The sequence below is a fragment of the Quercus lobata genome, chromosome 5 (assembly GCF_001633185.2).
Source record: "Quercus lobata isolate SW786 chromosome 5, ValleyOak3.0 Primary Assembly, whole genome shotgun sequence".
In the NCBI taxonomy this organism is placed as follows: domain Eukaryota; kingdom Viridiplantae; phylum Streptophyta; class Magnoliopsida; order Fagales; family Fagaceae; genus Quercus; species Quercus lobata.
In genome coordinates this window covers 45,973,007-46,045,095 of record NC_044908.1, presented here as the reverse complement: position 1 = coordinate 46,045,095, position 72,089 = coordinate 45,973,007, and the positions used below count along the sequence as shown (strand labels likewise).

The 72,089-nt window shown below is 34.5% G+C and overlaps 2 long non-coding RNA genes across 11 annotated transcripts; one reads left to right on the top strand and one right to left on the bottom strand.

Moving 5' to 3' along the window:
• The first annotated feature begins 36,245 nt into the window (after positions 1 to 36,245).
• LOC115992807 lies at positions 36,246 to 65,273 on the top strand. 9 transcript variants are annotated; one of them, XR_004092672.1, is made up of 7 exons: positions 59,851 to 59,939; positions 60,051 to 60,402; positions 60,693 to 60,750; positions 60,963 to 61,118; positions 61,251 to 62,686; positions 64,088 to 64,151; positions 65,097 to 65,273. It is a non-coding gene; the product is annotated as an uncharacterized LOC115992807 (long non-coding RNA). The 9 variants fall into 9 exon arrangements; XR_004092670.1 differs by having other exon boundaries at positions 60,693 to 60,754; XR_004092666.1 differs by lacking the exons at positions 60,051 to 60,402; positions 60,693 to 60,750 and having other exon boundaries at positions 61,251 to 62,326; positions 62,591 to 62,686.
• LOC115992806 lies at positions 37,562 to 43,052 on the bottom strand. Of its 2 annotated transcripts, XR_004092664.1 has the most exons (4): positions 42,750 to 43,052; positions 42,547 to 42,640; positions 40,791 to 40,863; positions 37,562 to 37,778 (listed from the first exon to the last, which is right to left on the bottom strand). It is a non-coding gene; the product is annotated as an uncharacterized LOC115992806 (long non-coding RNA). The 2 variants fall into 2 exon arrangements; XR_004092663.1 differs by lacking the exon at positions 42,750 to 43,052 and having other exon boundaries at positions 42,547 to 42,729.
• Positions 65,274 to 72,089: the final 6,816 nt, after the last annotated feature.

Here is a 72,089-nt window from a genome sequence, read left to right as displayed (position 1 = left end):
TAAAGGCAGATCCTTCATATTCCTTAGTCCGTCAAGGTAGTTAATGATGACCATGGAATAGGGGGCAACTGACTAGTCAAGAAATTATCTTCATCCATATAGCGCAGTAGACAAACAAATCACCATAAATAAGGCATTCATGTAGAAGCCGTTACGGTTGGATGAATCAACGGACATAACAGCTTAGAGACATCTAGCTTAGAGCATTAAATCACCATAAGCGTTACCTAGACAAGCAATTAAGCCACCATTAAGGGTCCCTAATGGTTAGAAACGCAGAGGCATATATAAACCACATCAAACCTATAGCAAGGGTACAGTTCTGATGCACCTATCATCACAAACACTCAACTATTGTTCTTTCTCTACATTTGACTTTGTTATTGGAGGCTCATTGGTTGGCACCACGCCGGTGACCTATTTGATTCACTTTCTTCTCGTCTTGCAGGTAACCCTGGAACCATTTGGACGATCACAACTACTGACGAATTTGGCTTCATCACTATGTATTTTGAAAATCTAACCATTGAATTGCATGTTCTTTATGCTCTTAATACACATGTCAAATTTTGTGTCAATCGGATATTATTTACTATATAATTTATAAGCTTATATTTTATAAATAATTTTAAACTTCAAAAACTTGCAATTTAAACAATTTATTGATGACATAGTTATTAATCTTTAATTTTCTAGAAATTTTGCAAGCATAGAGGATATAAGAAGAGTATGTAATCCAATGGTGAATTTGTCAAAATTCATCTCCAATAAAAAGATATTGAGTAAGGTTGTAGCCTAAGGCTACAACCAATTTTTTAACTAAACTTTGTTCAAAATTTAATCCAACCATTTTATAATGGATAAATACGATTATCAGAACTTTGTGTGAAATTATCTTTAAAAACTCAGAAATCCCTAATTCTATTATTTTTATATCACTAATTACTTATTTATTATTTATGACCTATGTTATGAGTATGAAAAATTATGCTGGGGTAATTTAATTAAAAATAACAATGAACGTAATTTATTTATTCCCCATTAATTATATAGTCAAATTTTAACCACAAAATTTGTACTCGTTGATGTTTTTTTTATTTGTAATTATAACCCTATTAAACTCAAATTTTACACCCATTATTTCTTATTTTCTTAACCTATTTAATCATCTTCTAATTCACTAATCCATTAAGTCCTCTTTTTCACCTACTAGATGGAGCATACTTTTTTATATTAATTTTTTTAATAATAGAACATACTATTAATGTAATTTCTGTATTTAAAAAACAAAATAGAATATGTAAAGTTATGATTTACATATACGTATTTTGTTGGCTTTTATTCCGTGCCAAATTTGATTGTAATTTATTCAATCTTATGTACCCTATATTTGTTGTGGGAATTTATTGTAAGGGTTGTGTGATAGTGAGAGAGAGTTTGAAGGCTCAAGCAATTGAAGCCAGGATGGGTTTTTATGGGTATCTTGCGACTAAGAATCCCACAAAAGGAAGCATGTGTCTTGCACATGACTGGAATGCGAAGAGTCAGTATAGATGGAGACACCTATGTTTCGCAAGTAGCTCGCATGTAAGGCCTTCCCACGAGACACCCGCGAAACCTTCTGTTCTGCCAGACTATATTATTTGATACACACTTTCTGTACCCACACTATATATACCCATATTACCCACAAATGTAAATGAGAGCTTCTGAGAGAAAACCCTAGCTAAAAAACTTGAGAGTTAGAAATTGTAATACCAACAATTCTCTACACATTTATTTGTGGAATTTCCTCATCTCCTACCTCTCCATTTCCATACTATTGAGAGATTGATAGCCCATACACTTACCACACCCTTTTAGAGTGTCAAGTGAGGTTTTGGTGCTGCTAGGAAGTATTGGAAGAAGCCAAGGATGGCAGATGCAACATGGAGCTTGTTGTGGGATCCAGAGAGCTAGATAAGACACAGTTCCGAGAAGCCTTGTTGGAGTAGGAGCTTGGAGGGCTTAGGTACAGCGGGTAGATTAGGCTTGGAGGGTCTCTTGCTAACCCATGTATCCCAACTGATTGTCTAGTGGATCGATTATCGCTTGGAGGGCGACGGAGAGGATTTTCGCCGAGTTCTTCGGTTTCCTCTTCGATAACACATCCGCGTGTTATCTGTATTTGCAATCTTCTTCCCTACTCTTATACATTTCATTTTACTGCTGTGATTATATGAATATGTGTTAAAGTAGCTTGTTTGTTTATCCGCTCACATTTACACTATTCCGCACTTAGTATTAAGTTAGTGTAAAATCAATCAAGTCGTAACTTTAATTTGGGGGTCTGAACAGCTCTTGTGTTTTCAACACATTTTCGAGCTTTTAGAGTATATGATAGTTTTGGCCAAACCATTCTTCTCCTCAATTTTAATATTTTACTATTAAATCCATAGTTTTAAATAATTGGACCGAACTGGTCGGTCTGACTAGTTGAACTGAAAATTGGCGATAGTTCAATCCCAAAAAACCCAAAAACTGGCCAAAATTGGTCAAAACCAATTTAAACTGGGAACCAGAGGCAAATCTGGTTTTACCACCGATCCAATCTTTAAAACCATGATTAAATCAATACTTCCATTGCTAATGCCAACGGATCTATTATGTGGGCCAAGTGAGGCTCAATATAGGAGATATGCTGAACAAAAGGTTTCTTGATGTAAGAGGCTCTTCCTATTCTGGGAGGGAGAGTAAAAGAAGGTTGCTTAGGCACAATCGGGCCAAAGGGTTCTTCAACTGTATATGGAGAAGTGGCTTTGGAATGAAGTGTGGCTAAAGCAGAACTGTAATCTTCTATTCTGGCATACTTTTCTTGGATGAGAATGCCTTTATAGAATTTGATGTTTTTCTCGGGGCTTTTGGGAAGGAAATGCCATTCATGAGGCAATACTTCCATTGCTAATGCCAACAGATCTGTTATGTGGGCCAAGTGAGGCTCAATATAGGAGATATGCTGAACAAAAGGTTTCTTGATGTAAGAGGCTCTTCCTGTTCTGGGAGGGAGAGTAAAAGAAGGTTGCTTAGGCACAATCGGGCCAAAGGGTTTTTCAACTGTATATGGAGAAGTGGCTTTGGAAGGAAGTGTGGCTAAAGCAGAACTGTAACTGTGTTGTCCTTGGGGCCTATGGTAATTTGGTTTCGGGATGGTAGAGACCAAATAACGATTGGCAACAATGGATGGTGACACAGGTGAAACATTTGGTATAGTATATATATATATATATATATATATATTAATATTTCTAAGCAGAATTCGAGTGTATGTTTGATAACACATCATATCACCACACTTTTTTCAAAATAAAGTTTTTTAAAATTTCACTTTTTTTAGGTATAATTATTCAAATCACCTATTTTTTAGGCTTAAAATGCAAAAAGAACCTTTGGAGTTTAGTTCAATTGCAAAAACACCCGCTAGTATTTTGATTCTTCCTTATAGCTCCCTTAGATTTTTATTTTTGCCAAATTAAACTCCAAGACTAACCTCGATTAGCTTTTATGAATAGAAAAATCACGTAACAATTAAGTGATGCCTAGTAGTGAGAATTAGTTGGTGAATCTTCTTAATATGATCACATGATGGTTATGTGATTTTTTTTTTGTTCATAAAAGTTAACTTAAGTTAGTCTTAGAGTCAATTTGGTGAATATGAAAACCTCAAAGAATTATAACTTATAAAGAAGAATAAAAATCGTGGACGATATTTTTGCAACTGATCAAAACCTAGGGGTATTCTTGCATTTTGGCCTTTTTAAAATATTGAAAATGATAATGAATAGGCAAAATCTCAAATTCTATTTTTGGACACAAAGGGCATCATACTATTGCAACTTTGTTTAGTAAGAAACAGTTGACCACTTGAGCTTGGTTGAGTCACATGGTTGGGTTGGGTTGAACCCATGGGTTGGACAAATTTATTATTATTATTATTATTAAATTGAGTAGAAAAAAATATAAATATAAATATATTAAAAAAACCCAAAGATTAGTATCAATATAACTCCTTAAAGGCAAACAACACTAATGACTAAACAACAATAGTAATTTACTAGGGTTTGTGTGAACTAATTGGCTTTCATATAGGATAGGAAGAGCTAGTTATTTAAAAAAAAAAAATTTAATTATATAATATATTTTAAATATATATATATTAAATATATGGGTGGGTCGGGTTGGGTTTAGTGGGTTTGGAATTTTATGACCCAAACCCAACCTGACCCGCTATAAAAAAAAAATTTGTAACCTAACCTAACCCACCAAGCCCTAAAAACGGACCCAACCCGGCAGGTTAGGTTAGGTCCAGTCGGTTTTGGCGGGTTGGCTGTACACCCCTAGTTGGCCTTGCTTTTTTTTTTTTTTAATCTTCTTTTTGGGCCAGAGTAAATTGTTTGGATGGAAAAGAGAAAACATAATTTTAGAAGACAATAAAAAAAAAAAAAAAAAAAAAAAAAAAAAAAAGTCATGATTTTAACCACATTTTTAAAAGCTATAAAACAATAAAAAGAAAATAAAAAAATAAGTGCACACCTTATGTAATAGATAGTTGAAATTGAGATTTGAAAAAATGAACTTTCAATTTCAATTGTTAAATTAAAAATGAAGAAGATAAAAATTGTAAAAATTAAAATTAAAAAGTGAGAGTAGTAAATATATATATATATATATATATATATGAGATTAAATGGGGAAATTGCATTGCACGGTCAAAAAAAAAAAAGAAACAAAAAACAAAACAAAACAAAACAAAAAACAAAGAAAAACAAATTTGTAGCTTAAAATTCCAACATGAATGCATGATGGATGAATATTGAATATTGGCCCATCCCTCCACCATTTAAAACATTCCCATCTAACCTCACCCGCTTCTACAATTCCCATGAACAACACCTCCCAATCAGAATTCAAGAAACTGGAAGTGATACTCCACCTCTAAGAAGCATGCGTGGGGGTTGGGCAATGAACAATGAGGTCTCTGTTGCTCTATCCCCACACACTTGGTTTTCAGATTGAGATCCAATGCAATTGCATCGTGAAATTCACCTCATCCCCTCACAATTTTTTTTTAAACTTATTTACTTTTACTTATTTTTTATATTGAATGGTTGAGATTTAAAGCTGCTTTTTGTAACTTTAAATCTCAACAAATCCATACCAATTGCATCAGGTGCAATACCTAGGGGTATTGCACCTGGTCTCAATCCCTGGTTTTCTTTCTCAAGTTTTAAAGTCCCATCTTCTTCAATTGGTCCACCATCTCCACCACTCTTCAATCTTCATTACTCTCAATTTCATTTTCATTTCAAAATATAGTGCATAAGAGTGAGAGTGAGAGATTAAGGGTCCGTTTGGATACCGCTGAAAACTGAAAAATGAAACTGAAAACTGAAAAATATTGTAGCAAAATAATTTTTAAATGTGTGAATAGTACCGTGGGACCCATTTTTAATGAAAAAGTTGCTGAAAAGTGAAATTTGTGGGTCGGTGAACAATATACGATGTGCTGTGATTAGCTGAAACAAATTGGAAAAGTCAAAATTTGGGGTTACTGTTCATTGAACAGTACATGAACAGTAACCGCAAATCTAAAAAACGCGTGGGGAAAAAAAAAAAGCTGAAAAACGTAAACGCGCTGGTTTTCAGCGCAATCCAAACGCTCTCTAAAGAGATTTCTTTCCCATGGCCATGGTGTCCACCAAAGAAAGAGAGAACCACATCTACATGGCTAAGCTTGTCGAGCAAGCTGAGCACTACGAAGGTCTTTTTAAAGCTTAGCCATTATACTCTATTTGGCTTTTGAGAAAAAAAAAAAAAAAAAAAAAAAAAAACAGTGATAAACAGAGCTTTTAAACTCAAGGTTTTTTTTTTTTTTTAAACTTATCTTATTTCACTTTGAAAATGAATGTAGATATGGTGGAACAGATGAAGAAAAGGGTGACGAAGAGGGCTAAACCCGACATGGAACTGAGCGTGGAGAAGAGGAACCTATTCTCCATTGCGTAAAAGAACATGGTGGGAGCTCGCAAAGCCTCGTGGAGGATCCTATCCTCACTTGAGCAGAAGGAAGAATTGAAAGGGAACGATCAAAACCTGAAGCGGATCAATCTTTCATCTCCTCAAATCATTGTTTTTTAAAATTTTCATTTGATTACTTCTATAGATTTTTAAATTTATATCTTCTTAAATTTTATAGTTTCACTTTGTTCAAGCTTTCATCTACTACCACAATTCCTCTTCCATTATAATTTTTACATAAATTTCTTATTATCTCATTCCCATCCCTCTCCTCCATTCCTTCTATGTTGTCCATGAAAAAAGAGGTCAATGCTCTCTCTCTCTCTCTCTCTCTTTCTCTTTCTCTCTCTCCAATTGTTTCTCTTTTAGTCGATTTTTTATTATTTCAACCAATTATTTTTTTCCACTAAATTTGTTTCTTTTTTTGACAAATTTTTATAGAATTTTATGCATAATTAGGTATTTTGGTATTCCAATTCTTCATCACAAGTTCTTTTTCTTTATCCTAGTGGTTTGATTTGATTTGGTTTAATAATTAGTTATTTTGAATGTTTGAATTTGAATTTTATAATGTGGGGTGATTTTTATAAAGCATGAAAAGATAAATTATATAACAATATATTGCAAACATATGTAAAAAGAAGCAAGTAATGATAAAACATACTACAAGAAGGTTAGAAATTGCATCTTCAAGCATAAGCTTTTCTTCCAATTTAAGATTGTGGCCTTCATCATGAGCAACTGTATATTTTTGCATTTGTACGTAAATAAACTTATAAGAAAACCATCAGCAAAGAAAATAGAATTTCTACTATAGAACTGGGTGACCCTCTTATACCTTGAACTCAAACCGAATAACCCCCTTTACAACAACATCATGGGTGGGGAGTGGGAACTGAGGCAAATTCTGGCAAAGTAAAACAACCGTTTAGCTCAAAAATTCTTCATGATATTTATACCAAATAAAATATATATAATTATTTACAGACCTCAGTAGGTTGTGCCCCTCATAAGAAAACACACATGCAGAATTGTGGAAGTTGATATGCATCTGTGGCCATCATCCCCAGTTGAACTTGATAGTTCATGCCAATGAGACAACCCTATATATAACGTCCAAGAAAGCCATTTGCAAATTTAACAAGGTGTTAGGGTACATATTTTTTACAACTATTTTTATTAAAATACCACCTATCTATGCTCAAACATCACCAATAAACCATTGAGTCTCTCTAAATATTTTTTGCCCAATTATCATGCTAGCCCACAACTATTCTCCATGCCACCACTAAATTAGGGCACAAATGTAAAATATTATAAGACCCAGTATTTTTTGATGCCTATAGTTCAAACTCATGCCCAAATTATTTTGATTGAAGGGGTTCAAATCCCATGATCAAAGACCATGATCCGAGTCCATGGCAAATTATCTATCAAAGACTAGTACTCACTGGCAATATCAAAAGTCCAATTCTCATTGGTAATACTCAAAACCCAGTTCTCACTAACAATATCAAAAAACCCAATTCTCATTGGCAATATTCAAAACCCAGTTCTCATTGGCAATATCAAAAGCTCAATTCTCATTGACAACATTAAAAGCCCAGTTCTCACTGGCAATATTCAAAAATTTTTAATATTGTTGATACTTGGGAAATACCATATAATTAAATTACTTATGCACATAATTGCAATTGTATTAAAAGCTTGAGTACTCATAACTACTTATATGATTCCAAATTCATGTGAAATTATGATTATTTGATTCTAAGATTACTATTCATAATTCTATGTGGTCATTCATCCTACAAGCTCATCACTAAAATTATGACATGATTATTGGTCTTGTTCGAAACCATAAGCATTATTTGTGCTATTGTCAAAAAACCATGAAATTCATCATTTTAAAATAGTAAATATTATTTAAAATAGTTTGAAATAATTAAGCTTATGCTATTATTATAAAATACTACAAATCATTGTCCAAAAGACCCATTACTAATATCTATAAGAGTCCATGAGATAAGAAAACCCATGGCAATGTGTCATTGATGCCCATTCTAAAGGTCCCAACATGTGATAAAAAGAGAACAAGCCCAAGTGAAAAGTGGCACAAACACAGCCCAGTCGAAGGGTCAAGCCCAAGTGAAATGTGGAACAAACATATCCTAGCCAAAGGCCAACCCATGTAAACAAGTCCAATCCAAAGTTTCGACCAAGGCAGCCCAAAGCAAAGGATAGAACTAGCCTGGCAGCTTCTTTCTTGTTCATCCTTGACCAAGGTTCAGTTGGAGAATTCCTCAATGGACAACCGAATCTCTAAGATTGAACTAAGGACTGTCTCATCACCTTTCCGCCTTTGTCCCTATGACGTGAACAGTGCCTAGAGGTTGTACTAGCAACTAAAGTCTAATGGGTAATGAGATTTCATCATCTTCCTCAAATCTCTATCTCTAGCAAAAGGAAGCCATAACAAAGTTACTCAAATCTCAACTGATCAGCTCTATAAAAGCCAAAAATGTTCAAGAATTGGTTCATGCACCAAGCCCATGAATCCTGAAGGGGAAGATTTGAGAAAATGTGGTTTGGAGGGCATAAAGGGATCTCTAGTGGAACCTTCTAAAGTAAGTTTAAAATTTGACACCTGGCTTGGGGTACTGAATCCTACTTTATGGGGTCCAAATCTCAATTGCAACACCAAGATTCTACCCTAAAACCTGCCTTAATCCTATTGGCTAAAGCCAATCCCAAAAATCTTAGCATTTAATGCAAGATTACCCAAATATTCACCCATGTCTAATATTGCCCAAAAGAATCTACTATTTATAGCCAAATCCTAGGATGTTTAGTCTACCCCTCTTCTTGTTGATCAGCCCTACGTTTTTGGATTCTTACTAATCACCTCCCTAAGCTCTACTATAAAATAGTAATCACATCAGCTCCCCCAACACACAAAACCTCCCTAAAATTTCTGTTATTCTTGTTACTTTGCCATATTTTAGCTTGTAGATTAGTTTCCCTAGCTCAAAAATCATCCCCCTCAGTCCATAAAAAACCACACTCACCTAGCCTTAAACATTCCTTTCCCTTTTCTGCATATCCTAAGTTCATAAATGCTCCTTAATTAGTCATGAACAACCCTCTTCTCCATTAAAGACTTAGCCTTATCTTTATTTCCCCCATTTTACTAAACTCAAAATAGCCCTTACTACACCACACATACCCCACATATATGTTCCATAAGAATCTTGGTTCAACATCTGCTGCACTGAGCTGGAATCTCTCTCTCCCTTCATAACATGCCAAATAACCCCTTTCTTCTCACCATGGAACCATTGGTTTTTACTTCTTTTTTTCTTTTTTTTTTCCATTAAAGGATATAATGTGTTTGTAACAATGGAATTTTCCCCCCATATTGATGTAGTAGGAGCATAACGTAGCCAAGACCATTTTGACCAAGACACACAAGGATTTTTTGAAGTGAAACCTTCTTAAATTTGTTCAATAATTGACTGCTGGACCATCAATTTAATTTTACCCTACTGCTAGAGAATTTTATTTTCTTGCATTGTTGTAATAGGACTTCTAATTTATTAATAAACTATCATGAAGTGTTTTATTGGGCCTTAGGGTCCGTTTGGTTGGGAGGATGAAAAATAGAGGGAGGATAACAAAGTTTTTAGTTTTCCTCATTTGTGTTTGGTTGAGAGGGTGGAAAAGTGGAGGGATGGAAAACTTTTTGGTTTGGTTGAAAATAAAGTTTGTATAAATTTACCATCATGTCCCTCTTAAATAAAACAAAAAGTAATACATTATACTTTTTAAAAAAATTGTGTATAGATGAAAGTGGACATTTCAAAAAATAGCAAAGAAATCATCCAAAAGTGTTTTCTTAAAAAAATAATAAAAATAAAAATTAAGGAAAAAAAAAAAGAAGGAAAAGAAGAAGAACCCACCATCTGACAAAACCAAAGAAAGAAAAAAAAAACAAAAACCAAAAAAAAAAAAAGCCAACGTTACGAATGAAAAGTCAAAAAAAAAAAAAAAAAAAAAAAAAAAAAAGAGCCAAAAACGTAAAAAAGAGGTGGGGGCAGTTTTGTCCAAATATTTTTCCCACTTTTCACTCCAATTTTCTCTCCAATTTGGAGAGATTGTATTTTGAAGGGAGAGGAGAGAAAATTTGTGCACCCCACCACTTTTCTCTCCCCCTCCCCTTCTCAACCAAATAGTGGAAAATGCTATTTTCCACCCTATTTTCCTCTCCTTATTTTTCATCCTCCCTGTTTTCACCCCAACCAAACATGCCCTTAATGTTGTTCTTGTTAAGGTGCAACCTTATTTCTTTCTTGGATAGGTTTATCACTACACTGAAAGCCAATTGGTATCATCTTAGAGCCCAACATTGAGTTTCGTCTTGGCCACCCCACATTCCATTCGAGAACATCAATTTCCCCCTCAAACAAGGTCAACCACATTTTCATTAAAACATATCTTGGCTTTAAATGTTGCATCAAGTTCATATAAACAATTAGTTGTTTATTTTTGTCATCATCCAATGGATTTTCTATATTCCTAAACTAATTAAAACCACTTATGCCTTAACAATGAGGTCCACCACATATCACATCAACATCAACCTTGTGGGACTTTTTAAGGACACCAATCTTTGTGCCATTCACACCAATTTAAATGTTTATAACTAAACAATTAAATCAATGTAGAATCAAAACACGAAAAAAAAAAAAAAAAAAAAAAAAAAAAAAAAAAAAAAAAAAAAAAAAAACCAAAAACAAAATCTATACATATCTATACTATATAAATAATGGAAGTTTTGCAATAAATTTTAAAAAACTATTTTTGCATCACATCTTTAGCATCCTTTATTATTTTTTGTTTCTTGCAATTTCTTACTTTGTTCAAATTTTCATCTTCTTCAACTTTTGTCTTCTTAATTCAATCTTTCATCTACTCAAATCATTGTTTTTTAAAATTTTCATTTGATTCCCTCTATAGATTTTTGAATTTATATCTTCTTAAATTTTATAGTTTCACTTTTTTCAACCTTTCATTTACTTCCACTATTCCTCTTTCATCTTAATTTTTAAATAAATTTCTTATTATTTTATTTCCTTATCTCTCCTCTATTCCCTCCAAGTTGTCCACAACAAAAGAGGTCAATTGTCATGCCCCAAACCCAAAAGGGTTCAAACCATGCGAAACCAAATCTTCAAAAGGAATTGTAGGGAATTTTTTTTATCTTTCCAAATGATAAAATAAATAAACATATTGATCTCTCCAGAATATAAGTCAGAGCTCTAAGAGACATTTACAAACAATACAAATAACAAATGATGCCTCCAAATATACATGAAAATCCAAAGCTCCAAATAAATAAACACAAAATCACAATCCTCTCTAAGATATGTATTCTCAACAAAAAATTCTAGGCCTATCATACCCAAGGCTAACAAACCTCAAGAGCACAACCTCCAGGAGAATTAGCTATGGCCTCGAATAATTTAGTAAATTGAGCACCAACAATTTATAGCTCAAATCTCCCACTTAGCACAGTACTCCAATTACCACCAATAACTAAGCTCCGTGCCCGACGTATAGCTAATATATCTATAAAACTGTTGGAGAGTGGAATGAGCTAAAGCCAAGTAAGTAGCATAATTAATGGGGGTGGGGGGAAATGTAAGTTTCATAATGATAAACAGTTTGCAAAACATGTTTTAATTTGCAAAATTTCTAACTGAATATTGCAAGATCATTTTCAATAAAAATGTGACAAGAATGATTAAATGATGAAACACAAAGTGTCTCAAAATAACACCATTAAACTATATACTATAATCTGTGAGCACTAATAATATAATTCCAAAGCCATAAAATCTAACGTATGTTAATTTATCTCAAATATACCACACTACCACATAGACTGGTTAAGGGATCCACCCATTCACAACTGGCATGATATTGTCCTCTCTGGTATGCAAACTCTTAGTCTTGTGGACAATAGCCTCACCCATACCTTCAAGGTTTTTCCCTCCCCCCATGGGCAGCAGAGAGAGCGCGTCAAATAGGACCTCTTTTGCATGTGGTCTTTTGGCCCCATGGGCAGCAGCCTCACCCACACACAATCAAGGAACCTCTTCCCCTCATGGGCAACAAGGAAGAACACGTCATCCAAAGTGAAAAGGCACTGACCTGGATCTAATTCCATTGTCACAAAGACTACGGAAACCAAATCGGGTGATCATCGGGAAATCACACAAGGCTTGGTGTTAAAACCACATAAAACTCACAGGTTACATATACCTTGAAACACATAGTTTATATCTAGGTAATTTCAGAAAAACCTTGAATAATCTAACTTCCATAAAGTCTGTAAGGCTTTCAACTTCATTCTTGTGAAAAGATTTTCTATCAATTTCCCACATAACAAGACAAGTTAAGCATCTTTAAATTTTCTAATATACCATAAAATCCATGATTTCCTTATCAAAGATTGAATAAATGATGCTCATTTTTCCATATCAACAATTCATGCATTTCCCCAAATGCAATACCAAATATGTTGCATTTTCATATATAGTCATATATATATTAAGGTTACAACACAATAGTTTTAGGAAAAATATAGTTTCCATAGGTAGTTTCCAAAAGTGTGTCTAACCCAAAAACAACATTTATGCAGCGTGGTTATTTTTTAAAAATCCCATTAAAAAGCTACTTACCTCAGCAGTCCATTCCAAATTTACCTCAACCGGGCACTAAATGATTGAACCAAACCATTATTAGACTTAACTAAGTAAAACACATGTCCAAGAAAACACATGAATTTACAAACCAATCCATTCAACAAAGATTTGAAGTAAATTCCACAAAATCTCAGCCTTTTCATCACACTTTCAGATTCAATACACAACAGGCCAGCCATTTTGTAAAAAAGTTTTGGTCCACGAAAATTTATCAGATTAACTTGAAATTAAATAGGGAGAAGACTTTATGTGTCTAATCAAAAATATTTTTCTATAATTTATTAAAAATCATGTATTGCAGTTGACTCAAATCTGTCCCTGACAGCTTTAGAAAATTGTTATAGTTTTAAGACTAGCCCAAATTATTTGAGAATCACACCCATTAAAACCACAAGATTTAAAGCATATTAAAAACAAGGAATCAAACCCAAAATCTCATATAAACAACTTATCAAACACTTGGTATGCAAGAAGCACATGCTCACACTTCACTTGCATAAATTCGTAGTTATCACTTCACTCATACCCACATTTACCAAAGTCATTTAAAATGCAAAAAACACACTTCTAAAAATAAACTCACATCAACATATGCAACAAGAAGACCCATATAGTTGATCTAGCAAACCAACCCTCAAATACCCATTAGGAAACTAATCAACTAAAACCTTTCATCAAAGCAAAAACTCTTCAATGATATGAAATTTTCAGATTTTATCAAAACCATTGCTACCCAAATCATCTTGACCCTCTAATCTCCCATTATTCACCAAAACCCATCAAGTATTCAGTATAATAATCATTAAATAGCAAAACCCAAAGGATTTCATAGAAGAAATTGAGATAAAAGCTTAGTTTTTTACCTCATCTATTGAATTAACCAAACTTAGAGGGATGGTCTTTCTAATGGGTTTGCCAAAATAGCCACTAGAACACTTGGTGGTGGGTTTTGATTGGAAAAGAACCTTCCATGAGTCGGCCAATATAGAAATTTAAGAGGCAGAAGTGAATAAACTTCACATGAGGATGAGAAAGAGGATTTTCGGCCATGGGGAATGGCAACACCAGAGGAAAGAGGGAAAGGTGATGGGAGGCGGCACTTTAGAAAAATAGAGGAGGAAGCGAACATGGGTAACAAATAAGGCTAGGGCTAGGCCTGGGTCTTATTACAAAAATGCCCTCACTCAAATAATTTCCAAAACAACCTTTTTAATTGTATATTTATTTTGTAAAGGCTGGGGTGTTACATCAATACTCTCTCTCTCTCCAATTTAGTTTCTCTTTTGGTCGATTTTTTATAGTTTCTCTTACAGCTAGGGTTAGGGTTTCCTTCTAACCAACGCTTGTAGAATTTTGTCCCTAACGCTGTTTAGGTTTATCGTTCCCTTCAGGCTTTTCCACGGGTCTGGTAGGACGTAGGGTTGTGTTAGTATCAGTCTCTTGTGTTAGTATCGTTCACTTCAGGCTTTTTCTCCCTGTTTGTTGTTGCATATTCTTTTTCCATGGCTAGTTTAGATGAATTATGGTCTCGCTTCTCTCTCACTGAAGAAGAGGAGGGTGGTGCATAGATACTAAAGCAAGAGGTTAAGCAGATTTTTTGGATAGCAAGCAAGTTCTTCACAAAGCGAGTTCTGAATGTTGATGTTGTGGCTTGCACCTTTAAACTGCTTTGGAAGCCTATCACGGAACTGAAGATTAGAGATATTGGGGAGAACGTTTTGCTGCTTGAATTTGAAGACCAGCTAGATCGTGAATGGGTTCTCGAGTTTGAGCCTTGGTCCTAAGACAGATGGGATAGCTTAGGCTGGGTGGTGTAGGCGTAGGGCAGATGAGTTTCATGCATCTCTGCTTGAACAAGCCATGTTATAACAAGAAGTGGTGAGGCTGAGTTTACTGGATAAACAAGTGGCTCATTATGAAGCTCATTATTTAGTGCAAATCTCTTCTAAGGCTCACTCTAATCCCTTGAATGACTATACTAATCGGTGTACTAATCCTACTAGTCACAAGAAAAAATGGAAAAAGCTCGCCCGTGAGGTTACTCCATCTGCTAGTGTGGTAATGAATGAGTTGGTGGATAGGCGCCCTATACTAGATCTGGCAGAGCTGAAGGGTTACAAAAACAATACATAGTTTCTGGTTGGTAGGGAGACAAGGAAAATTTTAAGGCAATTGTTAGGTCCCAACACCGCCGAATACAATGAGTTGCCTAAGTTGGAATTTTCGTGGGCTTGGGAACCCACAGAAAAAAGATGAGTTAGTTGCTTTAGTTAGCAACAATGGACCCAAATTGGTTTTCTTAATGGAAACCAAGGTTGAAAAAGTTATTCTAGATCGCATTGGCAAGAAAATTCATTTTGCTAACATTTTTGTGGTTCCACGATACAATAGGGGTGGTGGTTTAGCCTTGTTTTGGCTTGCAAATATGACAGTTGATATTCAATCTTTCTCAGATAGGCACATTGATGCTATTATTGACCATGGAGTTGATGACACCTGGCAGTTTATGGGTTTCTATGGTGACCCTGACATCACCAGTCGGGAAAACTCCTAGTCTACTCTTAGATCCCTAAGTAGTCATTTCATTCTTCCTTGGGTGTGCATGGGAGATTTTAATGAAATTTTATTGGCTGAAGAGAAACAAGGTTGGCTTGATAGACTAGAGAGACAAATAAAGAGTTTTTGTGATGCCCTGGATTTCTATAGATTGAAGGATCCTGGGTTCAATGGGTTTTCGTTCACATGGTGTAATAGAAGACCTAGGGCTCAGAATGTGTGGATTCGTCTTGATAGAGGTATTGCTTCAATGGACTAGATTTTGAGGTTCCCCTCTTCCTGAATCCATCATTTGGATGCTTTCCACTCTGATCATAAACCTATGTTCTTGTGTTTAGATTCGGAAATCAACTAATTTTATAGAAAAGGTAGACCATTCAGGTTTGAAGCAATGTGGCTTAAGGATGATTCTTGTGAGGAGGTGGTTAGAAAATCATGAGGAGACAATCAGGTGGCTGGTTCAACTAAGGGGCTTAACAAAAAAATTCTTCCATGCCAAGAAAGCTTGAAGTAGTGAAACAGAGACAAGTTTGGCCATGTCTGAAACTCATTAAAAAGGAATTTGTTGGAATTGAAAACAATGGAGGAGGGCGGTGGGTATAGACTCAACCCCATTTGGATTTTGTGTTTGAGGGAGGAAATTAATAATCTAAAGGCAAAAGAGGAGTATATGTGGAAACAAAGATCATGGAATGCATGGTTGAAAGAAGGGGATAGCAACACGAGGTACTTCCATTGTAGAGCCAACCAAAGGAATCGGCGTAACCTTGTCTTGGGAATTAAAGATGAAGCCAGAACCTGGGTAGAGGATGAGGCAGCAATGGGCGGCATGGTTGAAAGATATTTTGAGACTATGTTTGATGGAAATATGAATGTTCGTAGTGGAAAATTAACGGATTTACTTCATTCGCAATTGATAACATGTGCTATGTAAGTTTCAGAATATAAGAACAAGAGAGTGTACCTTGATGTAGTGAAATTCAAAAATAAAGATTAGAAGCACTTGGGAGCACTTTTAATCTTCACTCCACTTGATGTCCAAGAAGTGTGGTCTCTCAATCAGTTATATGTGTATATTCTAGAGAGAATGAAAAAGTGTCCAACACTCACATACATACCATTTCATGTAACTTGTTGTAGTTCCTAAATTCTGTATGTTTCTCTCCTAATAACTGATTATCTAATTGGGCTAGCCTTTTGGGCCTTTCCAATTGAGCTTTAGTATGTGGCTTGGAGTGGGATCAAAAGGGAACAAATAAGACACTAGCTCCAATGGACCTTAGGCTTTTCTGTCAACTCTTGATAAGTCCAAAATTACCATTAATTATATTTAATACCACTATATAAATATAATTGCACTCTAGGCCTTATTAATAAATTATATCCCAAGACTTTATTGTACATGCAACCCCTTCATAAAATATTCGTAATAATACAAAGTTATGAATGTAGACTGCCACTTTGTAAATTACTACATCTTAATCCTTGAGTATCCGGTTTAATTCTATAAGTTACTCATCATATATTTATTAAATTGGTATATACTTTAGTAACTATTTACTAAAGTAGTTTGGCCTAACATTCTGAATAACAAACCCATTAAATTTATCTCAAGGGAATATTTTGTATCTCCGTCTAAAGACTATGAATTACATCTTGAGAATATATGTTCCATCAACATTAAATGTGGCTACCCAACATACTGAGATTTTGACCGTTACTTTAGATCTCACTCCTGATCTATCAAAGCAACCTACACTTCATAATCAGGTCCATTATTCTCTCAAGATTAAGAGTTCATGTAAATATAAGTCGTGAGATTTATTATTCATTTGACAGCCGTTGGGAGAATAATAAATCTCGCAGCGATCCAGTTCAATATGTATTAACTCTTAAAATATATCAACACATCAATTAGAAGTCTCCACTTTCATGATCAAGGCAAATCATCTTAGCTATGTTATAGTCTTCGCAGATGAAACGCCCAATTTCATCACTGACTATAACTAAAATTCTGAGTTTACAAAAAACCTGTGATGTATATCTTCTGTGACTTTTCATATAAATCACATACTATGCATCTCATGGACTATATGATAACGTCCAAATATTCATGTTACCATTATTTTAGATAATAATAAAACAATTTTATCAATCACAATATTAAGTCATACATAATGTCATACTTAATATCATACATAGCATCATACAATAGAATTTAAGGGTACTAATCCTAACAAATGCTTCTCAAAAGTCCTTGGAGGCAAGGCTTTGGTAAAAGGATTTGCTAGATTAGTTGCACTTTCAATCTTTGCTACTACTACATCTCCACGAGCAACAATGTCTCGAATTGTGTTACTTTCTCTCAATGTGCTTTCCTTTTTTGTGATTTCTTGGATCTTTGGATTATGCAACCCCTCCACTATTGTCACAAAATAATGTGATAGAAACTTGCTCTATTCTCACTACAGAAAGGAATTTCTTGAGACAAATAGCTTCCTTTGCCACTTCATAAGCAGCAACATACTCAGCTTCCATGGTGGAGTCCGCAATTCAAGATTGCTTAACACTCCTCCAACTTATGGCTCTACCTCCCAAGGTGAACACATATCCTGAAATGGATTTTCTGAAATCTAGATCTAATTGAAAGTCTGAATCTATATAGCCAATGGGAATCAAATCCTCACTCCGATAAACAAGCATATAATCTCTTGTTCTCCGAAGATACTTGAGAATATGCTTTACAGCTTGCCAATGTTTTGATCTGGATTTGATTGATATCGGCTGACCATGCCAACTGAATAATAGATATCTAATCTAGTACAAAGCATGGCATACATGAGACTTCCTACTGTAGAAGTATAAGGGACATGTATCATCATATTTTCTTCCTTTTGAGTCTTGGGCCTTTGGTTATTAGATAGAGGAACTCCATATCTTAAAGGAAGTAATCCTTTCTTGGAGTTTTGCATATTAAACTGTTCTAGAACCTTATCTATATACCTGGTTTGTGTCAAATCTAACATCTTATTCTTGCGATCTCACCAAAGTTTGATCCCTAGAATAAAGTTAGCCTCACCTAAGTCCTTCATATCAAATTGACTTGATAACCAAAACTTTACTGATGACATTACCCCTACATCATTTCCAATGAGTAGAACATCATCAACATAAAGCACTAGGAACATTACTACTTTATCTCGATGTCTTTTGTACACACATGGTTCATCAAGATTTTGTTCAAAACCAAATGACTTGATTGCTCCATGACCTAGATGCTTGCTTAAGTCCATAAATGGACCTTTTTAACTTGCATACCATATGCTCTTGGTTCTTTGCTATGAAACCTTTCGGTTGCATCATATAGATTTCCTCTTCAAGATTGACATTGAGAAATGCATTTTTGACATCCATTTGCCAAATCTCATAGTCATAATGAGCAGCAATGGATAAGAGAATTCTGATAGATTTAAGCATTGCTACTGGAAAAGTTTTCTTCATAATCAATACCTTCTTTTTGTGTATACTCTTTCGCCACTAGCCTTGCTTTGAAGGTTTCAATCTTTCCATCTATCCCTCTCTTCCTCTTGTAAACCCATTTGCAACCAACAAGTTTAATGCTGTTAGGCGCCTTTACAAGATCCCAAACTTGATTGGAATACATAGAATCTAATTCAGATTTCATAGCTTTGACCTAATGATGTGCATCTATATCATTTATTGCTTCTTCATAGAGATAGCTACATAAGTTTCTCCTAGACCTATAAATCTTATAGGTGGCCTAACAATTCTCCCACTACAATGAGGCACCTGTGTACTAGACATCTCGTGAGTAATATCTTGTGGTGTATCCGATACCACCACATCATCCCTAATTTCATTCATTAGTTGTTCATTTACAAGTTCATTCATTTCAGCTAAAACAACTCTACTTTTAGGAGTATAATCATTCATATAGTCATTTTCCAAGCATTTGGCATTTGTACTAACAAACACTTTATTATCTTTATGACTATAGAATAAACCTCCAACAGTTCCTTTTGGATACCCTACAAAGAAAACCACTTTTGTTTTTTACTGTAACTTGTTAGACTTTCCTTTCAACACATGTGCTGGACAACCCCAAATATGGAGATGTCTCATACTAGGCTTACGCCCATTCCACAACTCTATAGGTGTTTTCGGAATAGACTTCGAAGGTACTAAATCCAGAAGATACATTGTAGTATTTAAGGCATATCCCTAAAAGGAAATTGGTAGAGTCGAATAACTCAACATGGACCTAACCATATCTAAATGAGTCATATTCTTTCTTTCTGCTACACCATTTTGTTATGGAGTTCCAGGTGCAGTCAATTGGGATACAATCCCATTTTTAGTTAAGTAATCCTTAAAATCACCAAGAAGGTATTCGCCACCACGATCAAATCGAATGGCCTTTATTTGTTTATCCAATTGATTCTCAACTTAAGTCCTAAACTCTTTGAACTTTTCAAAGGCTTCGGACTTCCATTTCATTAGGTACACATAACCAAATCTAGAGTAATCATTAGTAAAAATAATGAAATACTCAAAGCCACCTCTTGCTTGGATTGACATAGGATCACATACATCTGAATGTACTAGTTCTAGCAAATCTTGGGCTCTTCTACCTTTTGCATTAAAAGGTCATTTGGTCATTTTGCCTTCCAAACAAGATTCACAAACTGGAAAATCATCAAAATCTAATGGCTCTAAAAGTCCATCTTTGATCAGTCTTTGAATCCTATTTGGATTAATATGACCCAAACGTAAATGCCAAAGATATGCATCACTAGTAGAAGAAAACTTTCTCTTTAATGATTTCACATGAGAGTTATTATCTAATTCAGAATTATATAATTCATGCTTATCAGGAGTTAAAATATAAAGACCATCAACAATATTGCCAGAACAGATAAACACTTTACTCTTCTTTATTACAACATTGTCTTTAAGGATAACACAAAATCCATGTTTACCTAAATAAGTTGCAGAAATTAAATTCCTACAAACATTAGGTATATATAGACAGTCTTCCAATATTAAAACCCTAGACTCAAAGCATAAATTAAATACTCCAACAGCTACAACTGGAATCCTGCTCCCATCAGCCAAAGTAAGAAACAATTCCCCTTCATTAAGCTTTCTGGTCTCTTGGAACCCCTGCAAAGAATTGTAAATATGATTAGTACAACCTGAATCCACACACCAGGAATCCGTGAGATTTTGTACTAAACATATTTCAAGGAGGAATGAACCTTTTGTACCCTTATTATTGGCAGCCCTGAATTTTGGACAATTCCTCTTCCAATATCCTTTCTCACCACAATAGAAACACTTTCCTTTGATCTTATTTCCTTTGTTAGCAACCCCTAAGGCAATTTGTTTACCATATTGCTTGGTGAAGTCCTTCTTCTTCTGCTTCTTACCCTTGCCTTTCGACTTAGGTTGAGAAGTAGAACCTTTAACCATATTAGCATCAATACTAGAAGTACCAAGAATGCCTTCCGCCGCTACCAATTTATTCATTAATTTAGAAAAAGAATAAATCTTTTTATTCATATTATAATTGAGTCTGAATTCCTTGAATGATTTCGGTAGTGACTGGAGTATCATATCTACTTGGGATTCTCCATCAATATCGGCACCTAAAACTTCTAGTGTATTCAGGTTAAAGATCATTGTAAGACAAGCTCTCTCACTAAACTGCCTTCAGCCGTTTTGATATTATAAATTTGCCTCATGGTTTCTTGCCTTGCAAAAAGGCCTTGCTCACCAAACATCTCCTTCAGACTTAGCATTATGCCCGAAGCTAGTTCTACATCCTGCATTTGATGCCGTAGAACATTTGAGATAGATGCTAGGATGTAGCACATGGCCATCTCATTAGATTTTTGCCAATGACCATATCGCTATTTTTCCTTAGGAGGAGCATCTAATGAAGGAAAGCTAGGACATGGTTGAGTAAGCACATATTTGTGCTCTTCAGCTGTAAGAACAATGTCCAAATTTCTTTTCCAGTCAACATAGTTGGATCCAGTCAGTTTGTTTTGATTAAGAATAGTAACAAGTGGGCTAAAAGATGCCATGATCAAATCTGAAAATAATAAACATGAATATAATAAGTAAATTGGATATTATCAATTTAGCATATAAACATATAGTATGGAACCTTAATAAAACCATAATATAATATATGCAACGGCAACCAAATTCCATATTCAATATCCCTCAGCATAGAGTGAACATTAAATACTATGATTGATTGAGAACTATTCTCATTATTAGTGCTATCATGATAACTCTTATCAAATACTAATAATATGTCGTTATATATTTGGCCTCTAAATAATTATAGTAAGAACTTAACATAGAGGATATTATTAGACATGGCAAAACGAGTCAGAATTTTCTAAACTTACCCGTTTGACCCATAACCCGATTGACCCGTTTAAAAATGACCCGTTTTAACTTGTGACCCGTTTTGACCCACGACCCGATTGACTCAACCTGAACCCGACTCAACCCGCCCGTTTTGCCACGTCTACCAACGTTGAGTAGATTGAGATTAAGGTGTAATTCTTATAAAATATTTACTTATTCTTCTTCACTTAATATGTTATGTAATCCATTATAGTTTTTCATTTTTTACTTGCCACCTTCATTTTCTCTTCCTACTTTAAACAGATTGAAGATTATACCAAGATTAGCTTCTAGGAAGTTAGAACAAGAGTTGCACCAAATTTGGGTATCAAGTGTTTAGTTGTAATTGGTAAGTGGTAACAGTATCACCAGTGAGAATCTAATCACAGTTAGGAAACTCAAAAACAATTAACAGATTGCATCTATTTCCAAAAAAAAAAAAAAAAGGCTTGTTTGAAAAATACGGGTAAACTCTACCCATGACCCGATTGACTTGCAAACCCGATTGACCCAACCCGAACCCAACTCGACCCGCCCGTTTTGCCACGTCTAGATACTATAATATTTAGTCTAGTGTATACCATTGTCTAGAATGGTGTGTAGCCATATTTCATCCCCTTAACAGGCTTATTTTGTAGTACCATGATACAAAACACCCTCTGCATGGAATGCAAAGCCGAAGCTAAGATAAGGTGTTTGATCAAACTACTATAAACTAGGAAATTCAATCTTGTAGGATCATGAAATAAATACTCTCCACATGGAATGCTAAGCTTGAAGCAAAGACAAAGTATATATTTCACACTACTATGAACCGACAATGGAGGCCGTGAAATCTAACCTTTGTATCTCTCTCGCACTAGATGTTTTAAATTAAAGGTTTTTTATTTTGTAAACATGTGTAAACTAATCACACACAGCCTTGCACTTTATACAATTGAAAACACTTAGAAAAAATGCAAAATTCCCTTTAGTGGCATTTTCGCGAGAATCTCGTGACTAAGCTCTTCCCGCGAAAATGAGTTAAGGCAAAATAGTGAAAACACAAAATTCAGCAGAAACTTTCACGACTGTTTTGCGAGTAAAGCTTACCCACGAAAAGTTTTATGCTTCAGAGGCATTTTTCGTGAGTAATTACACGAGAAAGTTACCCGCAAAAAACCCATGTTTTCAGTTTTTTTGAAGGGAAAATCTGAACAGTTTTCAACGGTTTTCATGAATAAACAACCACCATATGAACATGATAGATAGAAATGGATGTCAAAACTGAATTCCATTGATGCTATAGCCTTGAAGTTAAATTTAACATACTTAAATTCAAATTTAAACAACATCATAACATCAATATCAGTTTTTATCAAACCATAGTTTCAACAACCATGCAGAAAATTAAACACATATATAACCTTCTAACATCATGAAACTATTACCTCTAATTCCAAAACTCATAAAACATGTTATACAGATTGGAAATTGAAGACTGCTCTGATACCATTTGATGGAAATATGAATGTACGCAGCGGAAAATTAACGGATCTACTTCATTCGCAATTAATAACATGTGCTATGTAAGTTTCAGAATATAAGAACAAGAGAGTGTACCTTGATGCAGCGAAATTCAAAAATAAAGATTAGAAACACTTGGGAACACTTTTAATCTTCACTCCAATTCCACTTGATGCCCAAGAAGTGTGGCATCTCAATCAGTTATATGTGTATATTCTAGAGAGAATGAAAGAGTGTCCAACACTCACATACATACCATTTCATGTAAGTTGTTGTAGTTCCTAAACTTTGTATGTTTCTCTCATAATAACTGATTATCTAATTGGGATAGCCTTTTGAGCCTTTCCAATTGGGGTTTAGTATGTGACTTGGAGTGGGACCAAAAGGGAACAAATAAGAAACTAGCTCCAATGGGCCTTGGGCTTTTCTGTCAACTCTTGGCAAGTCCAAAGTTACTATTAATTATATTTAATACCACTATATAAATATAATTGCACTCTAGCCCTTACTAATAAATTATATCCCAAGACATTATTGTACATGCAACCCCTTCATAAAATATTTGTAGTAATACAAAGTCACGAATGTAGACTGCCACTTTGTAAATTACTACATCTTAATCCTTGAGTACCCAGTTTAATCCTTTAAGTTATTCATCATATATTTATGAAATCCAATTTCATAAATATATACTTTAGTAACTATCTACTAAAGTAGTTAAGCCTAACATTCTGAATAACAAACCTATTAAACTTATCTCAAGGGAATATTTTGTATCTCCATCTAGAAACTATGAATTACATCTTGAGAATATATGTTCCATCAACACTAAATATGACTGCCCAACATACTGAGGTTTTGACCGTTACTTTAGATCTCACTCCTGATATATCAAAGCAACCTACACTTCATGATCAGGTCCATTATTCTGTCAGGATTAAGAGTTCATGTAAATATAAGTTGTGAGATTTATTATTCATTTGACAGTCGTTAGAAGAATAATAAATCTCACAGCAGTCCAGTTCAATATGTCTTAACTCTTAAAACATATCAACACATCAACTAGAAGTCTTCACTTCCATGATCAAGACAAATCATCTTAGTCGATATGTTATAGTCTTCGTAGATGAAATGCCCAATTTCATCACCGACTACAACTAAAATTCTGAGTTTACAAAGAACCTGTGATTTATATCTTCTGTGACTTTTCACATAAATCACATACTATGCATCTCATGGACTTTATGATAATGTCCAAATATTCATGTTACCATTATTTTAGATAATAATAAAACAACTTTATCAATCACAATATTAAGTCATACATAATGTCATACTTAATATCATACATAGCATCATACAATAGGATTTAAGGGCATTAATCCTAATAATGTTTACCACCTCAAAACCTTCAGGATTGGAGGACATTATCAATGGTTTTCGTCTTACGACTTTGGATGATGATTTGGCGAATTTGGGTGGTGATTTCCAAGCCTATGAGGTCTACCAAGCTCTCAAGCAAATGGCCCCCCTCACGGTACCAGGGCCTAATGGTATGTCTCCAATCTTTTATAAGTCCTTTTGGCATATAATTGGTGAAGATGTTACTGAAGTTGTGCTTAAAGGCCTTGATTCAGGTGTTGTTCCTGTTGAGATTAATTCCACATTTATTGTCCTCATTCCTAAAATCAAGTACCCAAAAAAGGTGTTTGATTTTCGGCCCATTAGCTTGTGTAATGTCATTTACAAACTAATATCTAAAGTGGTAGTTAATCGTTTGAAGAAGTTTTTGGCTAGCTTAATTCTTGATTCACAAAGTGCCTTTCTCTCGGGGTGTCTTTTCACAAATAATATCCTGGTTGCTTTTGAGGCCATCCATTATCTCAAAAGAAAAACCAAAGGAAAAATGGGGTACATGGCATTAAAACTGGATATGAGCAAGGCTTATGATCGAGTGAAATGGGTCTTTTTAGAGAAAATCATGAACCATCTGGGTGTTGAAGGGAGAATGGTAAAAATCATTAGGTCTTGTTTGAAATCTGTCTCTTACTCAATCTTGCTCAATGGCCAACCAGTGGGTAATATCAAGCCTTCAAGAGGCCTTTGCCAGGGTGATCCCCTATCTCCCTATTTGTTCCTATTATGTGCCTTGTGCCTGCAAAGTTTGTTACAACAAGCGGAGGTGGATGGGTCTATTAAAGGGGTATCCATAAGCCAGAATGGGCCTTGGATCTCTCACTTATTCTTTGTAGATGATAGTGTGCTGTTTTGTCAAGCAATGGAACCAGAATGCCAAAAAAATTTAGATATATTGGCTGTCTATGAAAGAGGCTCAGGGAAAAAAATAAATTAAGACAAAACAAACATCTTCTTTAGCTCTAATACACAACCAGTTCTTCAGGCTCAGATCCAACACTTGCTGGGGGTTTCGACTATTCGACAATATGAAAAATACTTGGGGTTGCCAGCATTAGTTGGGCGTGCAAAAGCATAAAGCTTCATTTATCTAAAGGAAAGGGTGTGGAAAAGGCTACAAGGTCGGAAGGAAAAGTTGCTTTCACAAGCTAGCAAGGAAGTACTCATTAAAGCAATGATACAAGCCATATCGACTTATACCATGAGTTGTTTCAAACTCCCAAAAGCGTTGATTAAAGAATTGGAAATGCTAATTCGAAAGTTTTGGTGGGTTTACAGTGGTGATAGTAGGAAAGTTCATTGGGTAAAATGGGAGAAGTTATGCGAGGCCAAAGATAGAGGTGGTATGGGCTTTAAAGAAATTGAAAAGTTCAATGATGCTCTTTTGGCCAAGCAGGTGTGGTGCATGACTAACAATCCAGACTCTCTTTGCCATAGAGTTTTCAAAGCAAGATTTTTCCCGAATTGCTCCATTCTTGAAGCTAAGGACTCAACTATTGGTTCATATGCCTGGAAAAGTATCATTAGTGCTTGAGACGTGATTAGAAAAGGAATGGTGTGGCGCATTGGCAATGGCTCCTCAGTCTGAATCAAGGAGGATAAATGGCAGGACCTGGTACAACAACTATTTTTACCTCATCTAGCTACTGTGATCTTGGGAATTCCACTCAGCAAAAGAAATCCCCCTGATCGGGTTGCCTAGGCTCACACTCCATCTGGCCTATTTACCACTAGTAGCACCTATAAGCTCTTGGTGGCTAATGCCGCGATTGATCATGCAAACAGCTCAAACCTGAGTCCTCAACAACGGTTTTGGAAGGGCATTTGGCAGCTACATACTTCGAATAAAATCAAGCATTTTATTTGGCGAGCTTGCAACAACTCACTGCCAACCATGTGCAATTTATCCCATCGGCATATTACTTCTTCAGAAACCTGTGAACAATGTAATGCTTGCTCGAAAGATGTGGTGCATACCCTTTGGCTCTGCAAGGAAGTGAAAAGTGCTTGGAGTTTGTTCATCAACCTCCACCAAGCAAACTTCCCCCTTCCACACGATTTTTGTGAACTAACTAATCAGTTTTTGCAGGTCCAAGATGATTACAGGAAGGAAATCTTTGCTATATCGGCTTGGTTGCTGTGGAACAGGAGGAATGCCCTTCACTTTGGGCGACCATTACAGCCTATTGCTAACATCAGTGCTATGGCAGGAAACTTACTATAGGAATTGCTGCTCTGTCCCACCCTATTTTCGCTTCTCATTCAGTTGCAGATATGGAGGCCCTAGCGTGTAGAAGAGCAGTTCAGTTTGTCATGGAAATTAGACTTCGCAGAGTAATCTTTGATGGGGATTCGGCTTTGGTGATCAATGCTATAACTCAAGGAGGAGCCGAATTTCTACCTATGGACACATCATTGAAGACATTTGCTGTCTTGCTGCGAAATTTCAATTTGTCAATTTTAATTATGTTAGTGGTGTGTGCAATTGTGTTGCTGATGCTTTAGCCAAAAAAGCTAAAAACATTATGGGGCTTCAAGTGTGGATGGAAGATCCACCCATTGACATTGTCCCCTTCCTGTTTTTTGATGTTTATTAAGTTTGTCTTTCAATAAAGCCCCAGGTTGCTATTCTGGTTTCTCAAAAAAAAAAAAAAAAAAAAAAAGGCAATCTTGTTATATATAAGGATCGAAAAATAGTCATCATGTGAGTCATGCGTTTATTTCTATCCAAACCTATCAAGCATTCAACAAAGTTAATTCAATACTTACTTATGAATCTGAACCACGCATTCTAATGCTTTTAATCTTGATCATTTAAATAAGTTAAGTGGGTTACCATTTACCGGTAGAATAGGTTAGGGTATAAAGTAAAAAACAAAAAAAGCAAAAAACACAAAAAACAAAAAATCTTGCTTTCTCTCTCATTCTTTCAACTCTGCTCCTCTTCACCGATCTTCACCATGGCTGCCCCCAAATCTTAGGCAACCAGTTTTCATCCTTTTTCCTGAATTTTATCCTATAGATTTGTGCTTTTGAATGGTGGGTTTAACCATTTTTCTCTATTATTTATGTTGGGCCCATTTGAGAGATTTTTTTTCCTCTAGGAATTTTGGAGCACTAATTGGCAAAATTGTGAAATCTGAATTGAAATTTCCTATTTGGCAGATTAGAATTAAAAACGAAGCCATTTTCTTCGATTTTTCCCCAATTGTAACCCATGTGAAATTTACCCCCAAAATATACTTGAGCAAATGTATAATGTGAAACCTATAGAGATTTTGATTTTGATTTTGGTTTTAGTTCTTGGCAATGGATATCTCTAATTCCTAACATTATAAGTACCATATCCAAACATAAACAGGGAATTTGAATATGAAATCAAGAATTTCTCCTGTAAAGGTTAGATACAAATACAAATATACAATCTGATAAATTTTGACTGAAATCAGTAATAGTTATTTTATTTTTAAATGTTACCAGATCCTTATTGAGATGTATCAAAGCTATTATTCAACTATTGAGGCTTTTTTTCTTTGTTTTTTTGGTTGATGAACTTGATTGTTCCCCACATTTGTAGCTAGGATTTTGTGTTTCTCAATTTACTATTGGATTATAAACCTCACTAGATATCATTTTTTCCCCCTTGTTTTTTGAAGGTGGTGGTCCTTTCTATTATGTTATCAAAAAGCTTATCAAGTTTTCCTTTTTGCAACTTTCTTGTAAAAATATGTGGCTCAAAATAATTATTTAGTTAGATGTGTCTTGGTTTGTTCAAAAATACCTTATAATTATTCAATTACAAAAATCATTTTTGTGTGAAGCATTGTTCTTTTGAAGATACAGATCATTACCATTGTTATTATGGTTGCTTGCTTATCATTTAGTGTGGCATGACATAAATATGGTTACCCAACTTTATTTTCTGTTTTTTCATTAGCTGGTAGTGATAAGTTCTCTATTGAGGTTTTTGTGAGATGCTCCATTCTAGTTTATTGATTGTCTAGTCTAGTATTAGATTTGTTGGTTAAGGCTGGATTTTCAGGGGCTGGCCCCTCTCTATATCACATTTTTACAATTTGATTATTTATGAGACATATTCCAGAAGACATGTGGATAGCGGACTTAAAGATCGTGCCTTGGCAAGCCAAAAAAAAATCACTTTGCTAGTCTCCAGAGCAGTTGTATCAGTGCCTAGGCATGCCACAAAATTCAGGAAATTAGAATTTATGCTATACTTTTTGTATCCTTTTACATACTTCTTGCAAAATTATTGTCTTTGAATTTCATTTCCCCACAATATCTCTGCAATGCTCCCCGTTGTGATTATCTTTATAATTTTTTTATTTTTTTTTATTTTTTTAAAAGGACTGTTTGATTATGGCTTTTTAGTGGTTGAAATGATGGAACTCAATCTCCATGATCTAAGAGTCAATGATTCTCTACATTTTTAGCTTTCCTAAGCAAAAGTCGAAGCTGTCAAGCCATGTGCGAGATTTAGATTGTTCGGGCAATATCCTGAAGGTTAGGACCATATCCAAACCTCGCCTTCCAAAATCCTACTTTGGCCAGACTTACACTGGCTGATGGCCATTTTTATGTATCCTTTGGGTTTGTGAGCAGCTAGTGTCATACCTCTCCATTGCTTAAAGAGATTGGAAAATGCTGGGGGACGTGAAGAGGTGAAAGGGAATATTATGGATAAGTCCTACTTCTCACGGAAAATGGAATTCTATGTTTATGTATTTCCCTTATAGGTATTGTTTTTGCTTTGAAGTTTTAGATTTTCTACTGGTAAGTTGACTCAAGCTCACTTCAAATGCACTTCATTTGTGCTTTGCAAGTGTATTCCAAGCTAATTTTGTTGAACCGGCTCTTGATAACTAGGGATTTAAGCGTACAACTGTTCTTGCAAGACTTGAGTCACGGTTAATTCAAATGCAAAAGAACCAAATATTTTTTTCTTGTATATACAACTGTTCTTGCTTTGCAGTTTTATTTATTTATTTTTCATTAATTTAAAGACCAAATATGGTGCTTACTTTACTTATCTGTTGGTGAATATGTCTAGAATGATACATTTTCATCTCTAACTGGCTTTGCGGAAACTTCTCACGATTCCCTTCACACACACACACATACACACAACAACCCCACACCCCCCCCCCCCCCCCCCCCCCAAAACAAAAAAGAAGTATACTACCTCAAGCAGCAAGACCCCGTTTTATCATCACGGTTTGCAAATCTGGTAATACTATCAATACAGTTGTCATTAGGCACAAACCTCATTAAAGTATATTATGTTTATATGTGTGTGTATATATAAATATATTAATTATATATATTTATATATATAGATAATTTTTTCCAAAAAAATAATAATGAATAAGCTAATCATATTTAAAAATAAAATGCTATTAAGTACAAACCTATTTAAATTAATTATGTTTATATAAATATATTTATATATATATATATATATATAAATCTTTCTAAAAAAATTAAATATAAGCGTATCACAATGCTCATCTAATCTATATATATATATATACATATAAAACCGAAACTTTTGAAACTCCCACAAATTTCCACGTCAGCACAATATTTAAAAAAAAATATAATAAATAAATAATAATAAAATTTTTTTAAAACCCTACTTGATGCTCTGCATTCTCTCACTATTTTATTTTTCTTTTTATTTTAGGCTCCAGAGAGACCGAATACTCTTTCTTCTTTGCCGTTCTCTCTGCTTCTCTCAATTCTCAGAATCCCCAACCCGATGCTCTGCGTTCTCTCACTATTTTATTTTTCTTTTTATTTTAGGCTCCAGAGACACCGAATACTCTTTCTTCTTTGCTGTTCTCTCTACTTCTCTCAATTCTTAGAATCCCTAAACCATAGCCCATGGTCACTCTCTCACTCCTTCAGTGGCAAAAAGTGCTAGCCTCCGGCCGCCACCGTCATTTATCGCCAAAGCCACTACCAGTGCAGGTATTTTATGATTTAATTTTTGCTATCTTAGATTTAGGTACTTGGATTTGGTTTGATTTTCTTTAATTTAGGTATTTGGATAATTGGTTTTGATTAAGGTTGAACCCGTGCAAAATTGAAGATATCTGCTTCTTCTTCAACTCTCTCTCAGCCTCCATCTTTTCCCTGAAAAACACAAAACACGAACTGACCTCTGACCTCTAAGAATTATTGAAGCTTGGCTTAGACTATATGGGAGTGAAACACAAGAAAATGATGGGAAAGTTAAGAAGATTCTGCCGTGCAAGCCTTTTCAAAGGCGATTCTAACTTTGTTGGTGTCCTGGTGGGTTAACCCCTGAAAATCTGTCTTTATTAATCTTAATTTTCTTAATTTGTTTTTTTGTTTTTTTTGGTTAGTAAATGAATTATGAATGAATATTGGCCTCAGCGTTGTATCAATATGCCTCTCTTATTTTTTAGGTTTGATTTGTTCAAGTTTAGTTTAAGCTGCTAACTCTGTTGGTTGACCAAATTTTTTGATTTAATGATTTTAGCATCATCTTCTTAAATCGTTTTCTAGGGAGGGTTTACTACTTTTATTTTATTAGTTATTGAAGAAGACCTTTGTTCATGTTAGGCACACATTCACGCAATGTTTGAACCAATCTTAGATGCCTAAACCGTTCTTTCCTTTTTTTGGGGTTTAGAATAAATGGATTATAGGAATTCAAACCTAAAGTCTTTCTAGAGAGAAAATTGAATAACACCATTTACTTATCATTGGAGAGTATGTTGTTCCTGTGATACAACCTCATAATTACGAATAGCTACTTTTCATCTGTAAGGGCAGGAAGAGAAGATGTGGAAATTTGTGGTGCTTTGGTCAGCCAAAACTAAGTTATTGGGGAAGGATCTGTCAATTGCATGCCACAAAACCTGCATAAGTTTGCATACTTCTAATTTGGCTTTCAATATTGGTCATTGTCCCTAGCAGGCGATACAGCAAGACTTCTTTTGCATCTCTCACGCCCACATGAACCACATTGTGAGTGTCCTTTCTGTGTTTTTCTTACTTTCTCTTTGTTTATATTGCTCTTGGTATTGGAAATTTTTTGTATACTTCATTGTGTGTGTGATAAATTACAGTGGTTAGATGTTAAATACTTAGTAACTATTTATACATTTGTATTTTGTTTACAGTTGAACTACAAGTTGAAGATTTTGGTTGGTGACTATGTTATTTGCTCCCCAAAGCATTTGTAAAAATGCCTAAACCAAACTTTCCATCACTTAGGAAGTACAAGGAAAAAAAATCTAATAGAAAACTTTCCATCCTTACTGAAAGTTATTTTGAATCTTAACTTCAATGTGAAGGGTTCACTGAATTTTTTCAGATAAGCTTTCACTTTGAGGAAAATATTTCCTATTAATATAGCAGTCCTACACTCCTATTGTTGAGTGCTCTGCTTATGGGGATATTTAGATTTGCTTAGGAATTTTGATTCATGGGAACTGTTTTTGTTAAGGTGGTGCTGTCTTTGTTAGAAAAAGAGGAAAAGGAAGTTTATAAGAAGCCTAAATCTGAGATAAAGAAAGGGTATTTCTTTCCCCATTGTTACTTCCCAGAAATGCCAAAAATAATTGTTTCACTTGAACTTGGGACCTATATGGCTTGAATTTTTTAAGAACTTTGTATGTCTGGAGCAATTTAGTAATAATTTTCATTTTTTAATCCTACTTAGTTTTTGAAGATATTTTTTTCATCTATTCTTTGTTTGCCGATATCTATTTCTTTCAAATGGTAAATGTTTCAGTGACTCTACTTCTTTACACTATCAATGTTAAAGTTGTTCTCTATATATAGTTTGAATGGGGCTCTCTTGATTTTCCTTATCTTATTGATGTAATTGAAATATTTAACTTTCTCATCATTGATGCAAAATTTCATAGTCTTCTCTTTGGTTATATTAGTCCTAACTTTGTATTGCTTTGTTCTGTTTATTTTTTTTTTAAATCATTTATTTGTTTCTTTTGTTACAATTTTATATAGTGTTGAGGTTAAGGTGTATATGACCATATCTACATTACAACTAATTTCACATCATGTTTTCCTAGCTTACAGAGGGTTGAGACCTTGGGAATTGCTGAATTCCCAATACTAGGCTGCATCAGGAATATCCAAGTTTGGGTCAAAGATACAATCTTTTCATCAAGGTAAACATATTACACATGTTTGTATTATTTTCTTGTGAACAAAATAAATTAAGAACTTATTATTGTCACTATCTAGAATAATTTGTGCATCATGTATCATAAAGAGCTTAATTGTGATCATAAATAAAACTGTCTTTTTAATATATTGGAAGACTCCTAGAATAACCTCCGTAGATGGGTGGAATCTCATTAAAAATCTTGAGGTGAATGGGATGTATGGTCCACCATGGTTAATAAATAGACTTTAACAGGCATATGAATCAGTAATGAAATTGGTCTGTCTAGTTCACGCTGATTTGTTACTGTGATGATTTCCTTGAAACTTCAATATTAATGAAATGGTAGTGAAGTGATTTGTGTTGTTGCCTTCCATTTCTGTGTATTGGCAGAATACACACACACACACACACATTACACTTCAATCAATAACTTCCATTGGAACGTCCCGTAACTTCTGTTTATGTAAGAAATATGAAGTTGAAATCAAAAGCTGCTTTTAAGCAATAAATGAGTAATCCATCCAATGCTAGGTAACAATAAGAAATAAAGAATTGAAGGAAAATTCAAGTCTAAAACAATAAAGCTAATCGAAATCGTAGAAACCCCATAAGAGATTATCCTAAAGAAAACAAAATAATTTTCTCTCAAAGACTATTTCTTTGGCTACTGATTTTATGGCTACTAAATTGGATATGTCACTTGATGATCTTATTAAAAATAGAGGTTCCCGTGAGAGAGTTAGATAAGTAACAGCTATTTGATTTAGTTTTATAGATTTTTGTAGATTAGGTATTTTGTTGTATATTTGCTTCTCATAGTGCTTATTAAAAGTGGCAGTATTGGATATTGCAAGATGGTGGTAATGTTTTTTAGAGACTTTTAATTATTTATTTTGTCCTTTTCAATGTTGGGCTTTTCTGGGTTTTGCATGTAATGCTATTCTTAAAATTTTAGTTGATAATCTGTTTGAGTGATGAGGGGAGAAAATCAAACGTCTTGATTTGAATTATATGGAGTAGGAAGTATGGTTAAGCTATATATAGGTAAATCATTCCAAATTTTTGCAGCATTCCCTGTTTTAATGTTTTGAAGATAAAATGTTAAGGATAGTCTTTTTAAAAAAAAAAAATACCATGCATAGGGTTGTAATTTACTGCTTCAGTTTTTTAATCACATTTATGATGAGTATTTCTAATCATGGCTTTTGATTAAAATTTAATGGCCAAAATTGCACCATATTTGTCACAAATAAAAAGATATATGTTGCAACTAACAATGGCAAAATTGCTAATTGATGTGCATCATTAAAATGTTGAATTTTGGTTAAAAGGCTAATATCAGCCTAATTTTTAGCATCTTTCACAATTTTAAGTGAATACATGTAAATTTTTTCAAAAGTTAATTTTTATGCCTTACAGGGTTTTGAGGAGTATAGAAATTTAATTCTAGATGATGCTGGAAAAGTCAACATCAAGAGGAAGAGCAAAAAACTTTAGATGGGTTCATTTTCCTTTACTTTTAATCTCCCAAATGTACATGCTTTGAACATGGTACATCTATTTTGTTATGGGTTTATTACATCAAAAAAAAATGTAAAGGGTAGATTCTTCTTAAGAGATGCAACACAACAACCACCTCTCTCTCTCTCTCTCTCTCGCAATAATGGAAAGTGATGATTTTAGCAATGGTGTAAATTGGCATTATGTTGCCTTTCAATTCCATTAAGGTCTAGCGTCTTTGTTTACTGGCAATGTTAAAATTTAGATACATCTTGGACATCAAGAATGATTAATATAATTTATGAAAGATATTTGACTGAATGAGTATGAAAACTATATTTGTGTAATTAATTGTATTGGATAGTACTTATATCAATTATATATATTTTAAATACGATTTCAAGCTCTTGGTTATCACGATTTCTCAATGCATGTGATAGATTTTATTGGTTTGGTATATAAATTACATCATGATATTGATTTTTTTTTCATATTAGGGAAGTTATCAATAGCTTTCCCGTGCATCGCACAGGTTAGCGACTAGTACTATATATAATAGCAGAAGCCTATAAGGAGGTGCTGCCACGTTAGGAAAAAGGACCCCTTAAAATTCTAACACGTATAGAGTTTAAACTTAAAAAACCTGCACGGTGCATTTGGAAAAAACAAAAAAAAAAAAAAAAGAATGATTCACTTTGTTAAAACACTGTTTGGGAGCCTCTTGGTATAAAAGGAAACTAACCGCTTAAAACACAAAAAAGAAAAGAAAGATTGCTTCACGGAGAAAGGAGAGAGAGATAAAAGAGAGACAGAGAAATAGAGAGGCAGAGAGAGTTCTCCGTTCCCTCGCCAGACTTAGAGCACCGGTGCAAGTAGAAAGAAAAATCTATGGGCATCAACACCGTTAGGCTATACATCTACCACCATCAGATCGTCGGAACCGGATCCGATACGTTTTTCTCTATTTTTTTAGACTTGGGTATGAAATATTACTTTTTATTGAGTTTTTTTGTTGGAAAGGTTTAGATTTGATTTTGGTTTTGATTCCTTTTTGTTTCAAGCTTTTGGGTTCTCCATGAATGTTTTCTCAATTTTTTGATTTATTTTGATATCACTAAGCCTTTCCTTATTTTCTAATATCTGCATTCATAGTGTTCTTTTTTTTTTTTTTTTTTTTTTTTTTTTTTTTTTTGGGGGGTTTTGATTCAGAAAACACCTTTTGATAGCCTTCAGTATAAAAGAAAACAAACTGCTTAAATTAGTAAATTGCAATCAAAAGGAAAGAGAACAGAGTTCATCGGAACCGTAACCCAATAGCTTAAAAGAGAATTTTCTGAAAACAAAACCCTTTGGCCTGCTTTTCTCAAAAGTTTCATCGACTTTGAATCTTTCGAGGTACATATCAGATCGTCGATAAGATCACCTTGAATCCTCAATCTTCACTACTCTCTTCCTATTTTGTTGTTGTTGTCCTAATCTACTGGCTTATGAATAATTTGTGGTTTTTGTTTCCAAAATAACTTTGAGGCTCAAATGTTTGTAGGAAATTGAGAAAACAAACAAGGACACTGGGAAAATTACTAGATTTTTGATTTGGGGATTGTTATTAATTTTGGGATTTGGGGCAATTATAGATTTCAATTCCTAATATGTTTTCCTCTCTATTTCTTTTTTCTAGGGAAACACCATAGAAGATCAAATTCTACCTAGGCTTTGTCTCTTAGCGTTTTGAGGAATGTATGTATTATTTTAGGGGGAACCAACATATTTATAGATTTGATCTTTTATTTGTGACTTGGGTGTTGATCTAGGTCTAAGTACTCAGATTTGAGGTTTTGCTGTTTTGCTTTCCTTTAACCAATTAACTGAAAGTTACTGCTTCAATTTGGTTTAAACATATTGTGATGTGAATTGTTCATTGTCTTGGGCAACATGACTAATACTTTTGGAATTCCAGACTGCAATTGGGGGAGGTGGTGGAGATATTGGAAAGAAAATAAATAATGGTGGTGGTGATGTCAATGGCGATGAAGATGATTACTTTGATGACTTTGATGATGGCGATGAAGGGGATGGCAGAGGCCTATTTAGGAGACAGAAATTTCTTGAGGAGGTTATAATTCTTAAATATGCTCTTCAGTAGATTAAATGTTTTTTGGGTGGTACTTTAAAAAAAAAAAAAAAAAAAAAAAAAAAAAAAAAAAAAAAAAAAGAGGTCTGTAAGTGTTGTTAATATTAGTATGTTCTGATGCAGTAATAATTTTGTGCCTTTTATCAGCTTTTTGGTCATAAATTCGTAGATGAAGTGTCAAATGAATGGTAAGGGACAATGATGGATTTGCCTATTGGATTCCAAAAAGCTTATGATATGGTATGGTATTTCTCTAACTATGTGCTTTTGGCAAAGAATTATCGTGCCATATACCAACTCAAATTTTAATGAATACCACCACACACACACACACACGCACGTGCACACACACACACAAACTGACAATCTGTTTAGGAGTAAGTTGCACAATACCCGAGTGTGGGCATATGGCAAAAATTCAAATATCGTAGCAAAAAGTTATTAGCGAGGGCATATGGCCCTCGAAGGCCGTCGTATTTGTTCTTGTTGTTAAAAGAAATTTTGCAACCGTACCTTCGCAAATAGATAATTTACGAGAGCAATCCACCATCATTATTGAAAAAATTTGCCCTCACAAATATATTACCAAATAACGAGAAAAGTCAACTTATTTTTAACGAGAGAAAGCAGTCGTCGTTAACAACTATTTGTAAGGGCCTTCATACCCTCACAATTAATTATTTGCGAATTTCAAATTGACGACATATTTTTAAGAGACAAATAGTGTCGTCCCTAAAATTTATTTGTGAGGGCTTTTGACCCCTCACAATTAATTAGAAATAATAGTGACGACGTTAAGCTGTTACTTAAAACATTTTTGCAAGGAGTTAAGTGGCATCGCTATTCTATAAATTGTGAGGGACTTTGTCATCACTATAAAGGTATTTATGACCAAATTTTTATGTCAGTGATAATATTTTAAACATTTTATTATTTATTTATTTTTAATTTATTTTATATCATTTTTGTTTAACTATCCTATTACAATAGTACAATGATTACTAAAAATTGATCCATTGAAACATAAAAATTCTTATGAGTTCAAGCTTTAAAATATAGAATATACAAAGAAATCCTGAAATTAAACCGTGACATAAAAATATTGTTTTAAACAACTAGAATTATGAAAAGATCTATATTAGTTTTTCTCTCGGTCACCCTCCAAGTTGCTTTCAACCTCCATGTTATTGTTTGAGTTGTCCTCTTCATCTCCGCTAGTACCATCCTTTAAAAAAAAAAAAAAGCATTAAACATGAGTTAAAATGAAACAATTAAAGTGAATTTGTATTTGTATCAATGCTTCAATAAATAAGTACACATATTACTATATCAAATATAATCATATAATATATCATAAACAACAGTAATAACTTCTTCTTCTTCTTTTTTAATTTAACAATAATAATAATTTCCTTCTCAAAAATAATAATAATAATAATAATTTAATTTGATGGAGACACTTCTCTTCCTTACTGAAGTTCAAAAAAAAAAATTGTACTCCCATCCCCATAACAAAAAACCAATTACATCGAACTTTTTGAGCGTATCTAATTTGTTCTCTTTCATTAAAATTTCCAAGTGCATTCTATGCCTTCTATCGTGCTCAATGTCATCCATTGTCCTTATCCTTTTCTACATCCTATTTGACTCCTCCCTCAAAAGATTAATATTCATTCGTACCTTTCCCAGCTCTATTCCAATTCCAAACTATCAGAGCTTGTTCCCCTTACCTCTTCCTTCCAAGCATATTGGATAATTTCCTTGCATTATGTGCCAGTTTAGATTCAGTGTCTGCGTTTTCATTTCAGCGTTTTCCTCTTCTTTTTTTTTCTTTTTTTTTCATGCGTTTTAGGGAGACAAAATTTACTGTTCACAACTGTAGCAGCACTGTTCATGAGACCCACAGCCACTTTATTCAGAAAAAAAAATTATTAAAAATAGATCCCATGATACTATTCACACATTTAAAAATTATTTTGTTACAGTGTTTTCAGTTTTCAGTTTCAGCAAAAATAAATTCAATCCAAACGGACCCTATGTGTGAGTAAGCCACAGCTTTGAACCGGAATGGCATTTTAGCATAAACATGTAGCTATTAGTGTCAACACAGAGAAGTATGATCCGAGATTGGTAGCGGGAAACAATCGCCACCAAATTTGGAAAAGCCTCGACATTCATGATTAATAAAAACCCTATCTTACCTTTCCTAAACACAATCCTCACCCCGCCTTACTGGGTGAATCAACCAAACCTACTTGCTCAATGCACTCAGCAAACTTCTCCATACCTTGCACATTAGCCATCTTCTATGAAAGTTTATCTTTTAAATTAAGAACCTGATTGAAATCTCCAACATATAGCCAATACCCCCTAATTCCATGACATTAGTTGCTAATGTTTTCCCACACATTCATTCATTTCGAACTTTCTAGATCTCCATACACAAAGGTGGCAAAAATCAGTGTTCTTCTTTCTTTCCTTGGATAGGAATACATAAAATTCTTATTGGCTGAAATTATCACTAGATCCTAATGATTCTTCCATACCACACAAAAGCCTCTACTTCGATTGACTATTGAAAGTTCAAAGAAACTCAAAGTTATACCCCGTACCTATCAAAATCACAGCAAAATGTGCATATTTTATCCCTCAGATTCTAATCAACTCAAAGCTATGATCATGACCCTAAAACACAGGTATGTACTCACATATACATCTAGACATGTAATGTTGACATGAATCCTAGGAGCAACTACAAAACTTGGACACCAAATCATCTTACCTTCACCTCCATGCCATTTAACTTCAGCTCGACCACCAATGCACTTTTAGATTGAATCAATCATGGTCACTGGCAGTACACTAAAGTAGCTGTCACTAAGGGCCTGTTTGGTCATAGTTTTTAAAAATTGTTGTTTAAAAAGATGTGAAAATTGTGGTTTAAAAAGTATTGTTGAAATACATGTTTTTAGTGTGAGTAAAAAAAAAAAATGTGTTTGGTATCATAGTTTAAACAATATTTTTCAATGTTCAAGAAATATAAAATATGTGTTTGGTACGTGTGTTTTAAATGATAAAAAAAAGCTGACCAATGTACTTAAATATTGTTTTTTTTAATCGGGAGAGAGAACATGCATTATATTCCTAGCTCCTCTCTTCCTTCTTCAAATCTTCTCTCCCCTGAGAGCAGAAAGCAAAACCCACGGTGTAGTCGTCATCTCCATCGACGCTAAAGAAGGTCCACAGCTGGGCTTCACGTTCCTCAGCATCTCATCTCCACTGTCAGCACTCCAAGACCCAGCAAGAAATCGAGCTTTTGTCGCCGCTGTCGTCGACCCATTTTTTTAATCCAGGTTCGAATCTCACTTTCACCTTGCTTGTGTGAGATTGATAGGGGTTATTGGTGATGCGGTGTGTGGGATTTTGACGCATTTATGAAGCCACTGTGAGGATTAATGGCGCTGGGTCTGTGAGGGGTGAGGTGTAATGGCGCTGGGTGAGGGGAGTTATGGAGGTGGGTGAGAGTTATGGAGGTAGATGAGAGTTCGGACTGTGTGATCTTCTTGGTACCAGGTATTTGGGTTTGGGGCGTGAAGAGATGATAGTACAAAGAGGAGACAAAGATTCACAAAAGCTGATCAGGTGGGCTCCTAGTGTGTTCAATTTTATTACCGAAATGCCACTGGAAACACTTGTTTGTTGTTTAAAATCAGCTCCGAGCACATTTCAAAAAACGTTGTTCAAACATGGATTTTGGAGCAATAGTTTTCAAACAATCCTGTTTTGAAAATGGTGACCAAACACATTTTTTAAAATTTTGGACACAGTGTTCAGTGTTTAAACACTGAACACTGTGTTTTGAGAAGGGTGACCAAACGGGCTCTAAACCTCTGCCTCATTATATAGTCAAAGGTCACATAGGCAATCTGACCCAAATTTTTACGAAGTTGGACACTTGTAATTCATATATATTTGATAGTGTATTTATTATGGACATAAGCCATTGACCGAACCACATTGATAGTTAAGTTCTCTTCTTTCATGATTAAACTATTTGTTCTGTATCAAGACAAAATAAGGATGTAAATTTGTAGTTTTAGAAAAGTTCCTGGTGTATTGTACAAAATAAATGTTTTGCATGGTGCTAAAGAATGAATATAATATATGAAAGCTATAACATTCTTCACAATAATAATTAGAAAAATCAGAAAAACAAATCAAAAGAATAAATGCTTACAGCAATCAAACGAACTGGAGAAGCAATAATCACGTCTGAGGAATAGAAATCACTGTACAACTTTATGCTCTTCCTACAAAAAATTGGAAAAAATAAAAATAAAAATAAAAAGTAAGAAAATGAGCCGGCAGGCACATCTACACTCACTCCATTTATGCTTAAATATACCATGACAGCAACTAACAATTAAATTTTTTGATCAAGCAATCACAAGAACAGAAATCTTTTAAAAGATTGAAAATCTGATCAAATTTGATCAAATGACCATAGCTAAATTCCTGGTAGAATAATTTGTACTACAACAAAAAATGAGAATTATCTGTTTTTCTTCATAGCCAATCAAGTGTTTCTTAAATCACAAGAGTATATACAGGCAACAAAAATCATTGAGCAGCAAAATAAAGTTTTAGATGCTTCTATAGTCCTACCTACTGCATACTCCATTACAATGATACTGTAAAAGCATAGTCGCATTCCACGCAAATTCAGCACTTGGAATCCACAACACTAGGTTGATTAATCATCCATCCACCCAATTGGAAAGAACTATAAATAATGGACAACACTTTTCTATAGATAAATTCTCAAGTAATAAATGGTGGGGTGGCATTATGGTAGGTCCTAGGTTAAAATATTCTCAAATTAGTAAAGTTACACACTCCTCATAACCCATGGCATTATTGTGGAATGAATAAGTGCCACTTGAGCTAGAGCTCATTGGCAGATCCGAGGTTCAAACATTACATATCAAAAAAGCAAGGGGTGAGAAAATAATCAATCAACAGACAGTATATCACATATCATGTACATGCACAAGTTTTATGAAAATGATAGTACTCTTTAATCTAAGATGCATTGAATCATTTACCTATTAGGTTAGCTGCCTCACTTGTTTGCAATAACCGCTATTTTATCAATGATTTTTCTTTAATAATTATTCACTAATTATGCAATACTTCCCTCCCCCAGAAACTTCTCCTAAGTGCAATTTATCCTAAGAATGGATCATTCAAACTAGTGCTTGTATTGGACAAATGAACTTCCACCTCACTCTATCATTAATGTCAAAATAGTGAAAATCTAAATCACTCCTTTAATAATACTAATTGTTAGCACTTAGCACCAACTCACAACAGAGTGAGTGATATTCTAAAACCAATTTTAAGGTCCCCTCCTTTCCTCATCTTGCATGCCAGTAAATATTCCACACGCAATGAGTTGACAATCACCCCCAAGCAATCAAGAATTCAAGTAGACAAAAGAACCCAAGGAATTTGGTAAAAACACTCATGATATTCCCACATCAAAACTTGACTATGAATCCAGAACACAAGGAAGATTCAGAATTAGCCATGTTTACAGGAATTCAGTTGACAAAGTTCACGTAATTTGAATAGAATTATCCAAGCCTTTCGTTTCCCAACACCCAACTCATAAACCCCAAATTCACATCACGCCCAGAAAAGAGAAACAAATACCCAGCATAAATGATAAAACCAACGAAATCCAATATCCCCTCCGTGAAGTTGTTAGCATTTTCGGGTAAGAAACTAGATAATCATGCTTCCCTTCACAAATAAGATCAAGGATTCAATAGCCAATACAAAATTTAAGAACATCAAAATTTGCAACATGAATGGATAGTGTGCAAAAGCAAAACCAATCCAACTAAAATCTAACAAAATAACTTGAGGAATTTGAGAAAAAACTCTCACAAAACTTGAGAGAAATTCAAATATCTAACATAAACCCTTACCCAACCAAGAACCACCTAAGAATTTAGAAATCACCACCAGCATCATCAAACCCAGCATCATAAGCGCCCATCTCAGACACATCAGAGATCATCTCTCCAACCAGCAACCCACCAAGCAATCCATCAGAGATCATTCATTAATTAACAAAAAAAATTTATTAAAAAAAAAAAAAGCATTTAGAAAGAAAAGAAGAAGAACTTACAGTGAGTGTGGGTTTGAGAGATGATCTAATGAAGAAGATCAGATCGGTGGCAGTGGGTGGTGGCTGAGGTGAGATAGTGTAGATCTATGGCGGCGGCGGCTACAGCTAAGACGATGCGGTGGCGGCGGCTAGGGCTACGGGCGGTGGAGATGTGAGAGAGAGAGCTCCGCATGGTGAAAATGAAAATGGGTTAGAGAGAAAAAAAGAAAATGGAGTTGGATGGGAAATGGGTTTTTAACTTTTAAGAGCTTGAGAAGTGGGAGCCGAATGAAAAGAAAGAAAAAAAAAAAATTAAAGAAAAAAGCTTTTTTGGGGGGGGGTGGGGGAAGGTGGGAAATGAAGAATAGAGGGAAATTTTGTGCAGCGATGAAAAATCTGGGGGGAAGCCTGTAGCGACGCTTTATGGAACGTGTCTATGCAGTACATAGATTAATTAATAAAATAAAAATGAAATAAATTAAATACAATTCACACATTTGAATAGTTGGCCAAAAATAGATAATAAAAAATATTAATTATCTTGAGTCACACGTTAAAAGAAAAATATGTAATCACCCTAGTGAGCTAAGAACAATATGTAATCCCTACAATGAGCTAAATCATATACAATAAATCAAAATTTTTAAATTTAAGGGCTCTTGGCATTTGATTTGGGGAGAACTCGTTTCATAATAGGTCTACAATTAAACCTCACTGCTAATGAAATCATGAAGGAGGTCTCTTTTTGTGTAATCACTTAGTTCAATCCTCATTAATCGATGAATCACATCATTCACTACAAAATGATGGCATCTTGATGGTGGCTAGGAGTGTCTCCAAAATGTGACTGCAACTTGGAAAATGTTGGGATTTTCATTCCAGCTTAACGTCACTCCAAGCTGTCACATGTTTTTCAAAATGGTTTTCAAACTAGAACTTTTTTTTTTCCTTTAAAATCAAAACCATGAATATCTTTACACATGTATCGTTCTTTGTGCAAGAAAAATAGATTTTAAATGAAATATATTATAATATAAAAATATTAAATAAATATTAATTTAATTAATATATAAGTATAAAAAATGCCCTATTTCAAGTTACACCTGACGTAATTTTAAAAAATGTTATACCACCTAATAACTTATTACTTAATTCATATTTTGAAAATTCAACCGTTGGATTACATGTTCTATATGGTCTTACATGCATGCCAATTTTCATGTCAATCGGATGTAATTTACCATTTGATCTATAAACTCATCTTTTATGCATTATTTTAAACTACTAAAACTTGAATCTAGACAATTGATTGATGATATCACTATTGATATTTGATCACCTTGAAATTTTGTAAGCATGAAAAATATGCGAAGATAATGTAACCTAACGGTTGATTTGTCAAAATTCACATTGAATTAAGAAATATAAGGTTGGGTTCAAGTTACATCTAATGTAATTTTAAAAAATGTTACACCACCCAATAACTTATTATTGAATTCATATTTTGAAAATCCAACCGTTGAATTACATGTTCTATATGGTCTTAACATGCATGCCAATTTTCATGCCAATCGGATATAATTTACCATTTGATCTCTAAGCTCATCTTTTATGCATTATTTTAAACTACTAAAACTTGAATCTAGATAATTGATTAATGACATGACTATTGATCTTTGATCACCTTGAAATTTTGTAAGCATGAAAAATATATGAAGATAATGTAATTTAACGATAGATTTGTCTAAATTCACATCGAAGTAATAAATATAGGGTTGGGTTCGAGTTACACCTGACGTAACTCTAAAAAATGTTACACCACCCACTAACTTATTACTGAATTCATATTTTGAAAATCCAACCGTTAGATTACATGTTCTATATGGTCTTAACATGCATGAAACTTTTCATGCTAATTGGTTGTATTTACCATTTAATCTATAAACTCATATTTTATGCATTATTTTAAACTACTAAAACTTGAATCTAGATAATTGATTGATAACATGACTATTGATCTTTGATCACCTTGAAATTTTGTAAGTATGAAAAATATACGAAGATAATGTAAACTAACGGTAGATTTTTCAAAATTCACATCGAATTAAGAAATATAGGTTTGGGTTCAAGTTACACCTAACGTAATTCTAAAAAATGTTACACCCCCTAAGAACTTATTATTGAATTCATATTTTGAAAATCCAACCGATGGATTACATGCTTTATATGTTCTTAACACACATGTCAATTTTCATGCCAATCGGATGTAATTTACCATTTGATTTATAAACTTATCTTTTATGCATTATTTTAAACTACAAAAACTTGAATTTAAACAATTGATTGATGACATGACAATTAATATTTGATCACCTTAAATTTTATAAGTATAAAAAATATATGAAGATAATGTAATCTAACGGTAAATTTGTCAAAATTCACATCGAATTAAAAAATATAGAGTTGGGTTCAAGTTACACCTGACATAATTCTAAAAATGTTACATCATCCAATAACTTATTATTAAATTCTTATTTTGAAAATCCAACCGTTGATTACATGCTCTATATGTTCTTAACATGCATGCCAATTTTCATACAAATCGGATGTAATTTACCATTTGATCTATAAAATTATCTTTTATACATTATTTTAAACTACAAAATCTTGAATTTAAACAATTGATTGATGATATGACAATTAATATTTGATAACCTTGAAATTTTATAAGCATGAAAAATATATGAAGATAATATAATCTAACGGTAGGTTTGTCAAAATTCACATCGAATTAAAAAATATAGAATTTGGTTTAAGTTACATGTGTTGTAACTCTAAAAAATGTTACATCACCTAATAACTTATTATTAAATTAATATTTTGAAAATCCAACTATTGGATTATATGTTCTATATGTTCTTAACATGTATGCCAATTTTCATGCCAATTAGATGTAATTTACCATTTGATCTATGAACTCATCTTTTATGTATTATTTTAATGGGAAGAAATTTTAATTCACTTTTGAGAGAGAGAGAGAGAGAGGGAGAGTACAAAAGTTTGAAATTCTTTAATTTTATGCTACCATTTTGAAGTTAAAAGTACTATCATTTTTTTTTATGGGTACAATTGTTTAGAAAATAATAATAGACCTTTCTTATATAGGATGTATATAAAAGGTTTTTTATTTTAGACTGTAAACAAAAGATTCATCTAAAGAATACAAAGTGCTATATGTTTATGCATTTATTTTTATTTTTCTTTGAATTTTAGAGTAACTTTTATCTCCAAAAAAAATTAATATTTTAATGATTTTTTGTGAAGGTCAATCGTGGCCTTTGCAAATAATTTAGTATTAGTAAGGGCATATTTTTAACCCACACACTTGTCCCTCGGAAATAATTTGGTGGGAATATTTCCCTCCAAAATTTTTGACATTTTAATGATTATTTGTGAAGGTCGATCTTAGCCCTCGCAAATAATTTAGTATTAGTGAAGGTTTTTTTTTTAACTGTCACAAATAATACACTTTTTGCGAGAGATTTTTAATTGTCCCTCACAAATAATATGTAGAGAAAATTTCCTGCCAAAATATTAGTATTTGTGACGGCTATAACACAGAATTGCGACAACTTTTTTTGTTGGTCACAAATATTTCACATTTTACCAAGTATTTGCAAGGGCGTTTTGGGTCCGTCAAAAATTCTTGGTCGCTAATAGGCATTTTTCTTGTAGTGTGTTAAATAGTGAACATATTAGTCACTTAATTTGCACTATTACTACCTAACATCTTGGCACAAAATTAGTGGAAATTTTTAATGACCAGGAGGTATTAAGGTCCTTTCTTCTTTTAAGAATCAAGTTATGATACAATGGAAAAGAAGCACAAGAAATTGCACACTTTGCCATGCTGATGATTACAACCATAGGCATACTCAGATGGCACAAGAAATTGAATACTTTCTATGCCAGTGATTTTGGCCATAGGCAAAGTCAATAAAAGGGCTTTGAGTCTGAGAAGATTGTCAGATGTATTGTAAGGTACTAATATTTACGCCATAAGCTTTGGAATAAGAATATAGGAAACTTAAACCTCTTTAGATTGCCATATTTTAAGTGGAATTTTAAGGATGTAAGGAAAAGATACAGAATCTTAGACACAGAAATTGTGTTACCACTATGCCAATATATGCCAAAATGGGAGTGAGCTCTACTGGTGGAGGTTCTGCTCATAATAAACTTACTTTTTTCAAGGACGATTCTTTTACTAACAACAATAGAAAAGAGTTGAAAAATAAGGATATAGAAATTTTGGATTTGGGAGAAACCTAAAACAAGATTGACAGGCCTAAAAGGAAGCAACTGAAGCACATATCATGACTTCATTAACAATTAATTGATGATGTAAATTATTGCCTCAAAAATATATCCTTTTCCATATTTACCAATAAAAGTGGTCATCTTCCTAATTTATCAATTAAGAGTACTCTTGCAACAGTGGTTGGAATCTACAAACAAGCACTTACACTTCTTAAAAATGTAACAACCAAAAGTCTTGATTCATTCTGCAGTTATAAGTGTGAAGAACCTGGATGATAGCAACTGATATAGTCCCATTAAGTACGTGGAAGATTCATTAGTATCACATGTTCACCTTCTCTTTTTCTCTCTGAAAAAAATTGCTTAATTCAATTTGAATTTTAGATAATTTCCTACTAATATAGATTGTGCTTAAAATTGTAGAATCTATAGCAATGTATAGATCTTCTGAAGTTGGATATGTGACTATTATGTACCTCTCTACAAGGTAATGTATGGACTTCATTACAATTTTACATGATTAATAATGTTTTTTTTAATGGATTATGGCAACATAGTTGAGATTTCTATGTGAACTATAGATGAAGTAAATGCCAAAAGAAAGTTAGAGATAATGGATGCAACCATAGTATTTGGTTTTGTGTTTGTAAAATAGAGAAAAAAAAAAGTTTATTAATGGCATAGTATGTGGAGGTTGCCGAGCATTAGAAACCTCAGTGCCAGTATATATAACGTGTTAGTGTTACTTATTCATTTGTGCATCTAGGTTTGTTTCCATTTCAATTTCTAGGAATTAAGTTGTTATTTGGTGGATTTTTTATGTGTTCTGAGGGAGTGATGGTGTGAATATGTAGCTGATATGTTTTGTCTGAAATACGTTTATGGATTTGATTGTGTGAATTTCAGGTAATGGGTTGTTGCTGGTAGTGATGGTGGTCATGGCCTTACCCTTCGTGGATGTGTTTTTCTATTTATTGTGTTTTTGTTATTCTTTGGGTTGCTGTTGTATTTTGGTAATTAATGTTATTGCTTGAGTATTAACAATAAATACCATCACTATAACTGGAAGTATCTCCTATCACTATCACTATCACTATATATATATTTTTTAGATAAGCTTTAGCTTTGGGGAAATTTTTGTCTATTAATATAGTTGTCCAACCTGGTAAATGCTATGCTTATGTCTTTTGGAGATTAATATATGCTTTTTGGGGATATTTAGATTTGCTTAAGAATTCTAAATCATGGTTACTATTTGCCTATGTCATAACATGCATGCCACCAATTAATTTATTCACAGTGATGTGATCTTTTGCCCTTATTTGTTAAATAAGTGATTGTGTTCTAATTCTTAACCAAAATTATTTGACCCATGAAAATTAAGGCTATTTTAGTTCTCTTTGTGTTTCAAATCTAAATGAAGCTACAAGAAAGTTGATTTGGAAGACAATATATGACAAGGCTTTGCATCTTCTATGTTTATAGATATGGTCTTTTTCAAATTTCAATTTCTTTTGATTGATATGGATTAAAATTCAGATTGAAATTGGTTTAAATAGAACAGAGCCTCAAAGTTGAGCTTTTATTATATTGTTTCATTGTTTGCACTGTTTTGAATTGAGTTTATTGTTGTTTTATCCAATTTTTTTTTTTTTTTTTTTTTTTTTTGAGAAAGAAGACTTCAAATTAAATTAAATCACAGCTGTTAAATCAGCTTGAACAAACTGGAGAATATCTGGTGGTACTTCCTCCATCCAGATATTTATATCGGGTGTCGAAATAGCCCTTCTAGCCAAATCATGGGCTACATTATTTCCTGTTCGACAAATGTGAGAAAAACTAACATGCGAAAAAACATTTGCTAACTGCAGTACATCAAAAATCAGGTGTCCGTGTAGAGCAAGAGAAGGTCCTGGGTTGACTAGGTCCTTGTAAATGACTTCGGAGTCTCCCTCAATAACGACTTGATTGATGCCAATCTCCAAGGCGAATTCAGCTGCTCTTCGTGCTGCCAAAGCTTCCACCTGTGCAACTGTGTTTGGCAGAGGAATTTGCTGCGAAAGGGAGGCCAACACTGCTCCTTCAGAGTTACGTATGACCACGCCGATTCCAGCTCTGCCTTGATCTTCGAAAATTGCTCCATCATAGTTGACTTTGAAGCTTCCGACGTCAGGTGGCTTCCATCTGGTGTGTTTCCGATGTAGCTGCTTCGGAAAAATTGGCTGTGCTGTTTGGAACTCCCTCCTTCGTTCCCTTGCGAGTTGCATAACCTGGTTCAGTGGGCATTGAGTCTCGTTTACACGGGCCTTATTTCTGCAGTTCCAAAGCGTCCATGCCGTGTAGGCTAGCAATGAAGGGTCTTTGTCTTCCTCCAATGCGTGACTAAAAATCTCCATTGCCGTCTTCCCTTGCATTGCTGACAGCCACTGCCACTGTTGATCTGCTACCCAAACAACCTGCACATCAGAACAAAAAAATAAAGCATGTGAACAGTCCTCCGTTTGCGCCTTGCACCGATCACACATTGCATCAGCTGTGATTTTTCTCCGGTGTAGGTTTGCTTTGGTTGGGAGTGCTTCTCTACAGGAGCGCCATACAAAATTTTTGATCTTGTTTGGGATATTCATCTTCCACAACTTCTTCCAGCAACCAGAGGTGTGCAATGAGGATTGTTGAGTGGGTTGGCTTGTGCTATTCTCTTCAAAGAGGAACCTGTAGCCTGAGTTCACAGTGTACTGTCCATTAGGTGTGAAAGGCCATACCAGAGTATCCCGTTGGGGATAGGAGCTCAGAGGAATGTTCTTTATGACTTCTGCCTCAGTTTTATTAAAACAGTGATCAATAACTTCTTCTCTCCATCTTCGGGTGGACTGATTAATCAGGGCTTCCACAGCTGAATTCTGTTGACCAAATATCATTGGAGAAGTGACTTTTGGCTGATTTCTTGTTGGCAGCCAATTATCTCCCCAAATTCTAATTTGTTTCCCATCTCCCACTCTCCATAGAGCCCCCTTCAAAATCAACTCTCTTCCTCTTAGAATGCTCTTCCAAGCATACGAGGCAGAGGTAGAATCTTTAGCATCCAATATTATGCCATTAGGAAAAAATCTTGCCTTAAAAACTCTAAAGAAAAGAGATTTATCATCATGTAGCAATCTCCAAGAGAGTTTTGCCAACATTGCATCATTGAACATGGTAAGATCTTTGAAACCCATTCCCCCCCGATCTTTGTGCTTACACATCTCCTCCCATTTCACCCAATGAACTTTCCTCCGCTCACCCCTTTGGCCCCACCAAAACTTTCGGACAAGGGTTTCAATCTCATGGCACAAGGTGATCGGCAACTTGAAACAACTCATAGCATACGTGGGTATGGCCTGAATAACTGATTTAATAAGGACCTCCCTTCCTGCTTGTGATAACAACTTCCCTTCCCAGCCTTGTAGCCTCTTCCACACTCTTTGTTTTAACTGGTCAAAACTTGCTCTCTTATTTCTCCCTACCAAAGCCGGTAATCCCAAATAGGCTTCATATTGCTTCAATTCGGTTACTCCAAATTCTGCCATAATCTCGGATTGCACTCCTGAAGGTGTGGACTTGCTAAAAAAGAGCGCTGTCTTCTCCTTATTTAACTTTTGGCCAGAAAGGTTTTCATAGGTTGATAAGATTTCAAGGACCTTTTGACACTCACTTCTAGTAGCCCTGCAGAATAGTAGGCTATCATCTGCAAAAAGTAAGTGCGTTAGTCTCGGGCCATTTCTACAAATGGGTACCCCTTTTATTTCCCCATTATTGGCAGCAGTCTGGATGAGCCTGTGAAGGCCCTCTGAACACAGTAGAAATAGGTATGGGGAAAGGGGGTCACCTTGACGGATACCCCTGGTAGGTACAATGTGTCCCTGTGGTTCACCATTTATTAACAAGGAATAGGAGACAGAAGTGATACAAGTCATAATAAAAGCAACCCATTTTTCATTGAAACCCATCTGCCTCATAACATCTTTCAGGAAAGACCATTCCACCCGGTCATAGGCTTTACTCATATCAAGCTTAAGGGCCATGAACCCTGTGGATCCTGAGTTATGATTTTTCATATAATGTAAGGTTTCAAATGCAACCAAGATGTTATCTGTGATCAATCTACCCTTGAGGAATGCACTTTGATGTTCAGAGATAATAAGAGGTAGAACTCTTTTCAATCTATTAGCAAGGACTTTTGAGAATATCTTATAAAGCACATTGCAAAGGCTAATAGGTCTGAACTCTGTGACTTTTTCTGGGTTTTTAATTTTAGGGATCAAAGTAACAAAGGTATGGTTAAGAGTTGAGGGCAATGAACCAGAATTTAAATAATTCAAAACAGTGGTTGTGTTGTCACCTTTAACCAAATCCCAGTAGTTCTGAAAGAATAATGGTGGCATTCCGTCAGGACCCGGGGCCTTGAGAGGCGCCATTTGTTTAAGAGCAACTTCTACTTCCCATGCTTGAAAATTATCTTTGAGGGAGGAGTTCATTTCTTCAGTCACAAGTTGTGGAATGGAGTTCAAAACTGTTGGCATGCTTTGGAGGTTTGTGGAGGTAAACAACTCCTTATAATACTCAATGAAAGCCTCAGTAACCTGCTCAGGCTGTGTGCACCACTCCTCTGCCCGATTTCTAATGCCTGAGATTCTGTTTCGGCGCTTCCTTAGAGTGGCTCGGCAATGGAAAAACCGTGTATTTCTATCCCCCTCCATCAGGTACAAAGATCTCGACCTCTGCCTCCACATTCGCTCTTCCTTGTCCATCAATGAATTTATTTCTTTTTGGATGGTCATCAAACGGATTGCATTGCCACCTTGTAATGCTTGCCTCTCAACCCGTGCCAACTCCTTTCTCTTCTTAGCCAATTCATTTCGTATATTACCAAACCGCTCCTGGCTCCATCTCGTAAGTTCCTTCCCACACGTTTCTATCTTCCTCAAAACCTTAGTATTTTCCGTTCCTTCCATTCTTGCTTGCCAAACTCCTTCCACTACTTCACCACATCCCTTGTCAGCCAGCCACATCTCTTCAAATCTAAAGAGTTTCTTCCTGTGTCTGAAATCCAAGTCTGCTTGCTCAATCCATAGCAGCTTGTGGTCCGATGTGGTGCTATCCACATGGTGGACTATCGTACCGGGAAAATCCGAAAACCATTCTTGTGAAGCTACCACTCTGTCTAATCTCTCCCAAACAGAGGACCCGTTCTGCCGGTGCTTGCTCCAGGTGAAAGGAAACCCTTTAAAGCCTAAATCCATAAATCCACATTCGTCAAGGACTTCTCTAAACTACTGCATTTGGCTATGAGGACGAAGTCTACCACCTACCTTCTCAGACTGCTTGACTATCTCGTTAAAGTCACCGGCACAAAGCCACGGCAGAGAGCTTCGTCGGTGAAGTTGACGGAGAAGATTCCAGGATTCAAATCTTCTGTGAGTTTCGGGTTCGCCGTAAAAACCTGTAAATCTCCATGGTTTCTCAGAAGTTCTATTGACTATGGCATCAATGTGATTCAGGGACGACGACTCAACATCCACTTCAATTCCATTTTTCCAAAAGAGCACTAAACCTCCACCCCTGTTAATTCTTTCGACAAAAAACTTATGATCAAATTGAATACGATCCTGAACTAAGTTTAGCCTTGCTTCGTCTGCCCATGTTTCGGCTAAGAACACGAGAGAGGGAGCTTTTGCCTGCACCAACTCCGCAAGCTCTTGAACTGCACGTTGGTTCCCAAGCCCCCGGCAGTTCCATACTATGCAACTCATTGGAACTGGCGGGACTGGGAACCTGTCTCCGCCAACACAAGGAAATTTTCTTTATCATCACTTGAAACCACCAACTTCTTGCATGGTAACTCGTAATTATCAACCACCATATCCACTGGGCGTTTTGCACCAATGGACTTCTTCACTGTGACCTGGGAACTGACAGACAAACGAGCCAAACGTTTCCATATGGGGTGTGGGTTCTTATCTGCAACACCAGAGAGGTTAGGAGCATTTGAAATATCTGAGAAAGGTAAGGGATGAACCTGGCTCAGTTCACGTGGCCCCACGTGCTTTTCTTTTTGAGTTTCCTTTCCCACTTCGATTATGGCTTGCATGGCTTGTTGCTTACGTGGGTCAATTGTTGGCTCCCTTATAATGGAATTCTCGTTGAATCCGAGATCTTTATCAATCTCCCGGGTTTGTTGCTCAAAATGATCCCCTGTTGTCTCGGGATCCCTTAAATTCTGCTCCTTATCCTTATTTAATTCCGTGGACTCTTCCACATTTAAATTCATGAATTCCATAAAATCCGCCCCCGTATCTGCCGTTTCCTTTTCTGGTTGTGTTTCCCTCACCGGCGTTGAGACCGGTATTGAGCTTTGCTTCTCCGCCCTTCTCCGCCGTGTAGAGATGTTTTCCTCTCGGTCTTCATAATAACCTGAAACCCGTATCACTCTGTTATTGGTGGGTGCATATGGTGAGGCACGCAGCCATGAACCATACTGCTAAGACGATGACTGTAGAGTGCCCTTGCTCTGGATCCAGATATCGCAATCCTTGTCTCCATGATCGAAACAGCCGCACCAATAGCAAAAGTTCGGCAAACGTTCGTATTTGAAGCTCACCCAAATTTTCTCTCCATCCTCAAGTTTAATGACTCTACCACGGCATAGAGGTTGATATACATCCAGGGTAACTCTTACCCTCATAAAGCTCCCACCCCCTCCCTCAGAATTTGCCACAGAACGATGCACCTGCCCAATGGAGTCACAGATGTCTTCTGCCACCGATCTGTTCCTATATCTGATAGGGATATTATGAACTTGGACCCAAAAAGAAGCCTTGTCGAAACAAAGTTCCTCAATTGAGGAGTTTCTTTCAAATCTTTGGGTTACCACTAGCGACTTATCGAAACTCCACGGTTCTGTTGATAGGATTCTATCCACATCCTCTTTATTGTCAAACACGAAAAGAACCTTATGGTCCCCTTCTCTCTGAATCTTGAAACCGTTTTCAGACCTCCAAAGTGGCTTAAAGGTCCTAGCCACGGCTTCCATGTTTAATGCTCGTCGTGTTAAGAACAAAGCTGCAATAATATGCTCCTTGGATTGACGATCTTTCTTAATGCAGAGATCGTCTCCTTCCCTTTCTGACAGGGAGAGACAATTCCATTGCTTCGTAAGGTCGTCCATGGCTATAAGAAAAAGAAAAAGGTTTTGGACAGAACAAACAGTATAAGAAAGAAAAGGTGTTTCCCTGCCCCGCGAAGAAAAAAGCCCCACTAGCCCTACACGTAACTTTGTTACTGAGGGAAAAAAAACCTTACAAGAAGGAACGTCAATTCTACTGCCGTGGGAAAGCTGGAGGAGAGTCTAGCTTTCTAGCGGCAGAGAAACCCTAGTCGTAGACCAGATAAGTAATTTTAGTAATTGATTCCATTGTTTTATCCAATTTTATATACGAGTATTTGGAGAATGTGGAATGGATTAAATAGCCTTAGCTGATAATCAAGGTCATTGCTATGGCAGAGATCATTTGGACGGCTAGGATCTGTGTCTCCTAAAACCATGCTAAAAAAATTACTCTTGCGTAGTTAGTTTGCTTTGCACTTATGGTAGTGTGTATATATATTGCGTTTTTAGCTTCCTTTGCACTTATGGCAGTGCATATATATTGCACATTTTTATACAAAATTGCTGCTTTGTAAACGGCTCTGAATCAAAAATTGTGTCACTTCCTATTTTGGTGAGCCTATTGAAAAAAATAAGAATTTTATTAAATACAAAATGTACCTATGAGCGTATCTTTAAGTACTTCAATGCCAATGGCGATGAAAAAAAATCTTATTCTGGCCAGTTGGATCCTCCCCAAGCATGTATAGATAGAGTTATATAATCCCGTGCATCACATGGGTTAGCGACTAACTACTATATATAATAGCAGAAGCCTTTCCCTACAATTAAGGAGGTTGTGACTTGTAGGAAAAAATCCCACTTAAAAATCTGCCACGCTATCAGTCAAAAGCATGGAATGAAAAGCAAAACGTTGTTCCTTTCACGTCTTCAAGATTCAAAAAATCAAGCATTGCACTCCTTCGCCCTTGAAAGAAAAATGCTTTAGGAACAGTTACATACTTACATTTAAAAGAAAAAATGCTTAAGCAGATTGTTGTCTGCCAACTTTTATCAATAAACACCGCCTGTAACTCTTTCAGCCAATTAATAGAAATCTAAAACAATGTGATTTTAGGTAGTTGCGAAATTAACTACAATGGCCATCTTCCATTCAAAACCTCTCTCAATTTATATTTACCTTTTGAACCATTTTTCCCCACAAAAACAGTGATAGAAGTTTTGAATTAATGTTTTGCTCTTCTGCAAGAATAATTTACTCTGGAAAGAAAGTTGTTGGATTTACTGTAGCCAGTTGAAAGGTGAGAATATTTTCATGTGCTATTTTTCATGAGACTAAATAATTATTAAAAAAAGAAAAAACTAAAACTTAAAAATGTTAGTAGAAAAGCATGGTGAAAAGGAAAAAAAAAAAAAAAAAAGATGTGAAGGGAGTTCACAGAGGCTCACTAACGAGGAAGAAGTAAAGAACTAAAGAAGAATATGGAGGAAAGGAAAAGTAACTTTATAGGAATAGTAGAGGTGAGATAAATCTCAATCACGGATGGGATTGAAAATAGCAAAAGTAATTTAATAGGAGCCTTCTTCGAAGGTTCATGCTTCACAAAATACCCAATATGTGTCTTTATTTGCTTTTATTTTTAATAAGAATCTAATCACTCTTTTTATTTATTCTTTCATTAAAAATTAACAATCATTATATTGGGTCCTAAAAATAAAACACAATGTTAAATTTATTAAGTTTACCTTCTTTTTTTTGAGAATGAAGTTTACCATATACTTTGGTATATGGTTAGTGGTTATTACTTATGTGGGTGAGGTGTAACCCAATATGTATTAAGGATTGGATCATATAGAAGATTGAAGGCTGTTATTATCAAGGGCATTACAAACGTAGCATTGACGCTTCAAGTGAGTGATGATAGGTATTCTAAAATAATTATTGTCACTTCATTTTCATTTTGTTAGCTTCATAAAATAAGTGAAAATTGTAATACCATATTAATAGAGCTTCTTTAAAATTTTAAGATACCATGCCTATAAATTAGAGATTCTTATTTATTTTACCATAAATAACAAATAAGAGTATCCTAATTCAAAATAAATAAATAAACCTAACTAACCCGCACATTGTGCGGGTCATACACTAGTATATATAATAGCAGAAGTTGAGAGAAAGTGGATTCCTACAATTAAGATATAAATCTTTCTAAAAAAATTAAATATAAGCGTATCACAATGCTCATCTAATCTAATCTAATACTATATATAATAGCAGAAGCCTTTAAAGAGGTGCTTCCACGATAGGAAAAAAGACCCCTTAAAATTCTGACACGTATATACTCAATTTCCTTAATTTTGGTATTTTTCCTCCCAATTTCAATGATACTAATATTGTGCTTATCCCAAAAGTTAAAGAACCAAAGGTGGTTATTGATTATAGGCCTATTAGCCTGTGTAATGTGGTTTACAAAATGGCTTCTAAGGCTATTGCTAATAGACTGAAGAAGATTTTACCATCTATTATTAGTGACACCCAAAGTGCTTTTGTACATGGAAGGTTAATCACTGATAATGTGATTGTTGCTTTTGAAACTATGCATCACATTAGTTAGAAAAAGGGAGGAAAGATAGGGGAAATGGTGCTTAAACTCGATATAAGTAAGGCCTATGATCGGATGGAATGGACTTGTCTTGATAAAATTATGGAGAAATTGGGTTTTGTGGAGCATTGGCAAAGATTAATTATGCGATGTGTGTCCACTGTTTCTTATGCCATTAATATTAATGGGTGTCCTAGAGGCCGTATTATTCCTTCTAGGGGTATCCGACAAGGTGACCCCCTATCACCTTATCTTTTCTTGTTATGTGCAGAAGGTCTTTCAGCTCTCATAAAATCTTCGGTGGAGAGTGGCTCTTTGGAGGGTCTTGCTGTTTCTCATGGTGGTCCAAAGCTTTCTCATCTATTTTTTGCAGATGATAGTCTGATATTTTGTAAGGCTGCTCTAGATAATTGTGAGGCCTTGCACAGAATATTGGAAGCTTATGAAAGGGCTTCGGGTCAACATTTAAATAGAGCCAAGACGTCTTTGTTCTTTAGTAGCAATACATCACATGAAGTCCAAGAGGAGATAAAGCAAAGGTTTGGTGCCCAAGTTATTAAACAACATAAGAAGTATCTTGGTCTACCGTCTCTTGTGGGTAGGAACAAAAGGAGTACGTTTAATGCCATAAAGGATAAGGTGGGGAAGAAATTAGAGGGTTGGAAGGAAAAATTTTTATCAAAGGCGGGTAAGGAGATTCTTATTAAGACAGTGGCTCAGGCTATCCCTACATATATCATAAGCTACTTTAAAATACCGGATGCCCTTTGTGAGGACCTGACGAGTATGATTCATAAATTTTGGTGGGGACAAAGGAAGAATGAGAAGAAGATAGCTTGGCTTAGCTTGGCCAATGGTGGTATGGGGTTCAAAAAGCTGCAACAGTTCAATTTGGCTCTTCTTGCTAAGCAAGGGTGGAGACTTCAAACGGATCAAAACTCTCTGATGTACAAGGTTTTAAAGGCTAAATATTTCCCACATTGTGACTTTGTTGAAGCAAAAATTGGCTGTAATCCTTCTTACACTTGGCGGAGTATTCTAGCTGCGCAAAATGTAGTCAAGGAGGGTATGAGGTGGAAGGTAGGGAATGGAGAACGAATCCGGGTATGGGAGGATAAATGGTTGCCTTTATCTTCCACGTAGAATGGGAATACTCGGGTTAGTGACCTCATTGATTCATCAAGCGCTAGTTGGAAAGTCTCTATCATTGATGTTTTGTTCTTGCCCCATGAAGCTGAATTGATAAAGTGCATTCCATCAAGTTCTAGGCTGCCTGAGGACAAACTGATTTGGGCCTTGTCTCCTAATAGCCAATTTAGTGTTCGAAGTGCTTATTCTTTGGCTATGTCCATCTCCCAAGCCGTAGGAAGAGGTGCTAGTTCGGATGCATGTCTAGTTAGGAGGTTTTGGAAGAAAGTTTGGAGTTTACCAGTTCCACATAAGACACGTCATTTTGTATGGAGGGCTTGCCATGAGGCTCTTCCTACAAAGGTCAATCTTGCTCGACGGAAAGTGGTACTAGATGACACTTGTGAAGCATGTGGGTTGATGGCTAAGTCTACAGGTCACGTGTTATGGGGCTGTGTCAAGGCTCAAGAGGCGTGGTCATGTTCAAAGTTGGTGGGCTTGGCTGATCGGTATGACTGTTTTTCTTTCATGGACCTGTTGTGGAAGATGGTTATCCTTGATCGAGTTGAAGAGGATAAGGTGGCTAGAATGGTTACCATAGCTTGGGCCTTGTGGTTTTATCGGAATGAGGTCAGACTCGGAGGTGCAAGGAAGGCTGGCAAGGATGTGGTGAGGTGGGTGATGCAATATTTGGAGGAGTACTGGGCAGCGAATGAATGTGGGAGGTCTGCACTAGTAGTGGTGGAGAGGACTGTGTCTTGGCTTCCTCCTCGGGCAAATTGGTTTAAGATTAATGTGGATGGGGCTGTGTTTGCATCTCAGAAGGCAATGGGCTTGGGTGTTATAATTAGGGATGATAGAGGACGAGTAGAGGCAACGATGAGTAAGAAGGTTTTGGCTCTGTTGGGTGCATTGGAGACAAAGGCCAAAGCATTTGAAGCTAGGTTGCTCCTTGCAAGGGACATTGGTATCCAAGATGTTATTTTGGAGGGTGATTCTTTGGTCATTTACAATGCTCTTTATGAAGTTTCCTTACCACCTTCATTAGTAGCTTCGATTGTGGATGGGATGTGGGATTTATGTAAGGTGTTTAGGCGGCTTGAATTTTCTCATGTGAAAAGAAAGGGCAATAGACTAGCCCATTTATTAGCTAAGTATGCGGGAGGCATAGATGATTTTATTGTATGGATGGAAGAGAATCCTTACTTTCTTGAGCAAGCTCTTTCACATGATGTTCTTCCTTGACTATTTTGAATAAATTTTTTAGTTTTCCTATCAAAATTAAATAAATAAATAAATAAAATAAAATAAAATTCTGACACGTATAGAGTTTAAACTTAAAAAACCCGCACGGTGTGTTTGGAAAAAACGGAAAAAAAACAATGATTCACTTTGTTAAAACACTGTTTGGGAGCCTCTTGCTATAAAAGGAAGCTAACCATTTAAAACACAAAAAAAAAAAAAAAAAAAAAAAAGAAAAGAAAAGAAAAGAAAGATTGCTTCACGGAGAAAGGAGAGAGAGAGAAAAGAGAGAGAGAGAAATAGAGATGCAGAGAGAGTTCTCCGTTCCCTCTCCAGACTTAGAGTGCGTTTGGATTGGGCGTTTTCGCCCAATCCTGCGTCTGCGTTTTTCATTTTTTTTTTTTTTTTTTTTTTTTTTTTTTTTTTCACGCGTTTTTTTGCGGCTACTGTTCATGCACTGTTCAATGAACAGTAGCCGCAAACTTTGACTTTTCAAATTTTTTTGGACCAATCACAGCACATCGTGTACTGTTTACGGACCCACAAATTTCACTTTTCAGCAACTTTTTCATTAAAAATGGGTCCCACGATACTATTCACACATTTAAAAATTATTTCGCTACAGTTTTTTTCAGTTTTCAGTTTCAGTTTTCAGTTTTCAGCTGTATCCAAACGGACCCTTAGAGCACCAGTGCAAGTGGAAAGAAAAATCTATGGGTATCAACACCGTTTGGCTATATATTTGCCACCATCAGATCGTCGGAACCGGCTCCGGTACGTTTTTCTCTATTTTTTTAGACTTGGGTATGAAATATTACTTTTTATTGAGTTTTTTTGTTGGAAAGGTTTAGATTTGATTTTGGTTTTGATTCCTTTTTGTTTCAGGCTTTTGGGTTCTACATGAATGTTTTCTCAATTTTTTGATTTATTTTGATATCACTAAGTCTTTCCCTGTTTTGCGTTCATAGTTTTTTTTTTTTTAGGGGGTGGGGGTTTGATTTGGAAAACACCTTTTGATCTGTTTGGCAGTGTTAAAACACCTTTTGATAGCCTTCAGTATAAAAGAAAACAAACCGCTTAAATCAGTAAATTGCAATCAAAAGGAAAGAAAACAGAGATCGTCGGAATCATAACCCAATAGCTTAAAAGAGAATTTTCTGAAAACAAAACCCTTTGGCCTATTTTTCTCAAAAGTTTCACCGGCTTTGAATCTTTCGGGGTACGTATCAGATCACTGGTAAGATCACCTTGAATCCTCAATCTTCACTACTCTCTTCCTATTTTGTTGTTGTTGTTGTCCTAATCTACTTGCTTATGAATAATTTGTGGTTTTTGTTTCCAAAATAACATTGAGGCTCAAATGTTTGTAGGAAATTGAGAAAACAAACAAGGACACTGGGAAAATTACTAGATTTTTGATTTGGGGGTTGTTATTAATTTTGGGATTTGGGGGTTCCTAATTAGGGTTTGCTGCAATTATAGATTTCAATTCCTAATATGTTTTCCTCTCTATTTCTTTTTTCCAAGGAAACACCATAGAAGACCAAATTCTACCTAGGCTTTGTCTCTCAGCGTTCTGAGGAATGTAGGTATTATTTTAGGGGGAACCAACATATTTATAGATTTGATCTTTTATTTGTGACTTGGGTGCTGATCTAGGTCTAAGTACTCAGATTTGAGGTTTTGCATTCCTTTAACCAATTAATTGAAAGTTACTGCTTCAATTTGGTTTAAACATATTGTGATGTGAATTGTTCATTGTCTTGGGCAACATGACTAATACTTTTGGAATTCCAGATTGCAATTGGGGGAGGTGGTGGAGATATTGGAAAGAAAATAAATCATGGTGGTGGTGATGTCGATGGCGATGAAGTTGATTACTTTGATGACTTTGATGATAGCGATGAAGGGGATGGCGGAGGCCTATTTAGGAGACAGAAATTTCTTGAGGAGGTTATAATTCTTAAATATGCTCTTTAGTAGATTAAATGTTTTTTGGTTGCTTTTTTTTTTTTAAAAGATGTCTGTGAGTACTGTTAATATTAGTATGTTCTGATGCAGTAATAATTTTGTCCCTTTTATAAGCTTTTTGGTCATAAATTCGTAGATGCAGTCATTTATCCCTCGAGCACTTCCTAAAGGAATGTCACAGGCATTTATTGGCTGGTGAATATGCTTCCCTTAATTCGACATCATTGGCTGTCAAAGTTGTAGAGTTCCATATAATACTATGCTACATTTACCAAAACAAAGAATCTAACTCTAGATATACAAGTGTAAGTCCATCAGCTCCATTTTTTAGTAAAGCCACATTGTCTCAGCATATATATAAGGAAATTCCAATTGATGTAATCATGGGCCTCCTCTAAATCTAGCTTACATAATACTCCTGGTATGGCAAATTTCAAGGGAATCAGTTTGAGTTGTAGTCTAATTACATTGTAGGAAAAGAGTTAGGGGCCTTTTTATAAATATGAGAGCTTGAATTCAAACTAATCCTAATCCTTTTATTAAGTAAATTCTAACCCTGCATGTAAGTTTGTAATTATTGTAATAAAACTTGAACCAGTGAGTGCCAAATGACTAAGATGGACTCTCAACTAAAATTCCTTTTTCAATCCGAATGGGCCTTTTAATTGATCCAAGTCCTTAGGCATTAGTGGAGGTCTTCCAAAGAGGCCCTTTATTTGAAGCAATGCAACTATTGTGTCACAATCATACTAATCTTTTGTTTCATAGTGCTTACTAAGATTTCATGAAATTTCATACATGATATCATATTATCATGTAATATATAATATAAGTTGCATCCTACCCGTGATTGCATCAGGTGATTTCCCTATCTATACTGCATTATAAGTATATTAAAATGTACTTATCCAAGGGAGGCAAGTTAACTCTTTAAAATATACTTATCCAAGGGAGACAAGTTAACTCTTTTTATGAGCACTCTTTCCAGTTTGCCTACTTATTTTCTTTCTCTTCATTCTATTCCAATGGAGGTGGTCGATTGAGAAGCTACAGAGAGATTTTCTTTGGAGTGGCATTGATAAGATGTACTTTTATACATTGCTAAAAGTATAATCAAACTTAGCTAATCAAAGTTGTTAGATTGCTGAATAAATTGTCAATCTTTGATGTTTATCAATGCCACCTACAAGGTTTGTTACTTTCCTCTACCTTTTTATGTTTATTTTGTTAATCTCTGCTCATTCACTAGGGTTTTTCTCTCATCATCAATGCAAAATTTCATAGTAAATTTCTTCTCTTTGGTTATATTAGTCCTACCTTTTATTGCTTTGTTCTTTTTAATTTTTAAATCATTTCTTTGTTTCTTTTGTTAAAATTTTATATAGTGCTAAGGTTAAGTACGTGACCATATCTACATTACGGCTAATTTCACGTCATGTTTTCTTGGCTTACAGAGGGCTGAGACCTTGGGAATTGTAGAATTCCCAATACTAGGCCGCATCAGTAAACTTGCTATTTCTTGGGATTCTTTGATTCGGTTTTGATTATGGGTATGTTGTTTTGGTTTGCTATATGGTTTTTTTTTGTTGTATTTATTTTGCATTTGTTTTCCCTTTCTATATTTATTATATGGGCATTGTAAACTTTAGTTAGTTTTGTACATTAAGAAACAGTAAACAAGTTCAATGGGCAATATAATCTTTGGGTTTTTATATGATCAACTGCGAAATGTTATGTTGGGGCTGTTGCTATTTTGGATTTTGTGGCGATTTTATTTTTATTTTGAAGGTTTTGGTTGGTTAGTATGGTTGTTCAAGATCGCTGAACAGGTGTCTCATTTGAATTAATTTTTTTTTTAATGAATACCCCACACACACACACACACACACACAAAAACCTGATGATCTGTTTAGGAGTAAGTTGCACAATACCCCTAAGTGTGGTGTGGCATTAAATAGTGAACGTATTAGTCACTTAATTTGCACTACTACTACCTAACATCTTGGTGAAAAATTAGTGGAAATTTTTAATGACCAGGAGGTAGTAAGGTCCTTTCTTCTTTTAAGAATCAAGTTATGATACAATGGAAAAGAAGCACAAGAAATTGCACACTTTGCCATGCCGATGATTACAACCATAGGCATACTCAGATGGCACAAGAAATTGAATACTTTCTATGCCAGTGATTTTGGCCATAGGCAAAGTCAATAAAAGGGCTTTGAGTCCAAGAAGATTGTCGGATGTATTGTAAGGTACTAATATTTACGCCATAAGCTTTGGAATAAGAATATAGGAAACTTAAACCTCTTTAGATTGCCATATTTTAAGTGGCATTTTAAGGATGTAAGGAAAAGATAAAGAATCTTAGACACAGAAATTGTGTTACCACTATGCCAATATACGCCAAAATGGGAGTGAGCTCTACTAGTGGAGGTTCTGCTCATAATAAACTTACTTTTTTCAAGGATGATTCTTTTACTAACAACAATAGAAAAGAGTTGAAAAATAAGGATATAGAAAATTTGGATTTGGGAGAAACTTGAAACAAGATTGATAGGCCTAAAAGGAGCAACTGAAGCACATATCGTGACTTCATTAACAATTAATTGATGATGTAAATTATTGCCCCAAAATATATCCTTTTCCATATTTACCAATAAAAGTGGTCGTCTTCCTAATTTATCAGTTAAGAGTACTCTTGCAACAGTGCCTGGAATCTACAGACAAGCACTTACACTTCTTAAAAATGTAACAACCAAAAGTCTTGATTCATTTTGCAGTTATAAGTGTGAAGAACCTGGATGATAGCAACTGATATAGTCCCATTAAGTACGTGGAAGATTCATTAGTATCACTTGTTCCCCCTCTTTTTTCTCTCTGAAAAAAATTGGTTAATTTAGTTTGAATTTTAGATAATTTCCTACTAATATAGATTGTGCTTAAAATTGCAGAATCTATAGCAATGTATAGATCTTTTGAAGTTGGATATGTGACTATTATGTACCTCTCTACAAGGTAATATATGGACTTCATTACAATTTTACATGATTAATAATGTTTTTTTAATGGATTATGGCAACATAGTTGAGATTTCTATGCGAACTATAGATGAAGTAAATGCTAAAAGAAAGTTAGAGATAATGGATGCAACCACAGTATTTGGTTTTGTGTTTGAAAAATAGAGAAAAAAAAAAGTTTATTAATGGCATAGTACGTGGAGGTTGCCGAGCATTAGAAACCTCAGTGCTAGTATATATAATGTGTTAGTGTTACTTATTCATTTGTGCATCTAGGTTTGTTTCCATTTCAATTTCTAGGAATTAAGTTGTTATTTGGTAGATTGTTTTTGTGTTTTGGGGGAGTGATGGTGTGAATATGTAGCTGATATATTTTGTCTGAAATGTGTTTGTGGATTTGGTTGTGTGAATTTCAGGTAATGGGTTGTTGTTGGTAGTGATGGTGGTCATGGCCTTAGCCTTCATGGATGTGTTTTTCTATTTATTGTGTTTTTGTTATTCTGTGGGTTGTTTTTGTATTTTGGTAATTAATATTATTGCTTGAGTATTAATAATAAATACCATCACTATAACTGGAAGTATCACTATCACTATCACTATTTTTTTTTTTTTTTAAATAAGCTTTAGCTTTGGGGAAATTTTTTTTCTATTAATATAGTTGTCCAACCTGGTAAATGCTATGCTTATGTCTTTTGGAGATTAATATATGCTTTTTGGGGACATTTAGATTTGCTTAAGAATTCTAAATCATGGTTACTATTTGCCTATGTCATAACATGCATGCCACCAATTAATTAATTCACAAAATTAGAAAAATAATACCTTATTCACAGTGATGTGATCTTTTGCCCTTATTTTTTAAATAAGTGATTGTGTTCTAATTCTTAACCAAATTATTTGACCCTTGAAAATTAAGGCTATTTTAGTTCTCTTTGTGTTTCAGATCTAAATGAAGCTACAAGAAAGTTGATTTGGAAGACAGTATATGACAAGGCTTTGCATCTTCTATGTTTATAGATATGGTCTTTTTCAAATTTCAATTTCCTTTGATTGATATGGATTAAAATTCAGATTGAAATTGGTTTAAATAGAACAAAGCCTCAAAGTTGAGTTTTTATTATATTGTTTCATTGTTTGCTCTGTTTTGAATTGAGTTCATTGTTGTTTCATATGTGATTTTGTTAGAATTGGGATTTTGAACTCAAATATTATCTTTCTCCAATTTTATATACGAGTATTTGGATAATGTGGAATAGATTAAATAGCCTTAGCTGATAATCAAGGTCATTTTTGTGGCAGAGATCATTTGGATGGCCAGGATCTGTGCCTCCTAAAACCATGCCAAAAAAAATTACTCTTGCGTAGTTAGTTTGCTTTGCACTTATGGTTGTGTGTATATATTGCGTTTTTAGCTTCCTTTGCACTTATGGCAGTGCATATATATTGCACATTTTTATTCAAAATTGTTGCTTTGTAAATGGCTCTGAATCAAAAATTGTGTCACTTCCTATTTTGGTGAGCCTTTATTGAAAAAAAATAAGAATTTTATTAAATGCAAAAGGTACCTATGAGCATATCTTTAAGTACTTCAATGCTAATGGTGATGAAAAAAATCTAATTCTGGCTATTTGGATCCTCCCCAAGCATGTATAGATAGAGTTATATAATCCCGTGCACCGCACGGGTTAGCGACTAGCTACTATATATAATAGCAGAAGTCTTTCCCTAGAATTAAGGAGGTTGTGACATGTTGGAAAAAATCCCACTTAAAAATCTGCCACGCTACCAATCAAAAGCATGGAATAAAAGGTGAAACTTTGTGCCTTTCACGTCTTCAGGATTTAAAAAAATCAAGCATTGCACTCCTTCGCCCTTGAAAGAAAAATGCTTTAGGAACCGTTACATACTTACATTTAAAAGAAAAAACGCTTAAGCGGACTGTTGTCTGCCAACTTTTATCAATAAACACCGCCTGTAACTCTTTCAGCCAATTAATAGAAATTTGAAACAACGTGATCTTAGGTAGTTGTGAAATTAACTACAACGGCCATCTTCCATTCAAAACCTCTCTCAATTTATATTTACCTTTTGAGCCATTTTTTCCCTACAAAAACAGTGATAGAAGTTCCGAATTAATGTTTTGCTCTTCTGCAAGAATAATTTACTCTGGAAAGAAAGTTGTTGGATTTACTGCAACCAATTGAAAGGTGAGAATATTTTCATGTGCTATTTTTCATGAGATTGAATAATTATTAAAAAAAGAAAAAACTGAAACTTAAAAATGTTAGCAGAAAAGCATGGTGAAAAGGAAAAAAAAAGGATGTGAAGGGAGTTCACAGAGGCTCACTAACGAGGAAGAAGTAAAGAACTGAAGAAGAATATGGAGGAAAGGAAAAGTAACTTTATAGGAATAGTAGAGGTGAGATAAATCTCAATCACGGATGGGATTGGGAATAGTAAAAGTAATTTAATAGGAACCTTCTTCAAAGGTTCATGCTTCACAAAATACCCAATATGTGTCTTTATTTACACTAAGACCATTTTATTGCTTTTATTTTTAATAAAAATCTAATCACTCTTTTTATTTATTCTTTCATTAAAAAAATTAACAATCATTATATATTGGGTCCTAAAAATAAAACACAATGTTAAATTTATTACGTTTACTTTCTTTTTTTTTGAGAATGAAGTCTACCATATACTTTGGTATATGGTTAGTGGTTATTACTTATGTGGGTGAGGTGTAACCCAATATGTATTAAGGATTGGATTATAGAGAAGATTGAAGGCTGTTATTATCAAGGGCATTACAAACCTAGCATTGATGCTTCAAGTGAGTAATGACAGGTATTCTAAAATACTTATCGTCACTTCATTTTCATTTTGTTAGCTTCATAAAATAAATGAATATTGTAATACCATATTAATAGAGCTTCTTTAAAATTTTAAGATACCATACCTACAAATTAGAGATTTTTATTTATTTTACCATAAATAAGAAATAAGAGTATCCTAATTCAAAATAAATAAATAAAACTAACTAACCCGCACCTTGTGCGGGTCATACACTGGTATATATAATAGCAGAAGTTGAGAGAAAGTGGATTCCTACAATTAAGACTGTGCTGACAAATAGGATAACTGTCTATCTAATATTTAGACATGTTTCACTTTAAAAAGCGATAGATTATATTGTTTTAAAAGCTACAATACCGTTTGACTATTTTTTTGGTATATTAAAAAAAAACACAAAATAAAATAAAAAACACGTTGCAATTAAAAAAACCCTAGCCATCTTTTGTCATCAAACTCCACTGGACATTTTCTCTCTCTTAAAGAAAACGCCTACCGATACTGTGGCACAGAGGAAGGGAAAAACTTGCGATCTAGTGAAGATTCGTACGGCTGGTCATCGCCATCCCATGCTAGACTTAGACAATCAAGCCATATTGTGATGCAAAGAAACGGAAGAAAAAAAAAATTAGAAACTGCGATCCAGTGGAGAATCGTGCGATTAAAGGTTTCTCTTCTTTCTTTTTTCCGTTTCCTTTTGGATTTTCTTTCTTCGAATGTTTGTTGGTTTGAAACACACTATTCTGATCTGTGTGTATATGGATTTGCACTGGAGAGGTTGAACTGTTGGTGAATCTGAACTTTCAATCGGGCACTTTCTCCTTCCCTCTCTGTATCGCTAGGTTTTTTTAGTTGCAAGCCTTTTGTTTATTTTGCTTAAACCATTTTTACTAAAAAAAAATTAATATATATATATATATATATACACACACAAAGCCCATATGTTCTGTTTTTAATTTTAGACGGTGGGGTTTTTTTTTTTTTTGAGAGATCCATTTAGGCATTATTTATGATTCTGGTATTTTGGTTAGATTGGTTATGATTTAGGTTTTTTGGTTAGGAGTAGTTTTGTTTAATTTTTGTAAATAGACGGGTTAGAATTGGTTTAATCTCTTACTCTATTGACTTCTTTAGGTTTGTTGTCAATTTAGGGATTTGAGATACAGAGATAGAATTCACCGCAACTCCGTGACTAACATAATTGAAACTAACAACAGATCGATGAAAGATACGTATCAATTTTCTATGTTTGGATATGAACTTAAATTCGGATGTTCATTCTCTTTCTTTAGATGTTTTGTTGTGAATATTAATTCTTACGGCATGATCTGCATTCAGAAATGCATAATAGTGAAAGCTTTTCAAACTTGACAGAACCAAATCACAAATGCATCCTATATAGATCCCTATTACTTTTTTAATCTCTGTGCTTCTAAACGTTCATTTGTTTAATTAATGACTTTTCAAGCTCTTTGAATTGCTGCCTCTCCTCTCTTTTTACTGTTTTCTCTACCAGAAAATGAAAAACCCATTTCTTTTTTACTGTTTTCTCTACTAGAAAATGAAAAACCCATTCCTTCTTTGATATCTAAAATTTCAAATACAATTATAAATCATTTTGTTCATTTACTCTATTCCTGTTTCAATTGGCTTTTATTTACATGTTTTAGCCAGCTTCTGTCTTTACAAATTGATTTCTTTAGCCAATTCTCTCTTCTACTTAATTTACATCTTTACTACTGCTTTTTGTTATTCGAATTTGAATTAAAATCTGGATGTTTATTCTGTCTCTTTCAATGTTTTGGCCTCAAATTATAATTTTAGTTTTTCCTACTTTATTAATATTATAATCTTTTCCAACTTGGAATTATTATATTCTTTGATTATTTACTACCTTCTTTGAAATTGAAAATTATAGGTAATACTAAACAAAGGTGCACAATGTCATCAGAGACAATCTAAGTCATTATTTGTTCTGCATTCATAGGGATAGGTAGTTGGTAAAAGAAAAAACGGCCAAATAAAACCTCTCCCTCCTTCCAATTGTTAATTTGACACCTATTCTGTTTCGCTTCTTTTTTGCAGCACCTATATCCAAGGTCAGCATTTTGTTACTTGATGTGTTATACACTTTATTTTGATGCTTTCTTTTTGATTTATTGTAATCCTTTTTTTTTTTGGGAGTGGCATCATGGGGTTTAGTCCTTGAATATGCGTAGGAAAAATATGTTCGTCGTTCAATAATGGTTGATTTCTTAGCATTTAATTTTTTTCAATGTTTGTAGGTTTTGCTGTTTGGACTGCTCTGAATAAGAATATGATTCATAAAGTATTTCATGTTCACATCATTTTTCATATGTGCGTGCATCTAGCCTTTGGTGTTAGTTTTTGAGTTTTTATTTAAAATTTTGTTTTGCAACTCAATGAAAAGATAAAAAGAAGGTAGTGGGCTGATTTTATATTGATGAGAAAATACTGTTTTGCTGCATTATTGAATCAAGATTTAAGGTTTGGCTACCTTTTTCCCTAATTTCCTTCTTTTTTTTCCCAAATTCTTGAGCTCTGTTTTGTTTAGTTTCTTGAACTGATTATGTTCTGTCGATGGCTGCATGCTAAAGGATTACTAAATCAAATTATTATTTTTTTTTTTTGGGAGTGACATGATTTGGAGGTAACAATAGATGAAGCTTTGCCTTTGTTGTTTTTCTTCTTGATATTTAATTTAACTATTATTTTTTTATTGGTATATATATCTTTGATTTAGTAGAATGCTTATTTTGTTTTTGTTTTATTTTTTTTGGAGCATCTTCTCTTTCCTTTTGCTTTAATAATAATTTCTCATATATTTCAAAATTGTTCTATTAGACTTTGTTTCTTTTAATTTTCTTAGGCTAATAAACTTAATTCATTGGCAGGTTTTCTTAAATGTTGTTGTGGTTAGATTTGTTTATTTTATTAATTTATTTGTTTTTATTGTGTATGTCTTTGTGTTTTGGATTGAGTTCTTATAGATGCTTTAATTTTGTTCATTTATTGTATGAATAGAAGATTACATAATAATGGGTGAAAAGCTTCATAAATTCCATAACTTGGATGTGTGTAAAATTTCCAATTATTAACTCCGGCTTTTATATATAACTAGCTTATAACCCACACAATGTGCGTGATACTTTTATTTATTACAAAAGACAAACCATAGGTGAAAATTTAAAAATTTCATAATTGGTTGGAGGACACTTCTTATTCCTTCAGTTCCACACTGTAGAATACATTCAAAGATTATGTGTGCAGCAGCCAATGTGGCATGACCACAATACTGAAGCTATAAAGGGGTATTTTACATTTGCAATGTTAATTACTCTCTAATCAGTATTTAATTTTAGTATAAAACTTCATAAATTAACCGTGACTAAGATTACCAATTGAAAATTAGTCTTATAAAGAAAGATTGGCTATATCAATGACATATATTAGTACTTTATTAATTTGTTTTAGATATGATCAGACATACTTGCCGATTGGATAGCATTGTTTGGTGTTAATTCAAAATTTGTAATGTTTCATTTATATAAACCTCCCATGTTTTCTGAATTTTAAAAAATTATAATTGATTATATAACACACAACCACATGTTTTATAGGAACACAGTTTGTAACAGTTCATTTAAATTGACTCTTATTAGAAATTTTGTATTCACAATGACATTTTTTCTCCCACATGTTAATTCAGATCATACATTTCTGACTTATTAAAAAAATGGAAAATGCAAGACAAGCACGCCTAAAAAGAAAGCAGATAGGTGTTAGTGATCACAATGAAAAGATGGAGAATTTTCTTTTTCATATTAATCTGTGTTAGTGCTTTTTAAGTATTTTCTTTTGGTTCAAACACAAGCTTCTGATATGTGAGTGTATATTTATGTTAAAGCTCCTGCTATATATTGATCATAGATTAAGAAAGGTGAATGAAGAAAAGCACCAGCTATATTGACCTATGCTGTAGATAGATACTTTAATAAAGAAAGGAGGAGGGTAATGATTGTTGTTTATCGATTTTTGCTGAAAAGTTTACTGAGTATAAAAGTAATTGCATTTTCTTCAATGATCAAAATGAAACTCATGTTTTCAACTTGAAAGATAGTAGCTTTATAGTTTTATAGAATATCCATCCAACTTGGCTTTTCTCAAATTTGCTTTAGGCATATGTAAGGTAGTACACTTCCAAAGTTTCTTATTGAGTTAAAATAAAGGAAAACATTATAAAAGTGTATGTAAATGATTGAATAGGTATAGTTTTGCATCTGACAAAATGCATCCATCCGGGTCTTCAACACCAGTTGATGGTGCCCAATTTGTTTCACCTGCGTTGATTCAATTAAAATCTACCATTTTAGAATCTCAAGGGAGTCTATTACCTCCACAAGCAGCATTTATTTCTGTCACACCCCGAACCCAACTATAAAGATAGGCACGTGACAACCGCCACACGCTTATAAAGTAAGCCCTTTACAAGTGTGCAAGGCTCTCTTAGTAACTAAAATTTATCCTCAAAATTAAATAAATTAAATAAATCCAAAATACCTCAACAATTTCATTATGAATAGATCTCCAATATTTAATAGGAACAAAATCCAAACCTTATGTACATAATGCCAATTGGCCAATAAATATAAAACTATTCGAAGACCATTCAATCCCAAAATCACTAAACTTCTTTTCCCGCTCACTTCACAACATCAGAACTCCTAAAACTTATTATTCTTCATAATCTGAAATTGGAGGGAAAAAAAAGGGGTGAGTTGACAACTCAATAAGTAACCAAAATCCTCATAAATTCTATCAAGCTATAAATTTGTAAAGTAATAAGATGTAATAAGAGTTTTCGAAAGTTATAATATACTATGGCTTTCCAAGAATAACTAAGAAGTTTCATAGTCTTAAAATAATAAGTTGCAAATAGATAACATAATTTAACCTTACAATATATATCATAGATGGTTTAGAAATTAGTCAATTTTCCATATATCAGAAGCTATAGCTTACAATAGTTTCCAAAAATACATAAGCAGTTTAAGTGACTCAA